Source organism: Rosa chinensis, chromosome 4 (assembly GCF_002994745.2).
Source record: "Rosa chinensis cultivar Old Blush chromosome 4, RchiOBHm-V2, whole genome shotgun sequence".
Lineage (NCBI taxonomy): Eukaryota > Viridiplantae > Streptophyta > Magnoliopsida > Rosales > Rosaceae > Rosa > Rosa chinensis.
Genome location: NC_037091.1, coordinates 58,390,983 through 58,443,880, shown reverse-complemented (window position 1 = coordinate 58,443,880; position 52,898 = coordinate 58,390,983). Strand labels below are relative to the sequence as shown.

The following is a 52,898-nucleotide window of genomic DNA, read 5'->3' as shown; positions in this document are numbered from 1 at the left end:
TTCATTTGAATATATGTATGAAGCTGACAGTCATCCTCTAATTCGAAAGGTAAACAGTACAATTTACTATTCATAATTTCAATTGTAGACAGACTTGAGCTTGTTGCTATATGCAAACATACTACTAAAGAACTGCAGAAAGAGAGAGAAAAACTGAGAAAATTAAAAACCTATCGGGACAGCCTTGATAGAGAATCTCCCAATTACTGGGATATTATTTATAGACTTCAGACTAGAATCTATAAAATAGAAGAAGAGATAGAAAATCTCCTATATGTTCTGGAAGAGGAACAAAAACCTCTGAATTATTTGAGCATTGGTTAGATCCGCACCTCACTGGTATCAGAGCTTGTAAAAGGCTCAAAGGAGAACCCCTCCTTAATGGGGACAATGTCCGAATTGTTACTAGAGAAAATAAATTCTCTACTAAAAGCTTCTGATGAGAAATATCAGAAGATGTTACTAGAAATATCTAGATGTCAGTCGACACTAGAAACAATACCTGCTATAATCCACCAATTAGAAAGATTGGAAAACAAACTGGATTATATCAAAGATCTTCCAAAAACGGAAGAAGAAAGACTGACAAGTGTCAGTAGAAAAATCAAAGAACAGCAAAAAACGCTGGAAACTATACTGAAGGACAAGAAATTGCCTACAGTAAAAAAGAAGACTAATGGATTCAAACCATTAGAAAAACCAGACTCAAATCGTGTTCCTAACATGATTTTTCTGGAACCATCTACTAGTCAGTCTAGTATCCGGTATGAAAACCCGGGAAATACAGAAAAAAGAGAAATGAAGATGTTAAGCATCTTTGGAAAAAAGAAAGGAGTTCAACTCCTAAATTCTGAAGAATTTGAATACAATGAAATCGAGCATGAGGTAAAAAACTCCTCAATTCCAAAGCTAGATTTCAAACAGATCTACCGACGGGGAACATTTGACTTGATGGACAGCCATCATTTCAAAATACTTGAATTCACAACCCCCTCAACAACAGGAGAAACAGATCTCTTGATGATCACCCCTGCTGAAGTTGCCAGAGCACAAGCAAAGCAGTATCAATTTATGCACATTGGAGCAGTCCAAGTCGGCATAAAACTATTGGCAAGAGAAGGCATCAACTGTTCAGTCCTATGTGTCCTACAAGACAACAGATTGACAGACTTCCAAGCTAGTCTGTTGGGAACTCTAGAAGCATCACTATGCAACCAAGTAGCATATTTCAACTGCTTCCCCAACTTTTCAACCAGCTTGAAGGATGCAGCCCACTGCCTCAGACTGAGAGTCAAGACAGACGGGATCTCAATGAAAGAAGAAATGCAAGAATTGGCAATAGTATACAGAGTGTACTATAAACTGATGAGCACCACAGTGGAACCAAAGACAAGGATCTCCAACATCCCTGGTCTCACTACTGGATTCCTCACCAGCCAGAAAAACCATTCACAGCAAATTCATAAGGTTGCTTGGAATGAAGTAACTTTTCCTCTTGAATGGAAACTGTCCGGTCCAAAAAAGCTGCCGGAAAGAGCAAAAGCAAAGATCTACGAGAGTAGACGCACTGGAGAAATCAGCCTCAACTTTGAAGATCACAGGAAAAGTGATGTCTGTCCTGAAAACATCAGGATAAACAGCAGTCTTCTGAGAAGAAGCTACAGCACCAGAGAAGCCGGTGTCAGTAGTACAAAACCCACTGTTGAAGAACCAATATCAGAAGAAGATCTGGAAGCTGATCTATGCAGACCAGTCCATATGCTCAGAGCTAAAAAGCTCTCTGATCTTTACAAAGAAGCTGAGAATTGTGAAAGTCCTGAACGATTAGAAAAACTAATCGAGGAAATGAAAGAATTCAAATGCAGAAAGACAAGAAAAGTCTTTCCTTACCAAGATGTTGAAATGGAAGAAGGAGGAAGCTCCAGAACTTTCATAAAAAAGAAACAAGGGAAATGAAACTCCCAGTTCAGAAAGCCCCCACGGGTAAAAAAGGAGAAAGAAATTCTCAAAGATTCGTCCCCGAGGACAATCTGCCAAGAGTTCCGATCACGAACTATGGCATCTGGTTGAATCTAGACAAGAGTCTAGACAAAAGAAAAACCATTGACCAATGGGTAGATAGCCTGATGATGGCTTCTGCACTGACCCTTGGAAAATTTGAAGCACCAGATTTGCAGGTGTACTATGAAACTACTCTCACTGGAGTAGCAAAAAAGTACTACCTATCTTTCAAGGAAACTACCAGAGGAAGAGACTGGCTTGAAGAGATAAAAAATTCAAAGTCTCCGTATGATTTTGCAGTACCCCTGTACGATCAATTCTGTGGAGATCTCTCAAATCTGAGTGAGAAAGCCAAAGAAACGGCAAAGTCGAATATCTATGCTCTCAAGATCTGTGACATGAGATACTTCGAAGAATACCTGAATGAATTTCAGGAATATTACTGTACAATTGGTGAACTAGAGAATACTGATCTAGTTAATCTGTTGCACAGAAAGCTCCCTGAACCATGGAGAACAGCTGTGAGAGAAAGCATAGCTGAGAAACCAATTGAACGATTTTCAGTTGGAGGAATTGCCGACAGAATCCGGCAACTACTGAAGGAGCAATGCAAAGCCAATCTTAGAGCTAAGATGGCCAAGAAGCAACTCAAAGGAGTTGAAAATTTCTGTTACGGAATACTGGATATGCCCACAAACTGGGGATGTCATGAATCCAAATTCCACAGAAAGAAGAAAAAAGAAAAATATTACTCGAAAAAATTCAAAAGAGTAATCAGAAAAAGAATTGGAGATTCAAGAAAAGCTCCAATTACAAGAAGCAACAGGATGAAAATCCAAAAAAGAAATTCTTCAAGAAAAAGAAGAATACTCAGCAGCATAAACAACCTAGCAAGAAAGCTTGCAGATGTTGGTTGTGTAAAGCTGAAGGGCACTATGCCAATGAATGCCCGGAAAAGGGTAACAGATCTACTAAAGCTCTCTTTGAAGAATATGAGCAAATAGTAGAGGTAGCAAACATGAAAGGCTACGAAATAGCCTATTCTGATGATGAAGATGACGACAGGTCAGTCTATTCTGCCTGGTCCAAAGAAGAAGAAAGTTCATCAGAAGAGTCTGAGTCTGAAGTAGAGTACTTCGAATCCAGACAAATGAACGTTTTGAAAGTCAAAAACTGGGAAGAAAGCAAGACAGAATCCTTCATGTCTTCTTATCAGGTCAACCCTGGTTCATTCGTCTGTGACTACTGCTTATGTCACGAGAAGAATGGTCTCCCTATGTTCTGCGAAGAGTCTAAGAAGACTTATCACAAAGAATGCTTCATAGCTGAAGCAAGAAGAAAAACCAAGAATGGTCTTGTCAGCCAATGGGTTGAGCAAGAATATGCAGAGTATTTTGCTGAGAAAAAAGCGAAAGAAGTTGAAACTCTGTTCCAGGAAACCATGGAACAAGCAGAGAATGTTGCAGCAACTGTAGTCCAAGAAACGACTATTGAACAACCTTCTTCCTCAGAAATAAAGGAAGAAATCATCGGTGAAGAAACAATCGATGAAGATATTGAACTGGTTGAAATACCAGAAAATATCCATCTCTTAGACAGACAAGAGATAGCTGCGGATACTGATACATGGGATCTACTTGGCCAACCTTCCGGCAAGTTTGATTACAAAGTCAGATATGATCCTCCCCCCTGGTTCAGTAATCCAGACAGCAAGAAGATAACTCCTACAGATTGGGATGATAATGATAAATCACCCACTCAGGAAAATGTTCCAGAAGAATGTAAACCGTTCATTCCAACGGAACAAGCTCAAGAAAATGAGCCTCACCAATCGAAAGCCGTCTCTACAAGTAGATACAGCAACTACATAGAGATCGGACTCAAGTTCCCTGATCACAGGAAATATCATCTACATGCTTTTGTAGATAATGGATCAGGCTTTACTGTAGCAAAGAGATTTGCAATTCCAGAAGAACTCTGGAACGAAGACAAAACAAAGTCAGCTACTGGTGTTACATTTGATGGAAGCCATCTCACCATGAAGAAAGTAGCAAAAAATGTTCATATCACCATTGGTGGAGGAACATTTATCATCCAGAATGTTTGGCAATCTGAAGGCCAAGGATCTGATTTCTTGTTGGGCAATGATTTTATTCTCCAACAACGATTCATTCAGGATGAAGAAGCGATAGGCTTCAGAAAAGGAGAACGGGTGTTCTGGGCTGACCGCCTCACACATGCATTCAGCGTGGCCGGTCCCGGTTTTACTACTCAGTATCAGAGATCGCAACAGAATAGTGGTGATCTTACCCCCTACAAACCCAAATTTCAACCCATACTCCAAATCAAACAACAAGAAGAACTGCTTGTTGAAGAATCTTCAGAAGAAGAAGAAGAAGCTAGTGAAGATGAAGAAGCTAATTTCATCCATGAGCACAACCTCAAGCACTTTCAGAACAAGCTTGAGTCTCAACAAACTCCCACTCTTGACAAAATCAAGAAACTACTCGAGCAGAATGTGGATACAAATCCTCAGAAGTTTTGGGAAAAAGACCCAGTGGTCTGTGAATTGAGATTGCATGACATGAATGCTATCTGCCATGTCAAAGCCATTCCTCAGTACAAAGAGGAAGATCAGAAAGAATTCAGAAGTGATATTGAAGATCTCCTGAAGAAGAGATTAATTCAACCTTCCACTAGCCCTCATCATGCTCCAGCATTCTACGTGAGAAATCATGCAGAGAATCTAAGAGGAAAAGCTAGAATGGTTATTGACTATAGAGATGTCAATAAGAAGACTGTCAAAGACGGATATCAGATCGCTCAAGTCAGAGTCCTGATCAACCAGCTCAGAGGAGCTAAAGTCTTTTCGAAATTCGATGCAAAGTCGGGTTTCTGGCAGGTCAAGATGCATCCTGAGAGTGTACCTCTCACTGCATTTGGAACACCACAAGGTCATTACGAGTGGCTGGTAATGCCTTTTGGTCTCAAACAAGCTCCCTCAATCTTTCAAAGAAAGATGGACAACATCTTCAAGCATGTAGCGGAGTTCTGCGTCGTCTACATAGATGACATCCTGGTCTTCTCCAAAAACAGAGAAGAACACATGAAGCACCTCCACGAGGTAGCAAAGCTGATAGTCCAGCATGGAATTATCCTAGGTGAGAAGAAAATCTTCTTTATCCTCGATGAAGTTGATTTCCTAGGAATAAACATCAAGAATGGAGTCATAAAGCTCCAACCTCACATCCTTGAAAAGATCTGGAAGTTCCCAGACAAAATTCCTGATGCTAAGAGTCTAGAGAGATTCCTTGGTGTTATAAATTATGGGAGAGATTTCATCCCTAGAATCTCAGGGTTAACAGCAATGTTATCTCCCAAGACAAGTTCCAAAAGGAAATGGAACTTCACAGAAGATGATGAAAAGATCGTGAAGCAGATAAAAAACCTCTGCAAGAACCTCCCTCCTCTTCAACAACCAGAAGAGAATGATGAAATTATCCTCCAGACAGATGCGAGTGATAATTACTGGTCCGGTGTTGTTCTGGCGAGAGCGCCTGGAACTAACATTGAAAAGATCTGCAAATTTTGTAGTGGCAAGTTCAGCCCTGCAGAACTAAATTATCCCACAGGGGAAAAAGAAATTTTAGCTGTCAAGAAAACAATTTTAAATTCTCCAGCTTATCTGGGAAAAACCTTTACTGTCCGCACCGATTGTGCTAGAGTAAAGAATTTTAAAAATTTTAAACTTGACAAAGCTGCTGATAGGGGAAGATTAGCCAACTGGCAATTGTTTCTTAACCAATATGATTATACTGTTGAATTAATTGCAGGAAACAAGAACTATCTTCCAGACGCATTGACCAGAGAACTGGCAATGTTCAGCCAAAGAGAAGACGACGAAGGTCGTAATCCCAGAAGCAGAAGGACTGGGAAAGAACAGGAACCCGAAGAAGATCCAAAAGAAACCAAGGAGAAAATCCTTAAAAGGTTTCTGCTAAGCTCAAAAGGCTTGGCTCCAACTGATCAATCCCAGGGTAAAGGATTGGCTAGCCCGTCTCAAACGGCAGACGGTAAAGGCACATCAAGACCGTTGACGGCTGCTGCTTTGCCAAAAAGCAGACCAACTCCTAGTGGAGTTATAAATGTTTTTAATTACGAATTAAGAACTTTTGATACTCCTGTGTTCAGAACTGGCAGGAGACTAGCGTATCACCAGAAGGCAATCCTGGATAATCTCTTATTTGCCTTTCAAGAAAGAAGCAGTGGATTAATGTTCCCAGCTCTGTTTGCATTAGCTGAAGAACTCTACGAGAATGGTAGACCACAAAGTGAAGAGCTTCATACACAGCAGAGTGCTGTAAGGAAAGAAAAACTATCCTTCCTTGAAAGTCCAGAAAGTGCTAGAGTCCCTATCATAGCACTCAATGAATCAGACTGGTATGAATTCCATAATCTGATAGGAAGGCACAATCCTGAAAACCTAGTTCCTCCAACCCTCTTTATTGTCTCAGGACCATATGTTGGAAGATACCTGGTAAATGTTCAGAGTGAACATCCTCAAGAACACAAGCTATGGCTTGTTGAAAATGGTTTTGTCCATAATTTATGGACTAAAACTAATGATGATCTAAGAGGCTTGCCGCCTATTATTGTCAATACGGTCAAGAACATCAGAAAAGACAACTGTATGCTTCGTCTGAAGTTCAGATCCACACCTCCTGAATGGATCCAGAAGACAGATGGTGAAGTTGAATATATTCCTCCATATCATTATGTGAGAATTATTCAAAGAAGATATCTTCAACCAGCCTGTGTAGCATACAACGGCCAACCAAATTCTAGCATTCCCTGGATGAAGGCCATGGCTCTTGACTACATCAAAAAGATCATCTCTGAAGACATCAACAACACATTCCTGGCAGCAGGAGAAAAGACAATTATCACTGCTTACGATCATCCTGACGTAGTCAGCAGCGATACATTCCTATCTCTAACCAGAAAAGAGATAGACTCGACAATGGCATGCATGCGTTGGGTGGAAAAGCTTGAAAATGACAACCACTACAAGATGTATGTTGATACAGACGTCGAGGATAATGCAACAACAACGCGCATGGCCCAGACAGACAACAACTCCTTTGTCTTTGGCCACCATTCTGAAACGGACGAGAACATGTGAAGCTACAGGTGAAGAATCAGCACCAAAATAGCAACTGTAGAACTTTAGACTTTTCTAAAGCTACTTTTGCTTTTTCCTTTTCAAAAAGAAAAGGTTAAGTGAAAAACATTTCACTTTTTCCTTTTGCTTTTCCCTGACCGACCTCCACCAGCAGGAGCACTACGAAAAGCAGGAGTCACGGAGTTGTCCTGTACATTTTTGTATTTTGAATTCTAGTTTGAGTTCCGCTCCCTATATAAGGAACTTCAGCTTCTCTTAGAAGGCATTCGAAGTTTAGATCAGAAAAAACTCCTCTGATAATAATAGTAGAATAGCAGTGTGCTTCCTTTCCTATCCAGGTGTGAAGTAGTGTGCTTCCATTACAAGTAAGTAACTGGTCTCATTCTTATGGATAGCTAAACAGCTTTTGCTGTTTACCTGAGAATGAGGCTCTGACTGTTCAAAGTTTGTATGTAGATTTGAATAAATAAATTCAGATGGATGTTCACCCACTTCTTTAACTTATAAAATATTTATGTCATTATCTTTACATTTCGTATTCATCTTTATCATGCATAAGTTACTATGTCAAAGTTTAATATTCGAATGCATGCATCCCATGGAAAGCTAAAGTTCTAAAGCTTTACTGTTCAGCCAAAAGAATCAGTTTTAAAACAGAAAAATTAGGACAAGCAGCAGTGATTCCGCCCTGTGAGTAGCCGTTTAGACAGGAAGTCGTTAGGCGAAATGTGGCATGTTGAAGGCTAGTCTTGTTTTTGTTTTAATGTTTTTTATTGTTTCCTTTTGACTGAATAGAACAGTAAAAGAATCTAAGGTCAACATAGGATACAGAAGGCATTTGTTTGTTAAAACTATCCATGTTAGTCTCTGTCTTTTGTCAATAGTGAAATACCAAAGTGTTGGGCAGTTGGGAAAAATACCAAGGATTTTTGGGTATGCGGGAATTACCCCTTTAATATATGTACTGACCTTTAGTTTTTGATTCATAATGAACTCAAACAGAGAAAGGTCAAAAATGGTGTGAATACATTGAAAATTTTGTGAATTTGATTGAGAGAGCTACTTAGGAGGAACACGAGGCGTGGAAGCTGTGGCTGTGGCTGTCTTTGGGCAGCACGCGACATGCCCGTGTAGTCACATGTCAGTAATATCTTACTTCTCTCCCACAGCTTCGGAGATTCCACGACTACCAGGCTACCTCCTGTCTTGCATGTTCCATTCTTCATATGAACGTGACATTTTTGCATGTCATTGTTCGACATTGCTTTCGTTTAGGTTGAAAACATTATCACTTAAAATTTGTGTTAAACATACGAAACCTCACAAGTCATAGATCATAACACAAGTTAATCCGGCTTATTGCGGATGGAAAAGACGGATCAAATTATCAAATCCTAATCATATTATATACGACTCTATTCTGAACAGAAACTTGATTAATTGTTAATTAGGTTTTCGGTGCTTGAGTGGATCATTAAACAATGTTAGTGGACCGTGGAAGGCTTATGGTTGCCACACATTCTTGGTTATAATACTTGCGCACGAATATAGTGTATTGGATAATCATCCCCATGGGCCATGGCCACAATTAGTGATTACCATCATTTTCCTAGTATCTTCTTCTTTCTTTAATTTGGTCAAGGAGTACTTCCTCTTTGATTTTCATAGAATATTTAGACAAAGCATGTTCTTAGTTCACGTCTCGGTGCTTTGAATCTCAAGTGAAATAATTGAAGAACAAAATAGTTAATTATCATGTATTTTGATAAGTGTTCGACCAAAAGAAAAATGTATTTTGATAAGTGAGTGAGCTTATTTATATGTTGCTTGCAAATATTATGATGTTTTTAGTAGGTTGTGGTTTTATGCCATTAATAAATTTCTACTAATTTATGGTAGGGTTATGTGTACTCTATTCTCATTTGTGCACCGTGTGCCTCGTCTGCCACATAGAGGTGGTGAGCATTGAGTTGTTTACATTAGTGACAGGATGACACTACTGTGAAAAAAATATGTTAGACGTGGTTAATTGGGTAAATTTTTTGAATTAGACCGTACTACTTTGATTCTTCCAGTAACTAAAAAGTGTATTATGCCTGAATCTAACTGGGGTTCTTTCGTGAGAGAGTAATAACATCAGGCAATGTAGTTTGATTGCTCTTATAATGCTGTGTGTTTCTACTGTCAATTACATATACTACCAGTAAATAGAATAGAAATTGCGGCAAGTTCTTATGATTCAACTAAAGGGCATATTAGATTATTATCAAGCACCCTTCACTATTTCGGATAGTATTTATGGTTCTACCTTTTTCTTAGCAACTGGCTTTCATGGTTTTATAGGTACTCTTTTATTGATCACTTGTGGTATTTGCCAATATCTTTTGTTTCGCCAAATTTATTTTCGATCAGCAACACAGTGAGAAAGTTGCTTTAGCTATATTTTGCTTTAGCATTATCTTTGTAATATATCACTGTTAACGAACATCAAATAGAGTTTGTTAATTAGTGTATGTGAGAATATAAAAAAATAGTGAAGACTGCTGTTATCAGTTAGAATGTTCACTCAATACTTATTGTAATATGCGATTTAGCTAGACATCATATCTTGGTCTTGCACTTTCGTTCATTAGAGTTGGAAGACATTCTCACTGGCCCTTAAAAACCTAATACGTCCGTGATATTAATTAATTTTACTTGCCTATAAATCCCTCCAATGGTATCCACGTCTACTCTTTTTTAGTAGATTTAATTACACTCGAGTTAGTGGGAGAAAGCTTTAATTTTGGCATCTGTGTCTATAGTGTGCAAAGCCAAAATTCCTCTTCCTTTTCTCTGAACTTTAGACTTGTTTATGCTCTATAATTGGCTTGACATGATTGCTACCTGCATTATAAGTGACCTTCAGTTTGTTTTGTCTAATGCCTCTCCATGATTAATCTTATTTGAACTATTCCCTCTTCAACTTCCAAGGGATTCATGGATTCCATTCACAAAACTAATCCACAATCTATATTCGGAAAATCTATGTTGTTGACGCAAATACTCAAGAGTCGAGAGAATTATGTTGGTGTGTATTACTACATCACAAGTATTTTAGTCAAAAATAACTTGAAGAAACAAAATAACTACATTTCCATAATAAGAATTATTCAAAAGAGTGTTAAGTCTTATTATTTCCGGATTAGGTTTTTCACTTTCCACTTCTCCATGTTCTTGGTCAATTCAGTTTCCACTTCAATCAAATCATGCATGGTGCTCTATTTTCAGTGGCTCAGCCTATGACATTTCGCTTCAATGTCCATCTCAACAGTGACAATGTCCCAAGTGTTTCTTTTTATCTTGTTGGTTGGGTGCAACTACACTTGTACCACCATCCTTCCAAGTGATTTCTTTCAACTCGTTTATCTTCACACACACACACACATTGATAAAGTGGCTTTTTAATCGATATGATTACAAGCGCGACCAATTTTAGCAGTCTTATTCAGATGATTTTTATTGTTCAAATTACAGGCTTTCTCTAACATAGTATACTTTGTTAAGATGAAACATAAGACGCGAACATGTTACTTATTAGTCATTTAGACGTTTGTAATTTCAAGTTGAAGGTGTCAGAAAAATATCACATAATGATGTTCTTGTTCTATGATGTCAACTCTTCATATCACTGAAGCAGAATTTTACCAAATGTTAAATTTTTTACTCACCGATAGAGTGTGAGGTGGGTTAAACTATAGTTAAACATGTTAATTTATATCGCAAAGATAATTCAAGGCCACTTGATTATCGTGCTCACTGCTTAGCCTCTCACACAATTGATCATAAATAAGTCTATTACTTGTTGTTTTGGGTTGTATGGAGTAATGGAGGCCTAAGACCCAAGAAGACGATACAAGGCCATTTCAGTTTCCAAAAAACCCCAAAGAAGTGGGCTTTGCTTAGGTTCAGCTCAACTCAGCACCTCAATGTTTTTTTTTTTTTTGGTTTCCCGGCAAGTAACGGTCACATCCACGTCGCCAAACTATTATTCCAGCATCTCAGTCTCCCACCCTATTCCAGCATCTTCAACCTCACCAACCCATTAAAATCACTCGCGGTTGCGCCGCTGTTTGGTACAACCACCTCCAAATTGAAAAACCTCTACCTCTTTCACCCTCACTCTCTCTTCCTTCTTCAACCTTCTCATCGCGTTTCGCTCCATCATCTCACTATGGCAATGCACCACAAGCTCGCCGTGATTCTCGATCACCCTCAAAACGACGCCGAATTTCTCCTCGTGAAGCAGACGCGCCCTCCCAAATTCGACGACGATGAGTACGACTCGTTCGTCGATTCCGACCTCTGGGACTTGCCCTCCGCGCAATTGAACCTTCTAGAAGGTCAATCCGAGTCCTCAGTCGCCGTTCAAGGCGCAGAGTCGTGGTCGGAGAAGATAGAGTTGACCAAATTTGACCTGGATTCGGCTCTCAATTCGGTACTTATGAATTTTGCCGCTCGGTTCTAATTTTGTTTAGGGGCCTTATTCTCAATTATTCATTAGTTATTTTTTGGTGTAATAGATTTTGGAACAAGTAGGGTTTAAGGCAGCTGATGCGGGAGACTGGAAGCTGTGGAAGTATGTTGAGGAAGCTCAGTTTGGGCCTGGGCCGCCAATCAATTCGGTTTTTGTTAGGGGAAAATTGGTGAACGCAGATCAAACTTTACAAGGTTTGCTTATATCACTCTCACTTCAGCATTATAAATATTTTGTTTCAATTTTTTACTATCTAGCTTTTCGCTTGGATTCAATAATATGTTTTACACTAGAGAAAGAATATAGGAAACAAATGTATCTTTAGACTTAGATGAAAATGTTTTAGCAATGTATTAACAAGAGGATTTTTTGTTGTTGAACAAAGCGGTGGTTTTATGTCTGGAAGATTAGGCAAGTCCGGTACTTAATATAAATCGAAGGCTCTAGGAGAAATCAAAAAATGGTGAAAAATATGCTGTTTTGGTAAGATATGTGGGACTTATGTTAAATGTACACATGCAGAGACGTGTAAGTGGATGTCGGTCGAAAGCTGTCTAAGCTGGCTTCAGGAAGTGAAACCAAGATGTGAGCGTGTGGGGCCTTTGATAGTTGCTGGGCTTCTAAATGAATTTGCACAAACAAGAGAGTTGCAGATCCCATCAACCTTACCGTACCAGGTTTGCCTACTGCATTTCTAGATGGATTGAGCATGCTTTAATAAGCTTCAAGGATGGATGTACTTCATAGCATTCATAAGGAACCTTGTAATAATCCTGGATGTTATTAGAATTGCTTAGAATGGCCTATGTTTACCTTTCCTCTTTTTATATGAAATTAAAACCCACTCACCAGCTATTGAACTTGAGGGAACCATTTGGTGAACTGTCCTGGCTTATTTCATTCTCTTGACTAGATGCGTTTTGACCTTCAACATCTGATTTAACAGCTCTAATGAGAAAATAAGTTTGTGAATCTGATAACCATGGTGTTCAACTACTGGTTCTGTTGTTTTATTTTACTGCACAATTTTGTATTACAGATTCATATCTTTTTTTGTGCTCTTATAGAATTAAGGAGTAAAAATTTATTTTCAATTCAGGAGTACCCTCCTGGTGTTGTGCTTGTACCCATGGGAAGCAGGACAGGAAAACCTTTTCGTACAACAAACCTGATTGTTTTTGCACCTAAAAATGTTCCAAATGATTCTGGAAAGAATGGTTTTATCGCGTGTGGAGATGCGTTGATAGTGGATCCTGGGTGTCAGTCTAAATTCCATGAAGAGGTATGGCATGTTAGTTTGCTCTGCTGCGCCTGGAAAATGGTTTATTTTTAGCCATCATTTACCAGGTCTGTTTAAAGAAGAAACTCTTGTAAAAGAATTAGTGTTTATAGATTTTATTGCGATAGCAGGTTTTGCTAAGACTGGAACCGGCTTTATTTTTCATCTGTCACAATTTCAACAAATTCTGTACAGAATGCTTACCAGTTTAGTTCTTAACATATATCGTTTTTCTTTCTGTATTATCAGCTCAGACAAATTGTAGCTGCTTTGCCGAGAAAGTTAATTGTGTTTGTTACTCATCATCATCGCGATCATGTGGATGGTAGGTTGTGTAAAACTAATAAAGCTTAGGATAAGACATTGTAATTTTTATTTAAATTGATGTGCAGGTGTTTGTTCCTTTTCTGTTCCCAGGTCTTTCAGTTATTCAACGTTGCAATCCTGAGGCTACATTATTAGCACATGAAAATACCATGCGACGCATTGGGAAAGGTTGTGATTGTAACATTATGTGTATCCAGTGACTGAAAAGCCTAGGGACAAAGATATTAATCTCAATTATGTAATTCCCCAAACTTTCCAGTATTTTTAAATGATTTTAAATAAAAAAACTAACTCTATACGAAGAGGTTAAAACTTTATTTCCTATTCCTCATTTCCCTCAGAATACTGGTCTTTCTGTACCCTCAGTTAAGAACATTTTTGTTAACTTTTAAAATATTAGAATGACTATGGTAATTGTTTAGCAAGATAGATGAATAATGTTTATGGAACTTAGGATATCAGTTTCTAATTATTACCTTTGAGCTGCTCTTTTCAAGCTCTGCTTATAACTTCTACTTCCTAAGCTCATGGTCTTATATGTTGACAGATGACTGGTCTCTTGGCTTTACTGCTATTTCTGGAACTGAAGAGATTTGCATTGGCGGTCAGCGGTTGATTGCCATTTTCTCTCCGGTATTTCTCACTTGATTTTCTTATTCAAAAATCATATCAAATTTAAGATGGGATTTGCAATAAAGTGGGCGACCATATCACATTTCTTGTTTCTCCTCATGGAAGTGTCTTTAATTCGAACCGGTAGAAGCTCACTTGTGCTTAGATATTTTGAGGCTTGAATGCTTGATAATTTCGTTTCTCTAAACCAAGATATTGGTTGTTTGTTACTCTGATATGCTTGCTAAGTTGCTATAATGATAGCATCTGTGCCTTGTGGTTTCTTTAGAAAAAAGCATGATTAAGGTTTCAGTATCATAATTATAGCTAATATATTAATATAGTAGTTTAGTAACATAATCTTTCTTCTTGATATAGTTTGTAAAAATTCTGACATGAAACTTGTTATATGGGGAGCTCTTAAAATGAACAACTTTTCTAATTCAGGGACATACAGATGGCCATATGGGACTGCTTCATGCCAGTACTCACTCATTGATTGTAGGTGATCATTGTGTGGGGTAAGATAGAAGAGAATTCTGCTTTGCTATGAGCAACTGTGAATTGATATGCAGCATTGTATCTGGGAATTCTGAGGAGAAATAGTTGAACAACTACAGATGGGATAAAGGCAATTAAGAATGAAGTGAAAAAAAAAAAAACAAAAGTATATTAAGAAGATGATTTTTTGTACTTCAGTTATTGCTTTAAATTTCATTTTAAGTTATGAATGGGTCCCCTTGCTTTTGCGATAAAAGGACTCTAATGTGGAGTTTATCTGAGCCTTCTTGTTTACACTTCTAGTAAATTGACTAGGGTTAAAATGAAATGAAAACATCTTATCATAGACAGTGCAGTGAACTATGAACTATGAACTATGAAATGATTAAACATGTAAGACAAAAAGGTTAAAGTCTTGCCTCCGCCTCCCCCCAGTAGAATATGTGATTCACTTTTCAAATTAGGTTTTTTCATAGGTGTGACATTGTTATATGCTGGAACTCTGCTAAGAAAAACTTTGGTTTGTTTCAGTCAAGGTAGTGCTATACTGGATGTTACTTCCGGGGGAAATATGACTGTAAGTTCATTTGTCCTATTTATATTGTGTCATAGTTATTTCCTATATAAGTTTCCTAGCCTAATTGATGAGTGTCATTGTGGGATTAGACCGGAAAACACATGCCCAATTTGTAGTTACTATATGCATGAAGATTTTTGTTTTTCTCCTCATTCACAGGATTACTTTCAATCAACATACAAATTTATGGAGATTTCCCCACATGCTTTGATCCCCATGCATGGGAGAGTTAACCTATGGCCAAAGCACATGCTTTGCGGATATCTCAGGTATGAAACATAAGGCTCTCCTCTCGAACATCACACTTTGGCCTAAATGCTATTGTAAAATTACTCACCATAGCTCTGTGTCAAATGTAATCTGACATAAGAGGGTTGCTCTTTCAGGAACCGTAGAGGTAGAGAAAGTTCCATCTTGAAAGCGATAGAAAATGGAGCTGAAACATTATTTGATATAGTTGCAAATGTATATTCTGAGGTTGACCGTAGCTTTTGGATTCCTGCTGCATCAAATGTGAGGCTTCACGTGGATCATCTAAGCCAGCAAGATAAGTTGCCAAAGGTAAAGGTTTCATGACAGTAATCTGTTTCCTTGGCCTTATATGGTAGCAAAGTCACCTGCATGTAGGTTTTGTGTTGGTAGTTCCAATACACTTTTTGCAGCAAGCATACAACACATTAAATCCAGATTCAAACAATTCAAATTTAAGCTGTGCAGGGATTTTCTTTAGAAACTTTCTATCGCAGCTCAGTTGCATTTTCTGAGAACGTGGGTAAATTATGAGCCTGAATGAGGAAGCTGCTCTCTCTTTGGTCCACTTACAAATTACCTTTAGGTTGGACCATTTTCCTTGCATTTTTCTGCTTAAATTACGTTGATTATCATGGTACAACTCCATATGAAATGTTGCATATAACACTTGCAACTTCATTGAAGATTTAGAACCTAGACAACGAACTTTGTCTGCCACGATTTTGTTAGTTCCTTATTAATATTAGCATCAGAGAACAAAACACTAATTGAATATTGGTTATTAGTCCTAGTGGGGGCTTTATTAAGTTTGCTGCATTACTCCATGTAGGCATTTTCAATTCAGAAGTTCCAGAAAACTTGTAGACTGCATTTCTTCTCTCGATGGATGTGGGCTTACCTCAGTAACGGTGTCCTCGGAAATTGTTCAAAGCCAAGAATATCTCATCTTCTTGTTGCTGGTGTTGTTGCTAGCTCTGCCGTGTTGTACATGTTTAAAAGACGGGATTAGTTCCATATAAGATCCTTTTTTGAATTTTTTACAGTAATTGCCAGAAACCGACCATAAAAGTGTGTTGATAGTTGATACTAGGGGTATGAATACTCCAGTTAAATAATCAACTGTTAGACTTCAGCTGATGAAAAAGTTAGAATTGTGTACTTTATTTCGTTTTCTTATTATTAGATATGATGTAACTCTGATACTAGCGCATGATATTGATGATCTCTTCCCCCTGTTCTCTAGGATGAACTTCATGGTCCATCATACATCCCATTTCTATCAATCTATCATAACGTTTCAGGGTTGTGATGGCATTTCTCATGTGCTCTGGCTTCAATCAAAACGTTTTAGCCCTACCCATTGCTGTACCAGAAACTTTTTCGTGGATCAGGATGAACTATAAATTTGTGTGGCTTCTCGATTGAAGTCTCACACACACAACCGAGAAGCAGAGACACAAACCCACACAGATGAAGCAGGGTAAGCTCACAGTGTTTGTAAAGGACCTTTCCACAGGCTATTTGCATGTTAAAACCACTATCATACTCTCTTTGTCTGTATTATTGCTTCTTTTCGTTCTGGGTATGTTCATTATCGGTCACACTACGAAGGTCTTAAGTTCAGAGGTCTACTTCATCCCCCAGCTGAAGACATTTTCCCCACTCACAGCTAATTGCACTAGCCACGCACAATGTCAATGCAACTTTTCTGCGTCTCCGCAGTTACTCCCTATTAGTTCTCTTCCAAATATAAGAGATTACATAGCTCCCAAAGAGCTATGGCACTCCATGAGTGATGAGGAGCTAATATGGCGAGCCTCTATGGTGCCACAGGTCACCGAATACCCTTATAATCGAACGCCAAAGGTCGCATTCATGTTCCTTGCAAAGGGAAAACTGCCATTGGCGCCTCTTTGGGAAAGGTTTTTCATGGGACATGAAGGTTTCTTCTCAGTTTATCTCCATGCAGCACCGGACTTTAAGAACGAGCCCCCCGAATCCTCAGTGTTTTACAATCGGAGGATACCAAGTAAGGTCAGAATTTTATACCAGTCTTTTATGGGTTAGTTGCAACTTTGCAACTTTAGATTCATACTGAAAATGTATTTTCTGCAGGCAGTTGAATGGGGAAAGGCCACAATGGTTGAAGCAGAGAGGCGCCTATTAGCCAATGCCTTACTTGACTTCTCAAATGAGAGATTTGTACTACTCTCTGAATCATGCGTACCTCTCTTCAACTTCACCACAATCTATGACTACCTCATCAACTCGAACTACAGTTTCATTAGCTCATTCGATGACCCGAGAGGCACCGGCCGGGGGCGCTACAACAGGCGAATGTGGCCAACCGTGACATTGTCCGATTGGCGCAAGGGTTCACAATGGTTCGAAGTTCACAGAAACCTTGCCCTGAAGATAGTATCAGATGTAACCTACTACCCTATATTTAAGGACCTCTGCCAGCCTCCTTGTTACAACGATGAACACTATTTGGCAACTCTGGTGAGCAAAGTTGGCCCCGGCAAGAACTCAAATAGGAGCATTACCTGGGTTGATTGGTCCGTAGGTGGGCCGCACCCTGCAACATATGGGAGGCAACATGTGACAGAAGCGTTTCTGAATCAGTTGAGACATGGGTTTGATTGTACCTACAATGGTGGCATTAGTAACATTTGCCACCTCTTTGCTAGGAAATTCCATCCTAGTACAGTTGAGCCTCTGCTAAAAATAGCTCCGACTCTGTTTGGATTTAACACCGATAATATTACCACTACAAAATAACATCAACATGGTTTAAATCAAGCATCAAGTATCTGTTTTTGTTACATTCAAGATTTCCAACTTCTGACTTGTCATAATATCAACTCATTAACTATTTCTGAAATAAAAATTCGAACTTCTGACTTATCCTAATCTTAACCCATTCACCCATTTTTAACTCTTATTACTTAGATCACTAAAATGGGAGCAATGGGAGCAAAGAAATGTAGGTGAGGCGGTGAGCTCTGCGTTTGCATAATTGTATTGAATTACACCACTTGTGTTGTGCAACAATCTAAAACCATCAAGGGGTAATCGTTTATTTATGGACAATACTAGGCTGACCAGCCATGAGCAGCCCTTCCTGACCAACACCACTCAGGGTCTAACACGTGTACACGGAAGCCAGTCATGTTGAATAAGCAGCCATCAGAATGGACAAGTTTTAGCCATCAGACAGACTAAACACTTGCAATTTTTTTGGTATCGTTTTGAGCCACACGAAAAAGACCAAAACTTTATTTTCAGAAGATGAGGCCACCAGTACGTGTTGCTCCATCGCCACCTAGCCAGGTGGCTCGAAAATTTGAGACTCAAATCAATCAAATGTGTATAGTCTGGACTTTATTTCCTTTATGCATGTTTAAAAAGTTGCCATACACAGTCTTCCTTATTGTTTCCTTCGTTTCTTTTGAATAGTCAAGTCCGCAGATTGAGCCTATAATATTGATAGTCATCATGCAGAGACATTTATTTTGACAGTAAATTGCGGGAGGAATTTGCAGAGGTTTCTAAGAAGACAATTTTTATGTTTTTTTGGGATGAAATTGCTGATTCACCTTATTTAGAATAATAATTACCTTATATTTTTGTATCGGAATTTAACCATAATCATTCTCTTTCCAGTTATAAAAAATTAATAATAATTTTTTACAAATGAAAATGAACGAACAAATTCGTTAGTATAAACATAACAATCATTTTTTTTTTTTTTGAATAAACAATCATTGGGTTTTTAATTTCACAATAATTTGCACCCCAGTACCACACAAAAGGAGTCATCTAGAAACTTAAGGTTCAATGGTAACAAAAACAAAGATTAGGAATGGTCTTTCATCATTAGTCTACGTGTTTCCAAAGATTGAAGCTTCCAATTTAGTTGATATTCAACAGAACATACTTGATAAATATCATTTCCATGCAAATAAGGGAACAACACCCACAGGCCATACTCAGAGAGAGAGAGAGAGGTCATATCAGTTCCCAAAAGCTTGGGCGTTTTGATAAAATCATTCACAGGATTTGAATCTGAATGAGTGAATGGTTGTTGTTCCATTGAAACGTGTCCCCATGCATAGAAACTCCCTTTTTTATAAGGACTTTTATTAGAATTAATTCAATGGCGGCTATAACTAGTATTCTCGTCATTAATTTGTAACATCAATTTTTATTCAAAGTCCACACAGGTAACGCCTCCGTTCCAAAACCATGACCAAGCACACTAACAGTAAGATTCACAGATCGCATCCCACAAGGAATCTTCTTTCTTTTCTTTAATATCTTTTACTACGCTATTATTCCCTTTCTGAATTATATTTAATCATAGTAAATCAGATCAGTCTTAGTTTCTTCAACTGAATGAAGGGTTTTATTGTCACCGAAATTTTGGGTTTTGCATAACAGTTCGATGTAAAAAAGAATCAAAACGGGTTTCATAGATGTCAAATACATATTAGCTAGTATTTGCAGAATGGTGACCGGTGACTCGGTGAGAAAGTCTTGCTTGTAGTCCTACTACGTACGCTACCCGTTGGTTGTTTAGCTAGAAAGTCATTAGAAGCTTCACCATATATGGCCTTAAATTCAAGGCCGAGACCAGACCCTTTCTCATTTCTTCTCTCTCTTTTCTCTGATCTACGTCCCTGGTAAGGGTTAACCCGGCCTTTTGTTCTTCTGGGTTTTAGTTCATATTGATACAGTCCTTGATTTTCTGTATCAAATATTTTCATTGATATATAAAAGGTTCATAAATTTACAGACTGTCTTGTAAATTTCCTTGGTTCTTCTTAACATTTAATTCAACTCGAGTATTTCGCAATTTTGATATCGAGGTTTCAAGAAACATCTGATCTTTAATTTACAAGATGAAGGGTGGTAGTGGTGGTTCTACTCAGAATCTGAGCACTGTAAAATTTTTTCCAAAGCTCATCAATGTCCAACTCCATCACCTCATCAGTGTCCTCTCTTATTTCCTCTTATTTGGTGTTGGAATAACCCTCGGGATGATCCTTACCTTCTATCTCAAAGACTTTTCTTTCAGTCTCCAACTGGCCCAATTCTCCTTCTCAACCTCATCATCTTCATCTAATCGAAACACGATACTGCCAAGTGTGACAGCTGCGCAAACCAATTTGAGTCACCCCCAGCACATCGGATTGGAGAAATTTCTGAAACCCCCTAAGATTTTGCACGACATGAATGATGAAGAATTGCTATGGAGAGCTTCTATGGCTCCACGGAGATCCGGATATCCATTCCATCGAGTTCCGAAAGTTGCCTTCTTGTTCTTGACAAAGGGACCAGTTTTTCTGGCCCCGTTGTGGGAGAAGTTCTTCGAAGGGCATCAAGGTTTGTACTCGATATATGTGCACTCGAATCCGTCTTACAATGGATCGTACCCCGAAAGTCCGGTGTTTCAAGGCAGAAGAATTCCTAGTCAGGTCAGTGTTTATCAATACCGTTTTAGGCTTGTGATATTTTTGAGGCTTGAAATCCGTATTAGTATTAACCAAATAACAGAGGAAAAGAGGAAAAAGTGCAATGTGATGGTATTTATTTACTTTTACAGTTTTACCTGAATGTGTTAATGAAATTTAGACTTTTGGAGGGAAAGTTGGTTCTGGGAAGGGGCAGGTGAAGTTGAACAAAATTTATAATACGAAGTTGATCCACCATGTTAAACTAAATGGCTGACCTCCAAAGACTAAATGCTCTGTTTATATCAATAAGAGGAGTGCCTTAGAGTTTAAAGAAACTACGTCATGTGAAATCCACTATCATCATATAACCAAATCCTTGATCTTCAAGTCATTGTTATTGTTACACTTTGTACTAAAGTGCTTTGTATGCAAAGTATGAATGATGCATGCAACCAATGAGAGGAGTGCCTTATAGTATAAAGAAACTACCTACTTCATGTGAAATCCACTATCATCACATAACCAAATCCTTGATCTTCAAGTCATTGTTATTGTTATTCTCTTAATACTATAGTGCTTTGTATGCAAAGTATGATAAAAAAATGATGCATGCACTCAATTGGGTACCTAGAACACTGATCACTATAAATTGAGTTTGGGAGTTTACACTCATCGGTTAGTTTCTACTTTCAATAAGCCCTGCATAACCGTAATGTTGCTGTTTAACAACTTCAATTTTTCAAATGCATTGCAGGAAGTGGAATGGGGAAATGTGAATATGATTGAGGCTGAGCGCCGCCTATTGGCAAATGCCCTTCTTGATATCTCAAACGATCGCTTTGTTCTTCTCTCGGAGTCATGCATCCCCCTCCACAACTTCAGCACCATCTACCACTTCCTTGTAAATTCAAAGCAGACATTTGTTCAGGTCTATGACGATCCAAGTAGTGTTGGGCGCGGGAGATACAGTTCACACATGTACCCGCAAATCTCATTGTCACAATGGAGGAAAGGGTCTCAGTGGTTCCAGATAGATAGAGACATTGCCACTGAAGTTGTCGCAGACAAAAAGTACTTCCCACTTTTCCAGAAGTACTGCAGGGGCTCATGCTACGCAGACGAGCATTACTTCCCAACATTTGTTCATATGAAATTTTCTGCAAAGAATTCAAATAAAACCTTGACTTGGTATGACTTTTCGAGGGGTGGACCGCACCCTGCCCAGTTCACCAGAACAGACGTGACGGTTAATCTGCTGAACAGCTTCAGGAATGGTACCAAATGTTTTGATTATCTAATGACAGGCAAAGTTTGTCCTCTCTTGTTTGCTAGGAAGTTCACTCCTGGCACTTTGGAGAGACTGCTGCGGTTTGCACCAAAATTGATGCAGTTCAACAGATAGATCTATGGTGCTGAGTCATCGGATTAATCATCACTAATTTATTCATTCTTGGATTGATTAAGTGTAGAGTACAAATTGAAAATGATATTTCCGATTATTATAAGGTTTTTTGTTTTAAGTTATACATTTCTTTATTTTTGGTCAAGCCCTTTTTTATGCCAAACACCCCATGAATGATCCAGAAGACCAGAACCCAACTGATGGCGAAATTGATGCAGGAAATTAAGGAGACGAATGTTCTTTCATTTAAACCCCAACTAATTCTTGGGTCGAAGAGAGAAATTAAATAAGTAATATGAAGATGCCCTATGCCACTAAAAAATGAAATGGAACCGATAACTGCAAAATGAAGCAACTTAACGTAATTCAAATGAACAATGTCCACTAAAACATGATTCTCTGCGTTCACAAAAAGTAGAAGAATGTCAATAGATGAATATTGATATTGGGCAATCTTTAGTGTTGATCTTGTACTAATTTTCTTTAACTTGGAATTTATGAGCGTGATAATTATCTAATTATAATCACCAAATTTTAGGATCCGAATGTTATGACTTTTTATTATTTTGGACGTAAGCACATATTTCCTAAAAAAACAAAAGTCGTCTTACTCTTTTCTTTCCTATAGATTTCCAAACGATGAAAACTAATAAGGAAATTAATTAGGAATTCTGATTGACTAAATCTTAACTTTTTCACCTTTTTAAGCTGTAATCAAGGCTTCCATTTTATCAGATTCCAAACAACTCGTTTTCCTAATGCAGACAGGTCGATATTGAGAACCACGCCTCTCCCGGCCGGCCTATCTTTCCCATTGGTTGCTCCAAAAGTCGTTCAAGGCACGTATAAAGCCATATTGGTCAATATAAGGCCGAGGGAAAGAGTCACCTTTCTTCACCACCATCACGTTTACTTTTCCATTCCTCATCCTTCTCTTTGCTTCTTCAAACACATCGATCCCAAAGCTTCTGGTTTAAGATTAAGAACTCTCTTGTGTATGGTTTCATAAAGCTAACTCAAAATGAAGGATCATAATCAAAACCCTTCAAACTTCTTCACAAAACTAATCAATGTCCAAGGCCACCTCCTCAATCTCCTCTCTTATTTCCTCACCTTTGGTGGTGGTTTAGTTCTCGGAATCGTACTTGCCTCTTCTTATCTCAAAGACTCTTCCTTTAGTCTACAAATAGCCCAACTATCATTCTCCTCTTCTTCTTCTTCATCATCTCCGTCCAATGGTTCCAATATTTCACATATGACAATTAGTCCAAATGACACAGTCACGATGTCTAACTTGACCGAAGTTCATATACGAGAATTAGAGGCATTTCTAAAGCCGCCTAAGGTTCGGCACGACATGGACGATGAGGAATTGTTCTGGAGAGCTTCCATGGCCCCTCGGATACCCGAATATCCGTTCCACCGAGTTCCGAAAGTTGCTTTCATGTTCTTGACAAGGGGACCTGTTCATTTGGCTCCATTGTGGGAGAAGTTCTTCCAAGGGCACCAAGGCTTGTTCTCAATCTATGTCCACTCAGATCGGTCTTATAATGAATCGTCTCACCCCGAAAGCCCAGTCTTTCATGGCCGAAGAATTCCAAGTCAGGTGGTTTTTTTGCTCACTTTGAATGGTATACATAATTTCATGGTCTGCTTTTAATCTATATTGACGTTTTCCGTCGAGTCTTATTTGATCTAAACCATTCATCCGCCAGCATAGGTGATGAGTCCCAACCGAAATTCGTTCTATGGTTCTCATGCATAACATTACAATTGAGCTGAAGAAGCACATAATTGAGGGTAACCACAATGTGATCTGGAGTCTTTACATTTGTACCTACATGTTTTCAATTCTATAAGCAGTAAGTTTGGAGAAAAGTAGTTTTGGAAGGGGTAAGTAAAATCTCAGCAATATATAATAGCAACTTGATTGACTAAAAAGTCTAAAACTAAATGTGCCAAGGCCAGACTAAATGTCTTTACCCTCGAGGGTGTTTGCTCTGTTTAGACTTTAGACAAAGTGTTAAAATACCTTCTTCAAATCACATAACATGTTAACCTGTTGATCGCCATTTCATTAGAGATTGTTCTTATTGTGTGCTCTATATCTATTGCATGCAGAGAGCAGAATGGGGGCAAGTGAACATGATTGAAGCCGAGAGCCGCCTAATTGCGAATGCTCTTCTCGACATCTCAAACCAACGTTTTGTTCTGCTTTCAGAATCATGCATCCCCCTCTTCAATTTCTCCACAGTCTACTCTTACCTCATAAACACCAACAAGACTTTTGTGCAGGTCTATGATGATCCAAGCGGTGTTGGGCGTGGCCGTTATGATGAAAGCTACTACCCTCAAATCACATTGGACCAGTGGAGGAAAGGATCGCAGTGGGTTGAAATAGATAGAGACCTTGCCATTGAAGTTGTTTCAGATCAAAAATACTACACAACTTTCCAGAAACTCTGCAAAGGCTATTGCTTTGCAGATGAGCATTACTTGCCAACATTTATGAACATAAGATTTCCGAAAAAGAATTCAAACAGGACTGTGACCTGGGTTGATTGGTCTAGGGGCGGACCTCATCCTGTCGAGTACGCGAGCACAGATGTCACGGTTGAGCTTCTGAGTACTCTGAGGAAGGGTAACGGCTGGTGTGATTACAATGGAAGGGGCACAGATGTTTGTTTCTTGTTCGCCCGGAAGTTCTCGCCAAATTCTTTGGATAAGCTGCTGAGCATTGCACCACAGATAATGCAATTCAACACAGACATTGATAAAGAGTACTAGTTAGTATTGTTAGATTGGATATATTGATCGAGTCTTGAGTACAGAACGAGAATGATCATTAAATGCAACATTTAGCATTAGTTCTTTTGTGATTTTTTTTTTGTTTCCATGGGTGATTGGAAGCCCAAGTGATGGTGAAACTCCAGCTAATTAGATGCAAGAAACGCAATACCAATTCAAAGTTAAAAATTTCATCACTTTGTTTGAATTCCAAGCAATTATTAATGCCAATATATCACCACCAAATATATATATATGAAAATATTACCTCTTTATGAGGACTACCATTAATTTGAATTTTGACTCAAGAATGGTGTCCAATGCACTTGTATCAGAACACTAAATAGTAAATAATCATTAAAGAGCAAATGCGCGCGGGCAGGTTCTTTTTTCTTAGCTAGCTACCAAAGAGGCCATGGTTGAAAGTAGGCACAAAGAGGCCCAACCAACTATTGTCAGTATTGTGCATGTAATCAAACACTATGAACATCTCCTTCACACCGAAATAGTATGTCTTGAAACAAACTAATTTATGGTCAGTTTTTTTTTTTTCCTTTTTCGGGCTTTCTAGATTATACGTATACAATGCAAGTTCTTGAAAACTTTCCAAAGAGGAAATTTGAAACTATCAAACAATTGATGAATTGCAAAATGACATTCTAGATTATATTTGCAGACTGGTTAAAATGGAGACTGCTACCCCTACATTGCAGATTGATTAACCACTAGAAAATCTTTATAACACTTTGCAATCGCTTTGCTAAAAATGAAGGATCGAAATCTATGCCCACTAAACTTGTTGTCAAAAGTCTTCAATGTCAAACACCACCTCCTCAATCTCGTTTCTCATTTTCTATTCTTCATTGGTGGTTTCACCCTTGGAGTATTACTCACCTCCTCATATCTAAGAAACACTTCATTAACTTTACAAATAGACCAATTCTCCATAGCTACTTCATCACTTCCATCCAATAATTCTAATTCACAAATGTTAGTGCCAACAAATGTAAAGGCCCCAACATCCTATATGAGCCATGTTCGTATAGGACTAAAAGCATATCTGGAGCCGCCTAATGTTACGCACGACATGAATGATGAAGAATTGCTATGGAGAGCTTCGACGGCTCCTCGGATTTCTGAATATCCATTCCATCGAGTCCCAAAAGTTGCTTTCATGTTCTTGACAAAGGGACCTGTACATTTGGCCCCATTGTGGGAGAAGTTCTTCAAAGGGCATCAAGGCTTGTACTCAATTTATGTTCACTCAGATCCATCTTACAATGCATCATCACACCCAGAAAGTCCTGTTTTTCAAGGCAGAAGAATTCCAAGTCAGGTCAGCTTTTTTGCTTAGTAAAATCATCCTCAATATTCATCAGCAGTTATTTCATTCTACTAATTTCATGTCCTGCAGAAAGTAAAATGGGCACAGGTGAACATGATTGAGGCTGAAAGCCGCCTAATTGCGAATGCTCTTCTCGATATCTCAAACCAGCGCTTCGTTCTCCTCTCGGAAGCATGCATTCCCCTATACAACTTCTCCACTATCTACACTTACCTCCTAAACTCCCAAGAAACTTTTGTGGAGGTCTATGATGATCCAAGTTCAGTTGGACGCGGCCGATATAATTCAAGTTACTACCCAATATTGGATCAGTGGAGGAAAGGGTCACAGTGGGTGGAAATTGATAGAGACATTGCCATTGAAGTTGTCTCGGATCGGACATACTTGCCAGCCTTCCGGTTGGGCAACCGCTCTTGTTTTGCTGATGAACATTACTCGCCAACATTTGTGAACCTAAAATTTTCGGCAAAGAATTTAAACAGGAGTGTCACCTGGGTTAATTGGTCTACTCGTGGCCCGCACCCTGTCGAGTACAATAGCTCATCGGCCGAGCTTCTGAACACCCTGCGCAATGGTAATGGTCAGAGATGTTTATATAATCGAAGGAGAAGCAATGTTTATTTCTTATTCGCCAGGAAGTCCCGGCCTTCTGCTTTGGATAGCCTTCTCAGGCTTGCCCCCAAGATCATGCACTTCAACACAGATTCTTAAAGTAATTTTATCAGCATTTGGGTTCTCATCATTTGAGTTGTATCTGGAAACTGTTTGGTATTGAATGTCTACACTAGTGTTTCTCTCGGGCATTTTATCGAACAGGTTATCAAACATTATTGAAACACATATGAACCCATTCTGAGAACGAAGAACTAGTTAGGATGACACTGTTAGCTAAACCTTGCTGATAATCAAACTCCGTATAGCATAGTTCATAATCCTTGTAATCAGCACAAACCAAAGACATAAGTTAAAAGAAAAGCAAGTAAATAAATCGAAACTGACTAGCTAGCTAACAGATCAAATTGATCTAAGAACAAAACCCCATGATTTACAACGTAGCATCATCATCATCATCGTTAATGATCATCACTGACTTGCTCCGCAAGTGTCCTCGGACAAAGCCGGCGACTCCGTCATGGAATCAAACCCCTCATGAGGCGGCGACCCCGCCACGCCGCGAATCTCGTCGATCATCTTCACCACCTGGCTCATCCTCGGCCGTTGATCAGGCACTGCCGTTGTGCAAGCCATTGCAACCTGCAAAAGCCCCACCATCTCCTCCTCAATGTCCTTGTACCTCATCAACTCCAAGTCGAACACCTCGGCAGTCCACTCCTCTCTCACCACAGACTGGACCCACCTCGGCAGGTCCACCAACCCGCCATATCCACCGCCGGACCCGCCATCCACGACAGCGGACGGGCATTTCCCGGTCAATATCTCCAGCAAAAGAACACCGAAAGCATACACGTCCGACTTCTGCGTTACTTTCCGACCCTCCAGCAACTCGGGAGCGCGGTATCCGCACGACCGCGGAGCCGACGCGGCGGAAGTGGAAGGCGAAAAAGCCGAAAGTCCGAAGTCGGAGACACGAGCATTGCCGGTCTTGTCCAAGAGAATGTTGGTGGATTTGATGTTGCCGTGGGTGAGCTTAAGGGGAGCGCAGGAGCTGTGAATGAAGCCTAGCCCTCGTGCAGCTCCGGCTGCAATTTTCAGTCTGGTGGTCCAGTCCAGTGGGGTTCTTCCAGGTCCTCTGTTACCTATATATATATATATATAATTCAAATTAGCCCTCATAAGTTGATGATAATTACACATATACATTATCGAACCCTAGGACTTCACTTTTTGGTTCTATCTAAACAGAAAACAGGGAGAGGTGACAGGTCAATTATATGCAACAAAAAGTGAACAAAAAATAAAGACAGAGATCGTAAAGCACAGAGACGGGACAGACTGTCCTCACAGCTCGTTCCCCAAATCGTAATTAAGTGCTTTTCCTGTCGCCACGTTCACTTTGTCTTTAATAGCTCAGAAAGCTACTAAAGCAGCCATGAACAGCCCCATCCCTAATGATATTGGTGGATTCCGAAATTTTTACGTTGCTCCTCGAAACTCTCAAGTCGAGAGTCGTTGAATTAGTGTTTTTACTGTGTCGACCGTACAAAGAAACTAATCCAGCGACTCTAGGCCTCTCGTTTTTCGAGTTTCAATACTATGAAACCGAAGCCTAACCGCTATCAGCTCTACCAAACAAGCCCCACAAAAGACTCTGCAGGTCACAAGAATCTGGTCTATTCCAAAATCCAAACTAATAATGGTCCACTTATGATTAAAATCAAACATCTATGTCTACTCCTATATCTAAGCTAGATTCTAGATTTTAGAGTCCATTAGAACATAAATATGCATTATGCAGCGGTAGATTAGATTCATCTAAATCAAAACCGATTTACCGATTTACCATAGGATGATTTTGGTTTACCATGGTATATAATTGGTTGTTTTCAACTTTTCATTTTCATGTTCATGAAGTTCGTCTATAATTACATAAAATTAATACATTAAATATGAAGCAACTTACCATGAAGAAGCCAAAACAAGCTTCCATTTGGCATGTAATCGTAGACCAGCAACTTCTCCTCCCTAGCGAAATAATAAGCCCTCAAGCTCACAATGTTGAGATGGCTAAGCTTGCCCAGCACCGCCATGTGCTGCTCAAACTGATTCTTCCCACCAATTTGAGCATCCTTGAGCCTCTTCACCGCCACAACATTGCCGTCGTCCAAAACCGCCTTGTACGCCGTCCCGAACCCACCTTTCCCCAACATCTCCGCCGAGGCTCTCAGCAAGTCCTCCAGCTCGAAACGCTTCACGCCTTCGAAAAACACCATCTGTCCCCTCTCGAAAGTGGGCTGGGCCGAGTATGGGCTCGACGAGTAGACTATCTTCTCTGTCTCCAGAAGCTTCGAGCTGCTCTTGCCCTGCCGCATTTTGGCCGCGAAGTTCCGCCAGAAGTAGCAGTAGAGCAGCAGCGAGACCAAAAAGAGGACCAACACGTCGCCGACTATTATGGCGATCAGAGCCGCCGGACTAATTCTGGAACCTCCGTTGTGGTGGGACGTCGACTTTTCCGATTTGGTGGACGTAGAGCTTGATGGCAATGAAGTCGGCGAGGACGCCACTACGGTTGGGTTTCTTGCAGGTATTACAGGAGACGCAATAGCTCCTCCGGGTCGAGTCGGGTCGGTTTCTGTTTTACAGTTCTGAACCGGAGACCCGCACAGACCGGGGTTTTGCGCAAATGCAGACTCGGAGAAAATAGACAACGACTTGGGAATTTCGCCGGACAAACGGTTAGCCGAGACGTTGAACTCCTGGAGGTTAGGGATGTTGAGGCCGGAAATCGAGCCGGAGAACCGGTTCGCTTCGAGGCGGAGAGTGAGGAGATGAGTCAAATGGTTGACGGTCTCGGGAATTTCACCGGACAAGTTGTTGTAAGCGAGATCGAGGCGGTAAAGCCGGAAAAGGGACGTTACGGAAGCGGGAAAGTCGCCGGAGAAGTCGTTGTAGGAGAGGAAGAGGAGCTTGAGGGAAGTGAGGTTAGAGAGGTCGGGAATGGGGCCGGAGAGGCGGTTCCGCTTCAGGCTGAGAACTCGGAGCTGAGTCAACCCAGTCAGCGCCTCGAACGAGCCGCTAAGGCCGAGGTTTTCGAGGACGAGCCGCGAGACCCGGCTCCGGGTGCAGGAGACTCCGACCCAGGTGGTGCACGGGTCGGAGGATGAGTTCCACGTGGCGAGAGCATTGGAAGAGTCCGACGTGGCCTTGAACGCTAAGAGAGGCTCGGAATCTGGGTTTGAAGTTGCGTGGTTTAGAGAGATATGGAGAAATAGTAGAGAGAGAAAGAGGAAGAAGACCTTGGCTGCCATTGTTGTCTCTGCAAATGAGAGCAGAGAGAGTGAGGAGTGAGGTAGTGAAAAATAGAGGGGATAGGGTATTTACGTAATTAATGGGAAGTTGAGGGGCTTTAGATTGTATTGAAAAGAGCTGGAGCCTGGAGGTCTGGAAAAGCAGGTAACATTGTACTTGGTTTTACTGTGGGGGGTGATTTGACCTGAAATGACAGTGATGCCCTTGACGTTTCAGGGCCAGTGAGTAGTTGTAACGAGCGGAATCTATGTCGTTTTCACGTACATGAGTGGGATACGTTACCCTCACATCCATCTGGCCGTTGATATTAATGACTTGGTTATGGGTAATGAGATTGATGGGACGAGATGGCGCCACGTGGAGGTCGGGGCGCGGGCATCATGACTGAAGCGTGAGTTTATTAGTTTTACCATAAACCGTGATACAGGAGATCCTCCGTACTCTGACACGCGTGTCCTGCCCATCACATGTTTCTATTAGATGAGTCAATGTTCTAATTATAATTAAATCTAATAATTAAGACAATTAATATAGGGGTAAAATAGTAAAAAATATGTTACTGGGTCAGCGCAAGGTTGAGAGTGGAAAGGGGATTAGGTTAGGATTAGACCAGATTAGGTGTTTGGATCCCCTTCAAACTAACAAATGACAACAATATACAGGTAGAGGCGGCGGCACTTGGGTGGCGATTTCAGTTCAAGCAACGACATGGCCTTTGCGATGGTAGTTCCTCAAGGTTAGAACTGATCTTGTCTTGATGGATGCTAATTTGAATTGTAGGATTGCGACGTTTTTTTTTAAGTTTTTGATAAATATTTGAATTAAGCTTGTTATAAAATTTATTTTATTTTTGTTCGCCAATGTTTTGGAGTCGTATGTGCCTCTTTATATCGATGGTATATACTCTTTGTATTTTACTTTATTCTTTTGTTCATCTAATACAATCCTATCTTTAACAGAAAAAATAAAGTGGATCGACAAAAGGGTAGGTCGTCTTGTTCTAAAAAGGGTTTATTGCTTTTTGCTTTTACAGTTTTATTGGGAGCGGGTTAGAATAATAAATCAAACCAATTAGTCATTTCTAAGTTAAGGTTGCTTGGACTTGCATTGGGAACTTGTTAATGTCGTGAAAAGCAGCATTAATGGATTATTACTTTGGGGCGTATAGTTGATCATTTAGTCCAAAGTGAGATTTGATGAATATAAACAGATTTGTTAATGAAATAAAATAATAGTAATGGATCTAAATGCACTTTAAACAAGGGGTTGGACCTTGGTAATGGATATGAGACGACTTTATTAAATATCTTCTTTTTCTGGGGCAGGTAGGGTTCGAACTGCATTAAACTAAGGAGTAATTTGAATTTTATGTCTTCGATTTGCGATTCAAATTATGATTGATAAAAAAGAGTAATATGAATTTAAACCATTTCACCTTTACCAGTGCGCGGCTGCGCGCCATAAAGCATGAGTTTTTTTTTTTCTCCCTTGTTTTTAATGGAAATTATTCTATGCACCGACGGTGTAAGTGACCCAACCCTTATAAAATAATCTCAATCCTTGATATTTATTATCAACTTTATTTTTAATAAACAAAAAGTGTATTTAATGTAATCTAACCATTCATTTATGTTGGTGCAAGTGCACAGCGGTACACTGAATAATCTCTCTGTTTTTAATTTTCTTTCTGATTTAAAAAATGTTTCATGATTTATGTACATCAAGGTAATTTTTAATAATTTAGTTTGGAAGAAAAAGCATAAGGTTGTCGCTTGTAATTTGGGGAGATTTGTCCAACGGAAATAGAGCATGTTATTTTCTTTTAGACCTTCCAAAGTCTTGATAAATGGCTGCATATCTCGGGTTGTTTCAGTTTACCATTATTTCGGGTAATTTTGGTTCTATGTTCGTCACTTCATCATGAAGTAATGAACTACACATATACTGTTCTAGCTTCCTAAACTGCTTCTCATATGAAGTATGCTCTTCCCTTGAGCGGAATTTCATCAGTTTAGACGGGCGACTACAAGGCCCATATTGGGTATGTGTCTCCGAAAAACTTGTATGGGCCTTAGCTATATTCATGCGCTTCAAGATTGTGCTCCCCCCGAGTCCAATTACATTTGCATAATTGCATCATATGATTGAAAATAAATGTCAATTTAGTACCAGTCCCGTGAGAATGAACGCCAATTCAAAGAAAGAAATTGTATTCGTGACAGATTCAGTTTCATCCCTCTGGATTCAGATAGTCATCAAACTAATCTAAGAGAACTAAACTGCACACTAACACCTGATGGACTTGCCTCTTTTTTGACAGCAAATTCCATCCCTTGTTGGTTTCCGGTCGAAGCTCCAGAAGGACATGAATGTAGATTGTAGAGATTGAATCAACAGTTTTATACTGAACAAGAAAAGTTAATGCACAGTTCAAGTTTAATTGATCGATCACATATTACCTTGATCTATATATATATAGACGGATTATCCCTTTAAGGTTCCCTTAAAACAAAGTAAATTAAATAGAGTTCTATTGTAGTGATACCAAAGTAGAAGAAGGATGTGCTGGTTCTGCTAGGGATTTTGGAGGAGAATACAAGTAAGGCTTTGGTGGTATCTGCAAAGATCCAATACTTCCTTCCAACATTTCTATGACTTGTTTCATCGCTGGCCGGCTTGAGGGATCAGTTTGTATGCACCATAAGCTCACGATTATCATCTTCCTTGCTCTGCCTTTGTCTTCCTCATTCATGATCCTCTGTAGGCCAAGTTCTTGATCCAATTCAAGACGCTTGTAAATCCATTGTGGAAAGTATATCTCACTTGTATCTTCAACTTCAACACCGATTTTCCTTCTTCCCCCAACCATCTCCGAAAGCATCATTCCATAGCTATACACATCAGATTTGTGCGAGATACCACCAAAATTTCTACAAAACACTTCAGGAGCAATGTACCCAGCAGTTCCTCTTGCACCCATCATTGACACAATACTCTCTTTTCCGTTGCATATTTTAGCCAGGCCGAAATCTGAGATTTTCGGTGCGAAGTCCTCATTAAGAAGAATGTTATGAGGCTTGATATCAAAATGCAAAATTCTTGTGTTACAACCGCGATGTAAATACTCTAGTCCTCGAGCAATGCCAAGTGCAATTCGATCCAATGCTTCCCACCCCAAGTGATGATCTTTTCGTGGGTTATTTGCATCAAATATGAACTTCTCCAAAGATCCATTAGGCATGAATTCATAGATGAGAGCTCTTTCTGAACCCTCAAAACAAAATCCCAACAAGCTGACAATGTTGACATGAGAAGTTCTACTAATGGCTGCAACCTCATTCATAAACTCTTCTCCATTACCTTTCGATCTGTTCAAGATCTTCACTGCTACAAGAAAGCCGTTGTTTAGTTTTCCTTTGTATACACCACCGTAGCCCCCTTGTCCTAATTTTTCCTCGAAGGAGTTTGTCATTTTCTTCACATCCAAGTAGCTGTATCTCTGAACTTGAAGTGGTCCATAGTCCATTAGAAATTCCGGAACAATTTGATGACTTTGATTTTTGTTCATCCAAAAGAAAGTAGATTTATCAGACAACTTTCTCCTGAAGCAGCAAACAACAACTAATACTAGAATCATAAGACCACCTGCACCTGCTGATCAAAGAAAATAAATAAATTGCATATTTATGCGGTATGAGATGTCAGGAAAACATAAACTAGCATGCAATGCTGATTGATATTCAAGGTTTGAATTCTGAAACTTAATTCTGTATTGGGGCACTTGGAAATGACTTGATTCCAAGAGTTTAAACACTTGTATTAGATCAAAATTGCATAATTTATATCTGATTGAAGATAAATCAATCTTACCTAGTCCTAGGCCTAGGTCTAGCTTCAATCCCAATGCAACTCCTGCAACACAGATGGCAGAATACATATCATTAGCTGGGAAATATTAGTTATGCAAGACTTTAAATTTGACTTCGAAATTGCAAGACCTTAATTAGTTAATTAGATGGTCCTTCAGGCAAAACCCATAGGCATTAAATTTTTTTATATCTAAATTCTATCATGGCACAACCGAGGAAACACAGCACATCTATTTATCTCAACATTGTAATCGATGTCGACTCATTGGGAAGAATGCGTCTTATTTGTGAAGGGAAGCTGTTGCTGCCTACTATTACATTACAGAACTGAAGTAGGCGGGACAACGTAGTTATTCCCCGGAGTGAGGAGCAACAAGATAAATGATAAGAGAGAAACAGAGCAGGAAGACTTCCTCTCATTGTTTCTTCAATTACTACTTCAACCACGTTCCTTCTCAATATATAATACTGTGAAACAGGATCCGGATCCAAAGACTTTCATGTAAACACGGCAATTGACTTGGAAAATTTTGGTCAAACTTACCGGAAATGGGAAATTATACTTGCAAGACCTTATTTAGTTAATTAGATGGTCCCCCAAGCTAATCCTCAGGCATTTTGTTTTTTTTTTCAATATCTAACAATGAACTCAGAACACTCATAAACAGAGGAAGAACAAGAAGGAAGATACATAAATGACTAACCTTTACCTTTACAGCTGACAGCATGAGGCCTATCTGGGCAGAAACAGCTGAAATGATACGTCTTGAAATCGAAACCACACTTCCCTCCACTGTCTCTGCAGCGACTGCAGTCGCTTGCAAGCCATTTCAGCATAAACCCTCTTCTCAACGCGTCTGCTACCCCCAACTCATTCCCAACATTACTTACGGATTCTTCAACCGGAGCCACCGCTACCACTTTGCGTCCGCACTTGTCAGACACATCATCAAATAGTTGGTCATCATCTCGAGGCAGCGCCAAAATTGAAGTAGTAGTAGTAGTCCTACTGCTTTGCTCAAAGCAGCCAATCTTGTACTCTAAAAACGACTCATCAACCAGAGAAGAGTTGCAGTAGAGCAAAACGATCTCTTTTTGATTCGGAACAAGGGCATAATTAACAGTAGGAAAGGTTATGTTTTGGACTAATGGAATACAAACATCTTTGTTTGAGTTTGAAAGAGCAGCGTTTGAAACCACAAGAGTTCGGTTTTGGTAATTGATATTGTGGACTAAGTACTCATTTCCAGCCAATTGGAGAGTAGGGTATCCACCTTCTTCATTATCATTGCAGGAGAGCTGAAACCCCGGAAAGCCGCAGTAGTCTTCTTGCAGGCCTGGGATGTAGAACGGAAAGCTTATGTTTTGGCCGCCACAAGACTTGGGCACACTGCAGTTTTGGTAGTGAGAGTCCACAGCAAATGAGGTTTCTGATAAGAGACAGACAATGAGAACATAGAGGTTTATGAATGTGGGGAAGAAGAACATGTTTTGATGTTTCATTTGGGAGCTTGCAATTTTTGGCAAAGACAATGAAGATGATGATGATAATAATTTTGAGGAAGAGGGGAGAACAAGCTTTGCTTCATTTCAGATCCTGTAAATTGATTAAATACAGCGAAGAAAGACGAAGAAAATATGGATGAGAGGGAATTTATGTCGTGTTGAACGTTGGTGAAAGTGACTTGATGGTGGCCCAAACTGAAGTCTTTGGGCCTCCGAGTTTTGAATGGAAAAAGCAGGCAGTCCAATTTTTCTTCTTTCGGCAAATTATACTGTTGAATTAGTAAATAGTCAAATTTATATTAATCCTATGATCAGTGTGGCTTGACACTAGATGAGAAAGAATATACAATAGCCGCCCAATGAAATAATGTTGCTCATCGCTTCGTTTGCTTCCTTGCTCGATCATAAATATACAGTTTACTGAAATATTCTTCATTGTACAGATTGACTAAAACACAGGATTGCCGCAATAGGATTCTTGCTGTCCGTGAAGAACATTTAATTCAAGCTAGAATTCTATAGGACTGCCCTTGTTCTTTATCCCTGCATTGCTACAATCACGTTTTAACTTTTACTTGACAATTGATTTCAGTTAGCAGTTGGGTAATTAGATTTATAGCATTTTTATAGATGGATTCACCGAATAGTATTGAATTGTTGTTGCGAAGTATAACGATATGTTTAATTTTATCAAAATCGCAAAGTCTCTAATTTTTTTTATTTTTTTTAATTCATGTCTAATGGATTTCTTGATAAATTCATATTTGATGCAAAGACCACCCAAAATGATCATCACTTGGGATGGGACATGTTGGAGAGAATTTCACTCAGTATTGCTCAAGGACTGAGTATTGACATCGCAGTTGCAGCACACAAATTTTACATTTTGACATTATGCCTCATAACATTCTTCTTGACGAGAACTTCTGGCCAAAAATATCTGACTTCGGCCTTGCTGAAATATTCGACAGAAAAGATAGCATTGTGTCAATATTAGTTGCAAGAGGTACTGCTAGATACATTACTCCAGAAGTGTTGGTTGTTCTCCGATCGAAGCTTCAGAAGGAACCATCAATGTAGAGTTTGATTCAACAGTTTTACTAGGAACAAGAAAAGTTATTGCACGGTTCAAGTTTAATTGATCGATCACATTGTTACCTCATGTCTTTAACTCTTTATACTTGTTCTCTATATTTACGGATACCACATTAAGGGTCCCTTGATACACAAGTAAAGTAATTTAATTAGAGTATTGTAGAGATACCAAAGTAGAAGAAAGATGTGCTGGTTCTGCTAGGGATTTTGGAGGAGAATACAAGTAAAGGCTTTGGTGGTATCTGCAAAAAACCAATACTCCCTTCCAACATGTCTATGACTTGTTTCATCGCTGGCCGGCTTGAGGGATCAATTTGTATGCACCATAAGCTCACGATTATAATCTTCTTTGCTCTGCCTTTGTCTTCCTCATTCATGATCCTCTGTAGGCCAAATTCTTGATCCAACTCGAGACGCTTGTAAATCCATTAATGTGGAAAGTATATCTCACTTGTATCTTCAAATTCAACTTCAACACTGATGTTCCTTCTTCTCCCAACCATCTCTGAAAGTATCATTCCATAGCTATACACATCAGATTTGTGCGAGATACCACCAAAATTTCTACAAAACACTTCTAGAGCAATGTACCCAGCAGTTCCTCTTGCACCCATCATTGACACAATACTCTCTTTTCCGTTGCATATTTTAGCCAGACCGAAATCTGAGATTTTCAGTGTGAAGTCCTCATTAAGAAGAATGTTATAGGCTTGATAACAAAATGCAAAATTCTCGTGTTACAACCGCGATGTAAATACTCTAGTCCTCGAGCAATGCCAAGTGCAATTCGATCCAATGCTTCCCACCCCAAGTGATGATCTTTTTGTGGGTTATTTGCATCAAATATGAACTTCTCCAAAGATTCATTAGGCATGAATTCATAGATGAGAGCTCTTTCTAAACCCTCAAAACAAAATCCCAACAAGCTGACAATGTTGACAAGAGAAGTTCTACTAGTGGCTGCAATCTCATTCATAAACTCTTCTCCATTACCTTTTTATCTGTTCAAGATCTTCACTGCTACAAGACAGCCGTCGTTTACTTTTCCTTTGTATACACCACCGTAGCCCCCTTGTCCTAATTTTTCCTTGAAGGAGTTGGTCATTTTCTTCGCATCCAAGTAGTTGTATCTCTGAACTTGAAGTGGTCCATAGTCCATTAGAAATTTCTGAACAATTTGGTGACTTTGATTTTTGTTCATCCAAAAGAAGTAGTAGATTTATCACACAACTTTCTCCTGAAGCAGCAAACAACAACCAATACTAGAATCACAAGACCACCTTCACCTGCTGATCAAAGAAAATAAATAAATTGCATATTTATGCGGTATGAGATGTCAGGAAAACATAAACTAGCACCGCAATGCTGATTGATATTCTGAAACCTAATTCTGTACTGGGGCACTTGGGAATGACTTGATTCCAAGAGTTTAAACACTTGTATTAGATCAAAATTGCATAATTTATATCTAATTGAAGATAAATCAATCTTACCTAGTCCTAGGCCTGGTCCTAGATTCAATCCCAATGCAACTCCTGCAACACAGATGGTAGAATACATATCATTAGCTGGGAAACATTAGTTATGCCAGACTTTAAATTTGACTTAGAAATTGCAAGACCTTAATTAGTTAATTAGATGGTCCTCCAGGCTAAACCCAAAGGCATTTTGTTTTTTATATCTAAATTCTAGATACAAGTAAATAAATGAGGAAACTAAAGATCAAAGACTGACCTGCAGAACCACAGCTAGCTATTTATGGATTTCTTAATTATTATGAATTTTTTGTTTGAATTAGACTCCTCCCTATCATCACTGGCAATAGTTTCAGTGGCAGCAATAATCTATCTAAGTATCTAACAATCTTCTCAAAAAAAAAAAAAAAAAAGGTATTCAACAATAATAAAACTGTTGAAGATAATTTTCCTTAGGAAAATGATTTGTGGCCTCAATGAGGCCTAAGATTTATGGCCTCAGTATTAGGTGTCATGCCATGTCACCTACACACATCATCTATTTGTCAAATCAAGCCATGTAATTCTTGAGAAAAATACCATTTTAGCCTTCCAAAATCTAATGACTCTAAGTTATTTTGAGTTTTTTTCTAAAAGAAAAAATTATTTTGTCTTTTTTTTTTCTTTTCATTACACTCATACTTAGATTTAAATAACAATGTCAAGAATAGAAAAAATTTCATGTAATTCAATCAATAGATTTGCACATACATTTGATCAATAGATTTGCATAACACATGTATATGAGTTCAACCTTTGTTGCATTTCTGTAAATTTTGAAAATATAATGTGAAAAATACATAGTTATATCATTATATGTTCTTATGTTCATTCTTTTCTCTTTATGTAGCTAGGGTTTAAACATTATATTTTAGTTTATTATTTTCTGTTTGTTTATTTTCCTTATATTTAGATTGTAGATGATAATTAATGAATGCTACTAACATGAAATTTTTTTTCTTACCTCTTAATTTAGACATATGTATTTTCCAAATTCAATTTATTAATGCTATTTTTTTGGATGAAATTAATCAATAAAGTTATTGCCTATTTCTTGACACCTAATTCAATATATTTATGCTATTTGGAAAGAAAAATTATAGGAAAGAATTTAAATAAATGAAGAAAAATATTGGTTAAAGAATTTGTAGACATATCTCTTAAATTAATACATAATTAATAGCTGATTTTTTTTTCGTCACCTAATTAAATTCATTAATGTAATTGATTCACCCCTAACATCTAAAAGGAAATGTAAAAGGGTAAAGTTGGTGTTGCAAGTGTATGATGTGGCAAGATATATTATGTGAAATTGAAAATAAAATTAGTATTTGCTTACATGGCATGACACCTAGGATTTGAGGCCATAAATCTTAGGCCTCATTGAGGCCCTATATCATTGCCCTATATCATTGCCCTTTTCCTTATCATTCTCATTACAAGTAGGGGTGTGCAAAACACGGTACAAACCGGTCGAAACCGACCGGTAAATATGGTTTGGTTAAGGTTTTTCAGCATCAAAATATGAAAGCCAGTTTAATACCAAACCAAACCGTTTATGAATTGGCTTGGTTTGGTTTTTCTTTTACTTAAATCGAGAAACCCGAACCGACCGGTATGTATTAAATATAATAGGAAAAAAATTTAAATTTGTATACATAATATATATATATATATATATATATATTTGTGGGTAGTCTTTTATAAGTAAGTTATAAATCTCCAATTATATTTTGATTCTCAAAATGATATACTACCATATTGAATCCTAGACCCAAAAGGCTTAAAACCCAAATAAGTGAATCATTTTGAAAATATTTTGGATTTTGTTCTTTGAATGTTAGTTTTGGATTTTGATTATTAAATTTTTATTATTGAGATTGAGTTTTAGTATTTTTACTATGAATTTTTCGTAAACAAAACGTCAATGCTATATAGGTTAAAACCGCCTTACCGACCGAACCAAACCATCTTTAAATGGATTGGATTGGATCGGATTAAGTTTATTTTCTTTGATGACCGGTTGTCTAAAATGTCTAAACCGCTTACTTTGGCATAGAGACGGTTTGGAGTCAAAACCGATCTAATCCAATCCGCGTGCAGCCCTAATTACAAGTGTACAGTTATATAGCAGCTAATTGCTGCTGTTACACAAAGAGAGTAAATGGTAATTACATCAAATCAGAAACTAATATGCATTTACAACAAATATACAACTAAGCAAAACTGATGCTAGATTGTAGCCACTGCATTATTCTCTCTAACACCCCCCTTCAAACTGGGCGGTGCTGGACGCACAAGTTTGGTACGAAGGAGAAGGTGACGACGTTTATGGAGTGGTTTGGTTAGGAGATCAGCAGGTTGATCCACCGAAGGGACATAGTTAACACGATGACTACGAAGTGCTACTTTTTCATGGACAAAGTGATAATCTAACTCAATATGTTTTGTACGGGCATGGAAGACCGGGTTAGATGCCATGTAGGTTGCACTAAGGTTGTCACAGTAAAGCAAGATAGGGAACTGAATATGAGCACCAAGTTAATATAATAAGTAGCCTAACCAGGTGGTTTCGGCACTGGCATGAGCGAGAGAGCGATATTCAGATTCCGCACTTGAACGATGTTTAGATTCCGCACTCAAACATGATCTGTTTCGGCACTCGCACTCTGATACCATGTTGAAGATAATTTTCCTTATCATTCTCATTACAAGTGTACAGTTATATAGCAGCCTAATTGCTGCTATTACACAAAGAGAGTAAATGGTAATTACATCAAATCAGAAACTGATATGCATTTACAACAAATATACAACTAAGCAAAACTGATGCTAGATTGTAGCCACTGCATTATTCTCTCTAACAAAAACTCTCAGTAGTCATCCCAGCATTTACCGGGTATTCAACAATAATGAAACTCTCAGTAGTCATCCCAGCATTTACCTTCTTGTGTGCGGTTACATTTGAATTCTCCATGGTCATCCATGCATATACCTCCAGTAGTAAAGCACGGAAAACATTCTTTGGTAAAAATCACTAGAAGGGAGAATTTAACAGTCAATGCAGAAGGATTATAGACATTGGAAGGAGAAGGTGGATTTATGGGGATCTGAATGGCTGAGCAAGCTAAACTATCATTTGATACAGTATAGTAAATATAATTTACACTCATGCAGGCATAGTTAGGATCCTTGTAAGGAGGTTTTTCCAGGGTCTTGTTGCATCTGAAAAAGGTAAGGTTGTTTGTGGATGTCTCAAGGATGGGAGAAGGGTCGGGGAGACTTAAATCACTGAAAACGTCATCGTTGCAGACATCTCTTTCTAAGCTCTCTACGCGGTCCTGATGCTTTCTGTCATTAATTGAAATGGTACCTTATTGACTGATGCTTTCAAAATTGGAACCAGTATCCTCCCTCTTTGAGTTGGATCTTGGGACTATAGCGGTCAGAACAATCGACAGTGTACAAACCACATTCAGGTGAATGTGTTTTATTTTTGAAAGGGAAGGAGATACTGCCTACTATGTTATTACAGAAGTAGGCTGGACATAGTTTGGCTTCTAACTTCTGCAATGGAGTATATTGCAATCACTAGATCAGTGAGAGCAGAGAGAATAAACAAAGCAGGACGACTATTTGCTCCCATTCTCTCCCCACAAACCACATCACCAGTAGCAGGCTTAGGATTTTGCTCAGGCTTTGGCTATTTACTCGCCTCTCTCATCCTTAATATCTCGCTGCCTTTCAACACGCTAGTTTGACTTGTTAAAGTATTGAATGGAAGACTTTGAAGTCTTCGCGTTTGGTTGACGAAAAATTGAAAGCGTCCCTAACTTGAAAGCTATTTTCGCTAAACGTAAGCGCACGGGTCGAAAGCCAAATAAGGGAATGAAGTCAGCTTTCCATTGTGGTAGCGGTAATCTATCTAACAATGAACTCAAAACTTCATAACCAAAGAAAGAAGAAGGAAGATACATAAAGGACTAATCTTTAACCCTACAGCTGACAGAATGAGGCCTATCTGGGCACAAACAGCTAAAACGAGACGTCTTGAAATCGAAGCCACACTTCCCTCCGCTGAGCTCGCGCCGGCTGCAGTTGCTAGCAAGCCATTTCAACATAAACCCTCTACTTAACACCTCTTCACTACCCCACCGATTGTTAGTGGCATAATCCAAAACCGGAGCCACCACCACTTTGTGTGTCAGATACATTATCAAACAGTACCTTGGGCACTGCCAAAACTAACGTATTATGATGCGGGAAGTGTGAACACGATAATAAGAGGCTCCGTCAAGCGTCGAAAGTCATATGAGATGAGCTAGAATCCACTAGCAATTACGGGCACAGCCGTAAGAAACATAGAGAAACTTCTCTAATATTTGGTTTTTTTATTGATAACTTGAATGAAGATTACAATCTAAAAGGTCCCTTATATAGGGCACATAACATAAACCTAATACAACTAGAAAACATAAAGAACAATTTATTGTATACTAAAACTAGGAAACCAAATTAAACTTGATTGAATAAAAATCAAAAATAAAATCCTAGATACTAAAGAATATTAAGCAAATAAGTATTTGGAATCCCAACCAAGATTTTGCTCGAAAATCCCGATATATCCAAAAGAGTAATTTATGATTAATTTCATCATTAAGAAGCCTATTTGAATACCAATTTCCAATATTCAAATCATTCTTCTTAATGTAGAAACGCTTCTTTCTTTTCGAGATTCTTTGTTGAAATTGGCTGAAATCTCGTCTTACATCAGTCTCCTCCACTTGAAAAGAACTCGACCTCGAGTTCCTCTTGAATGCAACTCTATCATTAGTAGGAACAAAACATGATAAGCCATCAACTTCAATATTCTTGAAATTAAAAGGTATCACCATGAATCCAATACCGTAGACAAGTTTAGAATAAGCATCTTGAAACTTAAGCTCCTCCACTTGAAAAGGAATGGTCATTGACTTCTCTTTGGGTTGGTCTTGAACACTATTAAGCATGCATGACATGGATATCGATGTGATGAATGAATCATCTTCCTTGTCTTTAATAAGTTTCTCTTCAATTTTCAAAGTGGCTTCTTCATGTTTCTTTTCACACATCTCAAGATGGTCATTCTTGATGTTCTTTCTTCTAGGCTTGATTTTAATTTTGTGCGCATACCACCTAAATAAATATGTGTTGTCCTTGCAATAACCACCATTGACGCTTTCATGCCATGGTCTTCCAAAAAGCACATTAGTGTCGTCCATGTCAATCACATGACAAGTAATCTCTTCTTTATAAAATTTTCCCATAGAGACAGGAACTTTCCAAACCTCTATTACTTGTGCATATTCATCCTCTCCAAATGGAATCCAGTATGGATCACTCAGCTTCACTGTTGGTGATTGAAAATAATCCACAACTTTGTTTGCTACAAAGTTCCCATAGAGACAGAAACTTTACAAACCTCCGTTACTTGTGCATATTCATCCTCTCCAAATGGAATCCAATATGGATCACTCAGCTTCACTGTTGGTAATTGAAAATAATCCACAACTTTGTTTGCTACAAAGTTCTCTCGTAGACCACAGTCAAGCATTACCGAGCATACCTTGTCTTTGATGATGCATGTTGTTCGGAAGTCGTCGTAATCCGGTGTTGTGAATATCTAACGTTCCATTTTTTTTTCTTTTTTGTTTTTTGTTTTTTTGGATTGATGAGGTTGTCTTAGGGCGAATCCTTTGGCATGTTCCTCTTCAACGAAACTTTCTTTGATAGATACTCTACGACCAGCGTCGTTGAGGTTGGTGGTAGTGAACTTCTCCCTTAGATTGTCTTCTGCTAAGGAGCGGGCGATACCTGCTCTGATACCACCTGACGCAGTCGGAATGATAAACTAGGTTTACAAGCGATAAACCTAAACAAAGGGTTATGGAGTCCACCAAAGATAAAAGAGAAAATTCTCTATTTTATTGATAAAAGATGAAAGATGCGTTCTGCAACCGCTTAAGACTGCTTAAATAAGAGAAAATAAACCTTAGGGCGACTAACAATGAAACCTTAAAGCCCATGGGTAAAAACGAAAACAATCCAAAATAGACTAGAAAACCAAAATTCGGAAAAAATAGAAAAACGCAGTTTTGAGGCCCTAAATGATCCCGAAAGCCTGAAAAAGCCCACAGCTCATAGCTAAGCAATGAGTCTTGTTCCTGGCGCGATTCCCTTTCCGGAAAGCTATGGCGCGCCTCAATCGGACACCGAGCTCATTCGTGGCTACTAGTACCTTTTCGTTTTCCCCCTTTTGCGCGATCAAATTGTTCCTCGAATCGGGCTGCCATCCGTTCTGCATCATATTAGTACTTCTTTTGGCTCAAATCAGCTAAGCTTGTACATTGAAAATGACTCATGAACCAAAGAAGAGCTGCAGTTATACAACACAAGCAGTTCTTTTTTATTCGGAACAAGATCATACTAATCAGTACGAAAGGTTAAGTTTTTGAGTAATGGAAGACAACCAGCTGTTATTGACTGTGAAAGAGCAGCGTTTGAGACCACAAGAGTTTGGTCTTGGTAACTGATATTGTAGATTAAGTAATCATCGCCGGCCAATTGGAGATTAGGGTAGCCGTTTTCTTCATTACAGGAGACTTGGAATCCCGGAAAGCCGCAATAGGGTTCTTGCTGCCCTGGGATAAAGAATGGAAAGCTTATGTATTGGTTACAGCAAGTCTTGGGCACTCTGCAGTTCTGGTAATGAATGTCTACAGAAAATGAGGTTTCTGATTGAAGAAAGAAGATGAGGATGCAGAGATTTATGAATAATGAGGGGAAGAAGATGCTTTGCTTCATTTTAGATCTTGAAAATTGGGTACAAACACTGAAGAAAGATGAAGAAAATCAGGTTCAGAGGGAATTATAGTGTGGCGTACGTTGAGCGTAAATGAATGACATAGTCACAACTCTTGACGTGATGGTGGCCCAAATTGAAGTCTTTGGCTCTCTGCTTTTGACTGGTTGAATTAGTGACAAGTCACATTTAATGAATAATTGTTGAAGGAATATCGATTTAGTATGCCTTATCAAACTAGGAGTAGCAATAGGAGAGAAGGTTCTAGATTTCCCAATCCTACACGGATTGGTATTCCTTGTAACATTAGAACTAGCACTTTGTAATCCCTATATATAGGGCTCCTATTCTCAATAATAATACACATCTCTCTCATCAATCTCTCTCAAATACATTATACTTAAACACGTTATCAGCACGACTCTAAGCCGCAAAGCAAAAACCAAAAACAAAACCCGAATTCCTCTTCATCAAAACTGCTGCCCCGCGCGCACCCCTGCGCCCGCTGCTGCCCTGCACGCACCCCTGCGCCCGCTGCTGCCCCGCGCGCTCCCGTGCGCCTACTGCTGCCCCGCGCACACCTGCGCACCCTGCTTCCCTGCGCACACCTGCGCACGCTGCTGCCCCGCCTACGCACCCGTGCACCTGCAGCCCTACACCACTGCTGCTGCTCCTGCAGTTTGCCTCCGCTGCTCCTGCACCACTACTACCACCGCAGCCCCTGCTGCCCCGCATTCGCTGCACGCCTCTACTAGGATTGCTTCGCTCCATCACGCCTGCATCGACACGCGCGTGATCCAAATACAAGTAAGTATTCAAAAGAGTAAGTTTTGAAGTTCCTATAATTCGGAATTTATATTTCTTCTTCTTTTCTCGGGGACTTGAAAACCTCCCTTCTTCTACATCCCACCTTTCTTATAACGTGGGTTCGATCATTGAAAAGCGGAATCGTGGGGATTCACGCAATTAACGAACTAAGAGCGTTTGTAAGACTTCGGACTAAGAGCGTCCGCAAGCATCGATTTATGACCTTATAAACATCATTGTTTCGGTCTAATCCAATTTTCTTGGAAATCGATTTCTTGGTAGCATAGCTCGGAAATCTTAATATTTAGTTGTCGTGGAAGTTTTAACTCCGAAACTAATATATTTCTTCTTCTTACTTCAGGATGTCGAAACTTGACTTTCCTGCACTTACCTCAACTGGCTCGGAATATCATAGTTGGGCCACAGATGTTGAGCACCATCTCACTTCAAAAGGGATCCTACCCTTAATTCAAGCTCCTAATCCTACTCTCATATTTGAGCGTACGGCTACGAATAATGCCACCGCCCTCATCTTGATGAGGCGCCACATGGATAAATCACTCCGATTGGAGTACATGGCAATCAAGGATGCTAGAGAATTATGGGTCGCGCTAGAAGAGCGATTTGGAAATATCAAGGATACCCTCCTCCCTGACTTGAAAGTTCAATGGGGCAATCTACGATTCGCCGACTTCAAGTCTGTAGCTGAATATAATTCAGAAGTTCTACGCCTCAAAACCATGTTGGGGTTCTGTGGACAACCCGTCACAGAGCAAGAACTAATTGAGAAAACTCTCTCCACCTTCCCCGTCTCAGCAATTTTGCTCTCAAAGCAATATCGAACTGAATTTGATACTAGACGGATCACGAGATTTCATCAGCTCATTACTGTGATGTCTGTAGCTGAAAAACATGATAATATCCTCGTGAGAAATTATAATTCAAGGCCTATCGGAACTAAGAGCGTTCAGGAGGTGAATTATAATCATGCACCCAAAGGAGGGCGCAAGGAGCGGAACCCTAACAATAAGGGACATAACGGACGTTTTGGTCCATATAACCGCCCTACAAAGGAAGGAAACCGCCATAATGGAGCGGGAACACGTGGCAACAAAAGCCAACGTGGGAGAGGGGGACACAAGGCCGCCGGCCATAGGGGTGGCGCCAATGTCCAACACGGACGCCAATCTCGTCCTCATGCACAAGATGCATCTCAATTCAAGGGAGGAAATCGTAATGATGCATGCCATAGATGTGGATCTATTGAACATTGGTTCAAGCAATGCAATGCAAGCAAACAATTGGCTGCACATTACAAGGCATATAGAGAATTTCGAGAACATGAGACCTATCTTGCCGAAGATGTAGAAGAAGAAGGTGATGATGCACACGCCAATCTCACCATAGCGGACTTCAAATCTGACAAAGAATTGCACAAGGATGCTGCAGATTTTGATTAGTATAGTCCTTTACTTTTCCAAGAATCATGTAATGGCAATTATGCCTTAAATCAATAAAATGACTTATTGTATTAACTTTTTCCCTCTAGGCGTACTCAAGAGTACTTGTGATGTCTAGGCAAGGTTTGATCTGAGAGAACGGTTTTAAAAGTGAGCAACGCTCCACCAAAATCTCGCCTTACCTTACCTGGTCACAACCAAATTGAAATTACCGAACGGATTAAGTGACTACGATTTGTCTACTATTTGATTTTATATTGGATTAGATTTTAGTCAAGAAACTTTGATGTAATCATTGGCTATCATTAATAAAGTGTCGACTTATTTTATTCAAATGTCTTGGACATAATATTCTAAATTCGAACTTTATTTTTCAGTATGTTTCCCGGAGAGCTCGAATGCCTCGTGGACAGTGCCACTACACATACCATCCTTCGAAATAGACAGCTATTCCTATGGATGGCGCCTACTCGATCTTCTGTGACTACGATGGCTGGACCATCTCAATTGATTCATGGTCGAGGACGAGCTCAATTTATGTTGCCTAATGGCACTACTTTGAATGTCACCGAAGCTCTTTATGCTCCTAGGGCAGGAAGAACCCTATTGAGCTTCAAAGATATAAGAGCCAATGGTTTTCATGTGGAAACACATTGTGAGAATGGACAAGAGTTCCTTTGCATCACCTCTAATGACTACGGACATAAACGAGTATTAGAGAAACTTATGTGTCGCTCTAGTGGGTTGTATGCAACCACTATTCGAGTCATTGAATCCAACCATGTCATGAGAGATGATTTATGGGATTCCGACACGTATAGGCTTTGGCACGACCGTTTGGGACACCCAGGTCGTGACATGATGATCCGTATATTAAAGACTTCACACGGACATCCCTTTTTCAGAACGAAAGGAAGTAAAACTCGAAATTTGGATCAAGGAGGAGCACCTGCGCCTCACGGCTCCTTTCCCCCTCAAGTCCGGCCATCCCCGGTCGGCGCCGCCATCCCCCTGCGCCCCAAGGGTGGCCTTGACGCCACCCCTGCTCCCTTGACTCCAATTTTTACTTCTCAGGTCCATTGTGACTTCATGGCTCAACCAAAATCCTCATTGGTTGTTTCCAAAGCCCATCATTCGTTCTGCAAAGCCTGCTCTTTAGCAAAGTTAGGATCGAGACCATCCTATGCAAAGGACACCAAAGAAAATATACCATTCTTACAAAGAATCCAAGGTGATATTTGTGGACCTATTCAACCACCATGCGGACCATTTAGATATTTTATGGTGTTGGTTGATGCATCGACACGCTGGTCACATGTCATGCTATTGTCCACAAGGAACGCTGCATTTGCTAAACTCCTAGCACAAATAATTAAGTTACGGGCTCACCACCCTGATCATCCCATTAAGTCTATAAGATTAGACAATGCTGGGGAGTTTACATCAAAGACTTTTGATGATTATTGCATGTCCATTGGGATTGATGTTGAACATCCTGTTTCTCATGTTCATACCCAAAATGGTCTCGCAGAAGCCACCATTAAACGACTACAAATGGTTGCTCGAGCATTGGTGATGCGCACCAATCTCCCTATTTCTGCTTGGGGCTATGCAATATTGCATGCAGCTGTGCTTATTCGTCTGAGGCCCACTGCCACTCAACCCTTTTCTGCGTCCCAGATGGTGACTGGGTATGAGCCTAATGTCTCACACTTACGCATATTTGGGTGTGCAGTTTATGTGCCTATTGCGCCGCCACAGCGCACCAAAATGGGTCCTCAACGACGATTAGGCATTTATGTTGGATATGATTCTCCAACCATTGTCCGCTATTTAGAACCCTTGACAGGCGATCTCTTTACCGCTAGATTTGCGGATTGTCACTTCGATGAGACAGTCTTCCCGTCGTTAGGGGAGATAGGAACATAAATGTTCAACAGGAACGACAGGAATTGTCGTGGTCTGTCCCCACTATGTCTCATCTTGATCCCCGAACCGCACAGTCAGAAATTGAAGTGCGGAGAATTCTCGATCTTCAGAACGTAGCAGATTCGATGCCTGATGCGTTTTCTGATATCGCTAAAGTGACAAGATCACACATACCTGCTGCAAACGTGCCTGCAAGGATTGATGTCCCTAAAAGTAGAGGACATGACGCCAACTCAAGAATGCATGAGCATGGCGCCAACGTCCCATCTCTCAATGATGGTGACGTTATGGCTAGGCCCACGGCTCCCGCCAAGAAGCGCGGGAGGCCCATAGGTTCGATGGATTCTCGCCCAAGAAAGAAAGCGAGTTCGGCACAAAATAATCCATTAATCATCGATGTAAATAATCCATCTCATGAGAATATTCCGGATTATGGTTATGTCCAAGAGACATCATTGGGGGACGCTCCAATGTCAGAACCAACTCCAGAGAATAGAGAGATCTCCATAAATTACACTAGTGTACATGAGATGATGGATAGAAACTCTATGGCGATTGATGATGCATTTGCATATCATATTGCAAAAGGAATTATAGAATATGATGATATCGAACCTCGCTCTATTGAAGAATGTCAACGAAGAGCGGATTGGCCTAAATGGAAAGATGCGATCCAGGTTGAATTGGATTCACTAACAAAGAGACAGGTATTTGGGCCTGTAACGCAGACACCCCCAAATGTAAAACCTGTTGGCCATAAATGGGTCTTTGTTAGAAAGCGTAATGAGAAAAATGAGGTTGTTAGATACAAAGCCCGCCTTGTGGCGCAAGGTTTCTCACAACGCCCTGGAATTGACTACGAGGAGACATATTCTCCCGTAATGGACGTTATAACGTTCCGCTACCTTGTCAGTTTGGTAGTTTCCGAAAAACTTGACATGCAGCTTATGGATGTGGTTACAGCATATCTCTATGGGGATCTAGATTCAGAGATATATATGAAGGTTCCAGATGGACTTCAATTACCCAAATCAAGTGGCTCTAAACCACGGAGCGCGTTTTCAATAAGATTAAAACGCTCACTATATGGATTAAAACAATCTGGACGGATGTGGTATAACCGTCTAAGTGACTACTTGATTGGGAAGGGATATATTAACAATGAAATATGCCCATGCGTGTTCATTAAAAGAACAAGTTCCGGATTTGCAATCGTAGCAGTTTATGTCGATGACATGAACCTAATTGGAACTCTAGATGAGTTGAAGGAAACTGCTAAATACTTTAAATCCAAATTTGAGATGAAAGATCTTGGGAAAACACGGTTTTGTCTCGGTTTAGAACTCGAGCACCGTAGTGATGGAATCTTGATCCATCAGTCTGCATATACTCAGAAAATCCTAAGGCGCTTTAATGAAGATAAAGCAAAGCCTACGAGTACTCCCATGATCGGCCGTAGTCTTGAGCCCGGAAAAGATCCGTTTCGTCCAAGGGATGAGGACGAAGAACCATTAGAGGCCGAGGTGCCCTATTTGAGTGCAATAGGCGCATTATTGTACTTAGCTCAATGCACAAGACCGGATATCTCATTCGCAGTGAACTTGTTAGCTCGACATAGCTCTGCGCCAACACGCCGCCATTGGATTGGTATAAAGACAATCTTTCGATACCTAAGAGGTACGATTGATATGGGCCTATTCTATCCCTACAGAGAGAAAAGGAATGACGGAAAATTGGGATTGGACCCCAAAAGGCAAAACGCCCCCGTCCATGGAATGGCCGCCGGCCATGTTGCCGCCGCCGGCGTCGCCACCGCTCATGGTGGCCGGCGTTCTCCTATCTCCCTCCATCAAAACGACAATGATGTCTTGATGGGTTTTGCTGATGCAGGGTACCTCTCTGACCCTCACAAAGGTCGCTCCCAAACAGGTTATGTCTTTACCATGGGAAGCACTGCGATATCTTGGAGGTCTACAAAATAGACCCTTGTTGCTACTTCCTCGAAACATGCAAAGATTATTGCTCTACATGAAGCCGTTCGTGAATGTATATGGCTAAGGTCTGTAATTAGACATATTCAAGGAAGTTGTGGTTTGAAGTCTACCACAGATGAACCTACATGCATTTATGAGGATAATGCAGCTTGTATTGAGCAAATGAAGTTAGGTTTCATCAAGGGTGACAACACCAAGCATATATCGCCTAAGTTCTTTTATAATCAGCAACAACAATCACTTCTAAAGATTGAAGTGAATCAAATCCGATCAGAGGATAATGTAGCGGACTTATTCACTAAGTCGTTACCTAAATCCACCTTCGAGAAACATGTGAAGAGCATCGGATTGAGAAAGTTATCCGAACTCCCACGATTATAGCAATCAGGGGGAGATATCGACATCAGGGGGAGTTATGATGTCTACATGTTCGATCTCGAAGAGTGAATGACGTGTTGTGCTCTTTTTGTCCTTCGACCAGGGTTATTTTTATCCCACAGGGTTTTTTGTTACCTGGCAAGGTTTTTAACGAGGCAACGGATAAAGCGTCAACACCAAGTTTGAAGCGGCACAAGGGGGAGTGTTGAAGGAATATCGATTTAGTGTGCCTTATCAAACTAGGAGTAGCAATAGGAGAGAAGGTTCTAGATTTCCCAATCCTACACGGATTGGTATTCCTTGTAACATTAGAACTAGCACTTTGTAATCCCTATATATAGGGCTCCTATTCTCAATAATAATAAACATCTCTCTCATCAATCTCTCTCAAATACATTATACTTAAACAATAATAAGTTTGGCTCGACACTGGAGCCTATTGACTTGGTAAGGATCGAATGGAAACTAATCTACAGTAGTTCCCAGTTCCCAACTATCTTGTTAGAATATGAAATGACAGCAGGTCATTTAAGTGAAACGAGCATCATATTATATGCAACCTGCATTCAGGAGGATGTGATCTATTTTGGAAGGTTTGAGTGGATATATATAGCATAGTTTCCATTACAGTACTAGGAGGTCCAAATTGTGCATGCGGTTAATTTTCCACGGTGTAGTAAACAGAAACATGACTGAGAGCAGAGAAAATTAGCAAAGCAGACCGACTTTTTACCCCCATAATTAACAATTGATTGATCAACTACAACCACAATGCTTTAGCTTAGTTTTGGGATTCCTAAGTCCTAACCAGCTCCTTCCTTCAAAATAATTAAATTCTCTTGCAACAGGCTACTTGACTAGGAGAACTATTGGATATACAAAGACTTTATTCACTACAGTGAAGTCTTTGGCTCTCCAAGCTAACCCAGTAGTTCCTGTTCGGTGTTTACCCCAAGTGATGCAGGAGCATCCAAAAGACTTCTAGCTTCTGCCCTGCATCACCAAGACATTTTTTCTTCCCCAGAATAAACATTTCCAGGGAGGTTCATTCGATGATGATGATGATGATAATGGTCCATTAGAGGGGTCTCGACCTTTTACAGCTCAAACAAGTTCATGTGCGAGAAAACGTGGTTTCAACCTTCGTTGACCTCCACAGAATTTGAAACAAAGATGTTCAAATAGTATAGAGGCTATGAGTAAATTTGAGGCATGCCAGTCTTGACCAACTGTAGGCTGTCCAAACCTATCAGTTTATGAATAGGGAGAAGAAGAGGCCATGCTTCACTTTGGTATCTTGTAAAGAAAGATGATGAAAATCCAGTTTGGAGAGAGCTA

General features: G+C 39.6%; 7 protein-coding genes and 1 pseudogene across 8 annotated transcripts; 5 read left to right on the top strand and 3 right to left on the bottom strand.

Moving 5' to 3' along the window:
- Positions 1-11,196: 11,196 nt before the first annotated feature.
- Positions 11,197-16,457, top strand: LOC112200013. Its single transcript, XM_024341010.2, has 12 exons — positions 11,197-11,660; positions 11,746-11,893; positions 12,222-12,376; positions 12,799-12,981; positions 13,228-13,303; positions 13,396-13,473; positions 13,853-13,938; positions 14,365-14,438; positions 14,950-14,995; positions 15,155-15,264; positions 15,382-15,556; positions 16,077-16,457. Exons 1-12 carry the CDS (start codon positions 11,397-11,399, stop codon positions 16,254-16,256), a joined length of 1,575 nt encoding a protein of 524 aa, XP_024196778.1. The 5' UTR covers positions 11,197-11,396; the 3' UTR covers positions 16,257-16,457.
- A 134-nt stretch (positions 16,458-16,591) lies between these two features.
- LOC112200014 (glycosyltransferase BC10) lies at positions 16,592-18,056 on the top strand. Of its 2 annotated transcripts, XM_040518515.1 has the most exons (3): positions 16,592-16,727; positions 16,917-17,281; positions 17,363-18,056. In XM_040518515.1, exons 1-3 carry the CDS (start codon positions 16,718-16,720, stop codon positions 18,026-18,028), a joined length of 1,041 nt encoding a protein of 346 aa, XP_040374449.1. In that variant the 5' UTR covers positions 16,592-16,717; the 3' UTR covers positions 18,029-18,056. The 2 variants fall into 2 exon arrangements, with proteins under 2 accessions (XP_040374449.1, XP_024196779.1); XM_024341011.2 differs by having other exon boundaries at positions 16,627-17,281.
- Positions 18,057-19,866: 1,810 nt separating this feature from the next.
- LOC112197449 (glycosyltransferase BC10) lies at positions 19,867-22,226 on the top strand. Its single transcript, XM_024338125.2, has 2 exons — positions 19,867-20,727; positions 21,461-22,226. Exons 1-2 carry the CDS (start codon positions 20,152-20,154, stop codon positions 22,106-22,108), a joined length of 1,224 nt encoding a protein of 407 aa, XP_024193893.1. The 5' UTR covers positions 19,867-20,151; the 3' UTR covers positions 22,109-22,226.
- Positions 22,227-22,878: 652 nt separating this feature from the next.
- Positions 22,879-25,092, top strand: LOC112197448 (glycosyltransferase BC10). Its single transcript, XM_024338123.2, has 2 exons — positions 22,879-23,714; positions 24,230-25,092. The coding sequence occupies exons 1-2, from the start codon at positions 23,130-23,132 to the stop codon at positions 24,893-24,895; spliced, it is 1,251 nt and encodes a 416-aa protein (XP_024193891.1). The 5' UTR covers positions 22,879-23,129; the 3' UTR covers positions 24,896-25,092.
- An 890-nt stretch (positions 25,093-25,982) lies between these two features.
- On the top strand, positions 25,983-27,048 carry LOC112199659 (glycosyltransferase BC10). Its single transcript, XM_024340635.2, has 2 exons — positions 25,983-26,231; positions 26,310-27,048. The coding sequence occupies exons 1-2, from the start codon at positions 25,983-25,985 to the stop codon at positions 26,949-26,951; spliced, it is 891 nt and encodes a 296-aa protein (XP_024196403.2). The 3' UTR covers positions 26,952-27,048.
- A 50-nt stretch (positions 27,049-27,098) lies between these two features.
- LOC112196453 (probable leucine-rich repeat receptor-like protein kinase At1g68400) lies at positions 27,099-30,194 on the bottom strand. Its single transcript, XM_024336800.2, has 2 exons — positions 28,822-30,194; positions 27,099-27,997 (listed from the first exon to the last, which is right to left on the bottom strand). Exons 1-2 carry the CDS (start codon positions 30,164-30,166, stop codon positions 27,324-27,326), a joined length of 2,019 nt encoding a protein of 672 aa, XP_024192568.1. The 5' UTR covers positions 30,167-30,194; the 3' UTR covers positions 27,099-27,323.
- A 2,423-nt stretch (positions 30,195-32,617) lies between these two features.
- LOC112200831 (LEAF RUST 10 DISEASE-RESISTANCE LOCUS RECEPTOR-LIKE PROTEIN KINASE-like 2.1) lies at positions 32,618-35,583 on the bottom strand. The gene is made up of 3 exons (XM_024341839.2): positions 34,741-35,583; positions 34,038-34,079; positions 32,618-33,818 (listed from the first exon to the last, which is right to left on the bottom strand). The coding sequence occupies exons 1-3, from the start codon at positions 35,537-35,539 to the stop codon at positions 32,698-32,700; spliced, it is 1,962 nt and encodes a 653-aa protein (XP_024197607.2). The 5' UTR covers positions 35,540-35,583; the 3' UTR covers positions 32,618-32,697.
- Positions 35,584-36,786: 1,203 nt separating this feature from the next.
- On the bottom strand, positions 36,787-37,838 carry LOC112199658 (annotated as a pseudogene).
- Between the last annotated feature and the right edge of the window lie 15,060 nt (positions 37,839-52,898).

Excerpts from the sequence above, each read along its gene's own strand:
- LOC112200013 (XM_024341010.2), top strand. The coding sequence starts at position 11,397 with ATGGCAATGCACCACAAGCTCGCCGTGATTCTCGATCACCCTCAAAAC. Across the intron at positions 12,377-12,798 it reads CATCAACCTTACCGTACCAG|GAGTACCCTCCTGGTGTTGT; the intron begins GTTTGCCTACTG and ends TTTTCAATTCAG. Across the intron at positions 13,939-14,364 it reads TGATTGCCATTTTCTCTCCG|GGACATACAGATGGCCATAT; the intron begins GTATTTCTCACT and ends TTTCTAATTCAG.
- LOC112200014 (XM_024341011.2), top strand. The coding sequence starts at position 16,718 with ATGAAGCAGGGTAAGCTCACAGTGTTTGTAAAGGACCTTTCCACAGGC. Across the intron at positions 17,282-17,362 it reads ATCGGAGGATACCAAGTAAG|GCAGTTGAATGGGGAAAGGC; the intron begins GTCAGAATTTTA and ends TATTTTCTGCAG.
- LOC112197449 (XM_024338125.2), top strand. The coding sequence starts at position 20,152 with ATGAAGGGTGGTAGTGGTGGTTCTACTCAGAATCTGAGCACTGTAAAA. Across the intron at positions 20,728-21,460 it reads GCAGAAGAATTCCTAGTCAG|GAAGTGGAATGGGGAAATGT; the intron begins GTCAGTGTTTAT and ends AATGCATTGCAG.
- LOC112197448 (XM_024338123.2), top strand. The coding sequence starts at position 23,130 with ATGAAGGATCATAATCAAAACCCTTCAAACTTCTTCACAAAACTAATC. Across the intron at positions 23,715-24,229 it reads GCCGAAGAATTCCAAGTCAG|AGAGCAGAATGGGGGCAAGT; the intron begins GTGGTTTTTTTG and ends TATTGCATGCAG.
- LOC112199659 (XM_024340635.2), top strand. The coding sequence starts at position 25,983 with ATGAATGATGAAGAATTGCTATGGAGAGCTTCGACGGCTCCTCGGATT. Across the intron at positions 26,232-26,309 it reads GCAGAAGAATTCCAAGTCAG|AAAGTAAAATGGGCACAGGT; the intron begins GTCAGCTTTTTT and ends CATGTCCTGCAG.
- LOC112196453 (XM_024336800.2), bottom strand. The coding sequence starts at position 30,166 with ATGGCAGCCAAGGTCTTCTTCCTCTTTCTCTCTCTACTATTTCTCCAT. Across the intron at positions 27,998-28,821 it reads CTTGTTTTGGCTTCTTCATG|GTAACAGAGGACCTGGAAGA; the intron begins GTAAGTTGCTTC and ends ATATATATATAG.
- LOC112200831 (XM_024341839.2), bottom strand. The coding sequence starts at position 35,539 with ATGAAACATCAAAACATGTTCTTCTTCCCCACATTCATAAACCTCTAT. Across the intron at positions 34,080-34,740 it reads TGTCAGCTGTAAAGGTAAAG|GAGTTGCATTGGGATTGAAG; the intron begins GTTAGTCATTTA and ends TCTGTGTTGCAG. Across the intron at positions 33,819-34,037 it reads AGACCTAGGCCTAGGACTAG|GTGCAGGTGGTCTTATGATT; the intron begins GTAAGATTGATT and ends TTTGATCAGCAG.